Source organism: Ranitomeya imitator, chromosome 10, assembly GCF_032444005.1.
Source record: "Ranitomeya imitator isolate aRanImi1 chromosome 10, aRanImi1.pri, whole genome shotgun sequence".
Lineage (NCBI taxonomy): Eukaryota > Metazoa > Chordata > Amphibia > Anura > Dendrobatidae > Ranitomeya > Ranitomeya imitator.
The window spans coordinates 118700200-118772288 of record NC_091291.1 but is presented as its reverse complement, the minus strand read 5'-3'; the positions used below and the strand labels follow the sequence as shown (position 1 = coordinate 118772288).

Below are 72089 nucleotides of genomic sequence, written 5' to 3'. Positions count from 1 at the left end.
GAAAATCGCAGCATGCTGCATTTGTCAGCGTATTGTGCAAAAAATCCGCCAATGAAAGTCTATGGGGGCGAGAAAAATATGGATTACACACGGGCCGTCAGTGTGACTTGCTAGAAATACGCAGCGGTGTTCTATAGAAAAGCCGGTAATTCAGTGCGGTGTACAGTAAAATCACACTGACAGGTTAGAATACATAGAATAAATGTCTACACATAGTATAGGTAGATTATATATATATATATATATATATATATATATATATATATATATATATATAATCAGTGAGACACACATATATATATTTATATTTAATACAGAGCTAGATAGCAGAATAGCCGGTAATTCAATTGCCGGCTTTTGCTATCTCCTTATCAAACCCAACAGGATATGAGACCTGGTTTACATACAGTAAACGATCTCTTATCCCTTTTTCTTTAACATATCCCTCACTAATAATGTTAGTAGTTTGTGTGTGCAAAATTTTGTGGCTCTAGCTGTTAAAATAAAGGGTTAAATCGCAGAAAAAACTGGCGTGGGCTCCTGCGCAATTTTCTCCGCCAGAGTGGGAAAGCCAGTGACTAGTCTAGAGAGGGTCCACGGTAATTGCCCCCCCCCCCCCCCCCCCGGCTAAAAACATCTGCCCCCAGCCAACCCAGAAAAGACACATCTGTAAGAAAATCTGGCGGAGAAAATTGCGCGGGAGCCCACACCAGTTTTTTCCGCGATTTAACCCTTAATTTTAACAGCTAGAGCCCCCAAATTTTGCACACCCGCTCTACTAACATGATTAGTGAGGAATATGCAAAAAAAAGAGATATGAAATGGTTTACTGTATGGAAACCTTGTCTCATATCCTGTCGGGCTTGATAAGGAGATAGCAAAAGCCGGTAATTGAATTACTGGCTTTTATGCTATCTAGCACTGTATGAAATATTAATATATATATATATATATATATATATATATATATATATATATGTGTGTCTCAATTATATATATATATATAGAGAGAGAGAGAGAGACTGTATATATGTTTTCAGGAATATTTGAGCCCATGGATTCATTTTATATGTCCATTTTGCAAGGTTGCGAGAAAAAAACGCATTACAGATGCCATACGGATTACATACGGAGGTTAACATGTGTAAAATACGCAGACACACCCTGCATACGGATGACATACGGATCACTGCTTTGGGATCATTTTTGCGTATTACGCCTGTAAAATATGGACCGTATTTCCCTAAGCTGAGTGTGACGCCGGCCTCAAAGTGAGCTTGGAAGTAAAGAATCAGTGCGGCTACACGTCGGGAGGAACGTAGGTCTGCTATGGGGCAATCCAGGCAAGGATAGTAGTGGACTGCGCTTGTCAGGGCAGGAGTCTTGTGGGTGTTAGGGTTATCTGTTGTTCACCTTGGGCGCAATAGGGCCTACCACGAACATTACCTTTTTTTCCCCGACCAAGATCTGTCTGTGGGTTGTGCGTTTTTCCTTGTTTTGCGATTTTAGAGGGAGGGGTCACATATATCCTTACAGATGTTAGGAGACTGACCGGGGCCCACACATCAAAGCAACGAGTTGGTGGGGGTGGAGACAGGTCCAAAACTTGCCCCAGGACCCTAAGACTCTAGTTACACCCCTGCTGAAAACTTATAGGATGAGCATAAAGAGTGGAGAGTGGCTGATGGACGGGGACCGGGCAGGTTGTGCTCCAGATCTTCATGGACTATGGAGAAGTAGCGTCTATAATCATCAAAAGTAATTGTGGGATCTAATAATCCCAGAGAAGAACAACACTAGATCCGGTTGTGGTTATGTTAACAGGTACGCCAAGGCAACATGCCAGACAATGAGGAGACAGAGGTACAGTACTTAACAATCAGTTTAGCTAGCACGATAAATATGTAGGCACACTATCGAGAGTAAAAGTGAACAATGATAGTGCAATACAACATGGTACAATCAGAACACAGTGATACAATTAAGCAGGATATCTATGCAGAGATATACAGTACAGACCAAAAGTTTGGACACACCTTCTCATTTAAAGATTTTTCTGTATTTTCATGACTATGATAATTGTGCGTTCACACTGAAGGCATCAAAGCTATGAATTAACACATGTGGAATTATATACTTAACAAAAAAGTGTGAAACAACTGAAATTATGTCTTATATTCTAGGTTCTTCAAAGTAGCCACCTTTTGCTTTGATGACTGCTTTGCACACTCTTGGCATTCTTTTGATGAGCTTCAAGAGGCAGTCACCGGGAATGGTTTTCACTTCACAGGTGTGCCCTGTCAGGTTTAATAAGTGGGATTTCTTGCCTTATAAATGGGGTTGGGACCATGAGTTGTGTTGTGCAGAAGTCTGGTGGATACACAGATGATAGTCCTACTGAATAGACTGTTACAATTTGTATTATGGCAAGAAAAAAGCAGCTAAGAAAAATGAGTGGCCATCATTACTTTAAGAAATGAAGGTCAGGCAGTCCGAAAAATTGGGCAAACTTTGAAAGTGTCCCTAAGTGCAGTGGCAAAAACCATCAAGTGCTACAAAGAACCTGGCTCACATGAGGACCGCCCCAGGAAAGGAAGACCAAGAGTCACCTCTGCTTCTGAGGATAAGTTTATCCGAGTCACCAGCCTCAGAAATCGCAGGTTAACAGCAGCTCAGATTAGAGACCAGGTCAATGCCACACAGAGTTCTAGCAGCAGACACATCTCTACAACAACTGTTAGGCCGTGATCACACATACGCGAGAAATCCCTCCTATGGCACCGGCACTTGGGAGCGGAGCGTGCAGCTCCATGTATTGTTGTGCGGCTGCACGCTCTGCTCCGGAGTGCCGGTGCCAGAGGAGAGATTTCACCTGCGAGACTCGGTCGTATCTCGAGTATATGTGTGATCCCAGCCTATAGAGGAGAATTTGTGCAGCAGGCCTTCATGGTAAAATAGCTGCTAGGAAACCACTGCTAAGGACAGGCAACAAGCAGAAGAGACTTGTTTGGGCTAAAGAACACAAGGAATGGACATTAGACCAGTGGAAATCTGTGCTTTGGTCTGATGAGTCCAAATTTGAGATCTTTGGTTCCAGCCACCGTGTCTTTGTGCGACGCAGAAAAGGTGAACGGATGGACTCTACATGCGTGTTTCCCACCGTGAAGCATGGAGGAGGAGGTGTGATGGTGTGGGGGGGCTTTGCTGGTGACACTGTTGGGGATTTATTCAAAATTAAAGGCATACTGAACCAGCATGGCTACCACAGCATCTTGCAGCGGCATGCTATTCCATCCGGTTTGCGTTTAGTTGGACCATCATTTATTTTTCAACAGGACAATGACCCCAAACACCTCCAGGCTGTGTAAGGGCTATTTGACCAAGAAGGAGAGTGATGGGGGCTACACCAGATGACCTGGCCTCCACAGTCACCAGACCTGAACCCAATGGAGATGGTTTGGGGTGAGCTGGACCGCAGAGTGAAGGCAAAAGGGCCAACAAGTGCTAAGCATCTCTGGGAACTCCTTCAAGATTGTTGGAAGACCATTCCCGGTGACTACCTCTTGAAGCTCATCAAGAGAATGCCAAGAGAGTGCAAAGCAGTCATCAAAGCAAAAGGTGGCTACTTTGAAGAACCTAGAATATAAAACATAATTTCAATTGTTTCACACTTTTTTGTTAAGTATATAATTCCACATGTGTTAATTCATAGTTTTGATGCCTTTAGTGTGAATGTACAATTTTCATAGTCCTGAAAATACAGAAAAATCTTTAAATGAGAAGGTGTGTCCAAACTTTTGGACTGTAATATATAATATATATATATATATATATATATATATATATATATAATTGCCTAAGGGTTTTTCCGTCTGTCTGTCTGTCTTTCTGTCTGTCTGTCTGTCTGTCTGTCCAGGAAATCCCGCATCTCTGATTGGTCGAGGCCGCCAGGCCTCGACCAATCAGCGACGGGCACAGCGACGATGATGTCATAAAGGATGTAGACATCCCGCGTCTCTGATTGGTCGAGGCCGTTATCGTTAACGAAATCGTTATGCGTGACAGCGAACAACGATCAGGCCCCTGCTGGGAGATCGTTGGTCGTTGGGGAGTGATCAGGACCTTTTTTTGGTCGCTGATCACCCGCTGTCATCGCTGGATCGGTGTGTGTGACGCCGATCCAGCGATGTGTTCACTGGTAACCAGGGTAAATATTGAGTTACTAAGTGCAGGGCCGCGCTTAGTAACCCAATATTTACCCTGGTTACCATTGTAAAAGTAAAAAAAAAAAAACAGTACATACTCACATTCCGATGTCTGTCACGTCCCCTGGCGTCAGCTTCCCGCACTGACTGTGTCAGTGCCGGCCGGCCGTAAAGCAGAGCACAGCGGTGATGTCACCGCTCTGCTTTACAGCCGGTGTTTACACAGTGCAGGGAAGCTGACGCCGGGGGACGTGACAGACATCGGAATGTGAGTATGTACTGTTTTTTTTTTCACTTTTACGATGGTAACCAGGGTAAATATCGGGTTACTAAGCGTGGCCCTGCACTTAGTAACCCGATGGTTACCCGGGGACTTCGGCATCATTGAAGACAGTTTCAACGATGCCGAAGTTGTTCCCCGGATCGTTGGTCGCTGGAGAGAGCCGTCTGTGTGACAGCTCCCCAGCGACCACACAACAACTTACCAACGATCATGGCCAGGTCGTATCGCTGGTCGTGATCGTTGGTAAATCGTTTAGTGTAACGGTACCTTTAAACACTATTGTGCGCGTCTCTTTACTGTTTCATCCCCTTATATAAGTTTGTGCTCTTGTACATAGACCGTGTGCTATGGTCATGGCCAATATTTGAGGTTCTAAAGTCGGTGGATGTGGATCGACGAAAAGACTTTTGCTGATAGAATTACCAGCTTATGGCCAGGTTTGGACTGCCGTATTGGAACTGGGACCAGTCTTGACCACCAAGTGCGGACTTTACTGCCTCCATGTGCAATTACTTGTGCTGGGACGTGTGCCGGAGATCCCTTTGCATTAAATACATTATTCTGGCCCATAAAACAGGCCAAAGTAAAGCATGCTGCAATGTATTCCATGAAGATATAATTCAGGTTTGATCTAGTCTACATCATAAAGAGTTTCCTACAAACAAGCTTCTTTGTGGTGTTGTTGGTACATACGCTCAGCTTATCCCTATTGGTGTGTACTTATTAACAGTGTCCCTCAACAATCAGAGAAAGTTCTGTTTTTAACAAAAACACGCAACTTTATTGTTGGAAACTAAAGGGAAAGATCCTTATCTAGAGCAAACACATTGTGAACCTTTATCTTCCATCTGTCATACACTGGTTTTAGCCAGCTCCGGCTACATTAATGCAGCTGCTTATGTAGACTGGTATGCATCATGAATACTAATATTACTAAATTGTATACCATGTTTATTGGATTACATTATGTATAGAGTTGTATTGTGGTCAATACTGGTATTATTTCAGCACTGGATGGCAGTATTTATTGCTAATTCTAGTAGACTTAGGCAAGGTGCTGTAGATTATTTTTGCAGTGTATGTTAGTGGTGATGGCACTGTATGGCACCCATAAAAGAATCTCCCAAAGTTTGACTCAGACGTTATGATTCTTAAAGCCAACCTGTCACCAGGTTTGGTCGATATGAGATACGACCTGTACCTTTTAGGCCTGATATACAGCATTCTGTAATGCTGCATATCTGCCCCCGATCTGCAAGACAAGAACAATACCTCTTACTATACTCACGGCCCGGGTGCGGCGGTCCGGGCCAAGGAATGTTGCTGGTCTTGATCCGGTGCCTTATTTCTTCTTTCGATGCCGCCCTCCTTCTTTCTTTGTGTGGATGATGCCTCCCTACCTCATCCACATAGCTTTCCCGGCATCGCGCTTTTGCGCAGGCATACTGATGAGGGCAGAGAAAAAAAGCGCTGCAGTGCGCATGCGCCAGAAAAGGTCAAAGAGCCCCAAAGAGCATGCACACTGCAATACTTTGCTCTGCCCTCGTGAGTATGCCTGCGCAGGAGCGTGATGGCGGGGAGATTGTGTGGATGATGTAGGGACGCATCATCCACATGAAGCGAGAAGGAAAATGTCCCGGAAGTATGTCGCTGTGTTCTTGGCATGCGCAGTAATGCTTTTCGGCATTGCCCGCAGATGGGCAAAGCATACTGCGCGTGCGCGAGGCAAGATTGCATTGCGCACGCGCAAACTACGGAGGACACCTACTCAAATTCACGAAAATATTGCGGACAGCGGGGAAGGATGGGGTGGAGAAAAGAAGACGAAACACCGCCCATTGGACCGGACATAGGGCATTTACATAGCCCGCCAATTTGAGGTGACAGATTCCCTTTAATGGGTCCTCATTGCTGCTGTGTCAGCACCTTTCACAGAATACGACCTTGCCATGTCTGCACGCTCATAAGGTGCGCACCTCGTGATGTTTGTGCTACAATGGTTCCAGAACAAAAGATGCTAATACAGTTCTAATCCAAGTTCGCACGTTAAGGGTGCTGCCTCTTCAATTATCACACGGGCAGAGGCTTAACGGGAGTCTATCTGCCCAAATTGACTGCACAAACAGGCACTTGGTGCACCCTTGGTGTGGCCGAGCAGTTCAGTGCACCTTCCCACCTACTGTACTTGTTTTAGAATTTCCGCCTATCTCTGACTTCTCTGGCTTCTTTAAAGCCTGACCTGTCAATAAAGGAAGATGAGGGAGGAGATAGATGGAAAACAAGTAGGAGGGAAGGTGGGCCTAAATGTTTGGCCACACCAAGGGTGCACCGAGCTCCTGCGCTTGGATTGAACAGTCATTTTGTGCTGATGGACTCGCTTTAACTTGAAAAATATCTTGAATGTGTTAAATTAAAATAGGAATACGCTTGTCAGGTTGCAACATGGTCTCTCACTGGCATCAGCCACATGTACCTGTGTCCCACACCGCACTGGTAGAAGGTTCTCCTGAATTTACATGATGGAGACCCGATGCCCAGGTTGCTGCCTTGCCCCAAACCCTCCATTTTTTCCATAGCTCTAGCTCCTGTAGTCATGAAAGCCTGACATGAGAATAACCCTTTAAAGTCTCGGAATCCTCACCTTCATGCAAACTTTGCTTTTCATAAGCAAAGAAACCTCCCAAACCAAACTGGAGTGAATGTAAACCCATGCAGGCGGCCCACCAATGAGGATGTAAATGAGAAGACGGGACGCAGAGGATTCACATAGAGACTCTTGATGTTCTCGACGCGGAGGTAACATACATAGAGAACCTGTAAAGATGGCAACTAGGGTTGAGCGAAACGGGTCGAACATTTTCAAAAGTCGCCGACTTTTGGCTAAGTCGGGGTTTCATGAAACCCGATCCGACCCCTGTGCGGGGTCGGCCATGCGGTACGCGACTTTCGCGCCAAAGTCGCGTTTCAATGACGCGAAAAGCGCCATTTCTCAGCCAATGAAGGTAAACGCAGAGTGTGGGCAGCGTGATGACATAGGTCCTGGTCCCCACCATCTTAGAGAAGGGCATTGCAGTGATTGGCTTGCTGTCTGCGACGTCACAGGGGCTATAAAGAGGCGTTCCCGCCGACCGCCATCTTACTGCTGCTGATCTGAGCTTAGGGAGAGGTTGCTGCCGCTTTGTCAGAAGCAGGGATAGCGTTAGGCAGGGTCCATTAACCACAAAACCGCTTGTGCTGCAGCGATTTGCACTGTCCAACACCACCCTCGGTGTGCAGGGACAGTGGAATTTTTTTTTTTTTTTTTTTTCCCCTCAGCGCTGTAGCTCATTGGGCTGCCCTAGAAGGCTCCCTGATAGCTGCATTGCTGTGTGTACGCCGCTGTGCAAACCAACTGCTTTTTTCAAAGCACAAATCCTCTTGTTCCTTCCTTTCTGCACAGCTATCTTTTTTGTTTGTCCACACTTTTTATTTCATTTGTGCATCAGTCCACTCCTTATTGCTGCCTGCCATACCTGGCTGAGATTACTGCAGGCAGGGAGATAGTAGCTGCCTGCCATACCTGGCTGAGATTACTGCAGGCAGGGAGATAGTAATTGTAGGACATTCCCTGTTTTTTTTTTTTTTTTTTTTTTGGTGGGAGATTAAGATTGGCAATTTGGCATTTCTGCTAGAGTGCCATCCCTGTGTGTGCCATCTCTCTCACATAGTGGGCCATAGAAAGCCTTTTCATTTTTCTGTATTTTTTTTTGTGGGGTGTATAAATTCTCCCTGATAAAAATACAGTGGGAGATTAATATTGGCCTTTGGGCTTGTGTGCCAGTCCTGAGTGTGCCATCTCTCTCACAAATAGTGGGCCATAGAAAGCCTATTTATTTTTTTTTTTGGTTTTATAAATTCTCCCTGAAAAAAAGGGAGATTAATATTGGCCTCTGGGCTTGTGTGCCAGTCCTGAGCGTGCCATCTGTGCCAGCCCTGAGCGTGCCATCTCTCTCACAAATAGTGGGCCATAGAAAGCCTATTTAATTTTTTTTTTTGTTTTATAAATTTTCCCTGAAAAAAGGGAGATTAATATTGGCCTCTGGGCTTGTGTGCCAGTTGTGAGCGTGCCATCTGTGCCAGTCCTGAGCGTGCCATCTCTCTCACAAATAGTGGGCCATAGAAAGCCTATTTAAATATTTTTTTGGTTTTATAAATTCTCCCAGAAAAAAAGGGAGATTAATATTGGCCTCTGGGCTTCTGTGCCAGTCCTGAGCGTGCCATCTGTGCCAGTCCTGAGCGTCCCATCTCTCTCACAAATAGTGGGCCATAGAAAGCCTATTTTATTTTTTTTTTGGGTTTTAGAAATTCTCCCTGAAAAAAGGGAGATTAATATTGGCCTCTGGGCTTGTGTGCCAGTTGTGAGCGTGCCATCTGTGCCAGTCCTGAGCGTGCCATCTCTCTCACAAATAGTGGGCCATAGAAAGCCTATTTAAATATTTTTTTGGTTTTATAAATTCTCCCAGAAAAAAAGGGAGATTAATATTGGCCTCTGGGCTTCTGTGCCAGTCCTGAGCGTGCCATCTGTGCCAGTCCTGAGCGTCCCATCTCTCTCACAAATAGTGGGCCATAGAAAGCCTATTTTATTTTTTTTTTGGGTTTTAGAAATTCTCCCTGAAAAAAGGGAGATTAATATTGGCCTCTGGGCTTGTGTGCCAGTTGTGAGCGTGCCATCTGTGCCAGTCCTGAGCGTGCCATCTCTCTCACAAATAGTGGGCCATAGAAAGCCTATTTAAATATTTTTTTGGTTTTATAAATTCTCCCAGAAAAAAAGGGAGATTAATATTGGCCTCTGGGCTTCTGTGCCAGTCCTGAGCGTGCCATCTGTGCCAGTCCTGAGCGTCCCATCTCTCTCACAAATAGTGGGCCATAGAAAGCCTATTTTATTTTTTTTTTGGGTTTCAGAAATTCTCCCTGGAAAAAAAAAGGGAGATTAATATTGCCCTTTGGGCTTGTGTGCCAGTACTAAGCGTTCCATCTCTCTCTCTCTCTCAGTCAGTGGGCCATAGAACGCCTATTTTTGGTTTTATTTGTTTTATAAATTCTCCCTGAAAAAATCATTTTATTTTATTTGGTTTCTAAATTCTTCCTGATAAAATCATATTTTTTTTATTATTTTTTTTTCTAAAGTCTCCCTGAAAAAAAAAAAAAAAAAAACAACCAAAAAAAACAGTGGGAGATTAATATTGGCCTTTCTGCTTGTGTGCCAGTCTTGACTCCTGGGTGTGCCATCTCTCTCTCTCTCTCTCTCTCTCTCTCTCTCTCCAATTGTGGTCCATAGAAAGCCTATATTTTTTTTCCTTGATTTGGGTTCTAAAATCTACCAGAGAAAATAACTACATCAATCATTGGTAGAAAAATATTGGCCTCTGGGTTTGTGTGCCACTCCTGACTCCTGTGTGCGTCATCTCTCAGTCAGTGGGCCATAGAACGCCTATTTTTGGTTTTATTTGTTTTCTAAATTCTCCCTGAAAAAATTATTTTATTTTATTTGGTTTCTAAATTCTTCCTGATAAAATCATATTTTTTTTATTATTTTTTTTTCTAAAGTCTCCCTGAAAAAAAAAAAAAAAAACAGTGGGAGATTAATATTGGCCTTTCTGCTTGTGTGCCAGTCTTGACTCCTGGGTGCGTCATCTCTCAGTCAGTGGGCCATAGAACGCCTATTTTTGGTTTTATTTGTTTTATAAATTCTCCCTGAAAAAATCATTTTATTTTATTTGGTTTCTAAATTCTTCCTGATAAAATCATATTTTTTTTATTATTTTTTTTTCTAAAGTCTCCCTGAAAAAAAAAAAAAAAAAACAACCAAAAAAAACAGTGGGAGATTAATATTGGCCTTTCTGCTTGTGTGCCAGTCTTGACTCCTGGGTGCGTCATCTCTCAGTCAGTGGGCCATAGAACGCCTATTTTTGGTTTTATTTGTTTTATAAATTCTCCCTGAAAAAATCATTTTATTTTATTTGGTTTCTAAATTCTTCCTGATAAAATCATATTTTTTTTATTATTTTTTTTTCTAAAGTCTCCCTGAAAAAAAAAAAAAAAAAAACAACCAAAAAAAACAGTGGGAGATTAATATTGGCCTTTCTGCTTGTGTGCCAGTCTTGACTCCTGGGTGTGCCATCTCTCTCTCTCTCTCTCTCCAATTGTGGTCCATAGAAAGCCTACATTTTTTTTCCTTGATTTGGGTTCCAAAATCTACCAGAGAAAATAACTCCATCAATCATTGGTAGAAAAATATTGGCCTCTGGGCTTGTGTGCCACTCCTGATTCCTGTGTGCGTCATCTCTCACTCAGTGGCCCATAGAAAGCATATAGTTTGTTACATTTGTTTTCTAAATTCTCCCTGCAAAAATCTATTTTTTTTTTTTTGGGGGGTTTCTAAAGTGTTCCTGAAAAAAATAAAAATAAAAAAAAAATAATAGTGTGACATTAATATTAACATTTGTGCTTCAGTGACAGTCCTGCGTGTGGGGCATCTCTCTAATTTGCAGCCACCAAAAAAAGAGTGTGTAACATTGGGCCTGATTTTCGCTGTGGTCTCACCAACCTGTAAAGGGGTAGCTAAATCATACTGAAGTTATAGCTCACCGTGTAAGTTGTGTGACTGCAACAAATAACGTTAGTTTGGTTACGTTTTTAAAACAATGAGGAAGTCTAGTGGAAGAGGTCGTGGCCGGGGGCGTTCATTGTCAGCTGGTAATGAGGGTAGTGGTAGTGGTGGAGCATCAGGTGGTCGTGGGGGAAAAAATATTGCACCTAAGTCTGGAGCTGTGGAGCCAGGTTCGTCGTCCGGCTACACAAGGCCTCGAACGCTCCCTTTTCTGGGATTAGGAAAACCGCTTTTAAAGCCGGAGCAGCAAGAGCAAGTTTTGGCTTATCTTGCTGACTCAGCCTCTAGCTCTTTTGCCTCATCTCGTGAAACTGGTAAAAGTAAAAGCAGCGCGTCGTTAGTGGATGTTCACGGTCAGGGACAAGTCACTTCCTTGTCCTCTTCAGCAAAAACAACAACAGAGAAGAATGCAGCAGGCGACACAACGGGTTACTCCATGGAGCTCTTTACACATACCGTCCCTGGCTTAGAAAGTGAAGCAGTTAACAGTCCATGCCCATTACAAATTGAATCTGACATGGAGTGCACTGACGCACAGCCACAGCCAGACTACTATGCTGGTCCTTTGACTCAGACCACAACATTGCCCTCGCAGGGTGCTGATCAAGAATCAGACCCTGATGAGACTATGTTGCCCCATCACGAACGCTATACCACCGAACGACACGGTGACACAGACGAAGTTGCGCAGGAGGTACAAGAAGAGTTATTAGATGACCCAGTTCTTGACCCCGATTGGCAGCCATTGGGGGAACAGGGTGCAGGCGGCAGCAGTTCTGAAGCAGAGGAGGAGGAGGGGCCGCAGCAGGCATCAACATCGCCACAGGTTCCATCTGCCGGGCCCGTATCTTGCCCAAAACGCGTGGCAAAGCCAAAACCTGGTGGAGGACAGCGTGGCCATCCGGTTAAAGCTCAGTCTGCAATGCCTGAAAAGGTATCCGATGCTAGAAAGAGTGCAGTCTGGCATTTTTTTAAACAACATCCAATTGATCAGCGCAAAGTCATCTGTCAAAAATGTTCTACTTCCTTAAGCAGAGGTCAGAATCTGAAAAGTCTCAATACTAGTTGCATGCATAGACATTTAACCACCATGCATTTGAAAGCTTGGACTAACTACCAAACGTCCCTTAAGGTTGTTGCACCCTCGGCCAATGAAGCTAGTCATCAACGCAACATCCCTTCCGGCAGTGTAGGACCACCATTTAGCGCACCACCTGCTGTATCTGTGCAGGTATCTTTGCCAGGCCAAAGCAGTCAGGGTCAGGGAATCACCAGTTTCGTAGTAGGAAACACTGCATCTAGGGCACCGGCGGCAACAATACCATCTCCCACCGTCTCTCAGTCTGCCATGTCCACCGGCACCCCCGCTAGTTCCACGATCTCCAGCTCTCCAGTCCAGCTCACCCTACATGAGACTATGGTTAGAAAAAGGAAATACTTAGCCTCGCATCCGCGTACACAGGGTTTGAACGCCCACATAGCTAGACTAATCTCGTTAGAGATGATGCCCTACCGGTTAGTTGAAAGCGAAGCTTTCAAAGACCTGATGGACTACGCTGTACCACGCTACGAGCTACCCAGTCGACACTTTTTTTCCAGAAAAGCCATCCCAGCCCTCCACCAGCATGTTAAAGAGCGCATCGTCCATGCACTCAGGCAATCTGTGAGCACAAAGGTGCACCTGACAACAGATGCATGGACCAGTAGGCATGGCCAGGGACGTTACGTGTCCATCACGGCACACTGGGTAAATGTGGTGGATTCAGGGTCCACAGGGGACAGCAAGTTTGGGACAGTTCTGCCTAGCCCACGGTCTAGTAAACAGTTGTCTGTAGCCGTTCGCACCCCCTCCTCCTCCTCCTCCTCGTCCTCCTGCAGAAGCAAGAGCTCGTCCACAGACCGCAGTCGCACAAACACTCCATCCGCACCTGCCACTGTTGCACACCAGGTCTCCCATTATGGGGCAGCTACTGGCATACGTCAGCAGGCTGTATTGGCTATGAAGTGTTTGGGCGACAATAGACACACCGCGGAAGTTCTGTCCGAGTTCTTGCAGCAAGAAACGCAGTCGTGGCTGGGCACTGTAGATCTTGAGGCAGGCAAGGTAGTGAGTGATAACGGAAGGAATTTCATGGCTGCCATCTCCCTTTCCCAACTGAAACACATTCCTTGCCTGGCTCACACCTTAAACCTGGTGGTGCAGTGCTTCCTGAAAAGTTATCCGGGGTTATCCGACCTGCTCCTCAAAGTGCGTGGACTTTGCGCACATATCCGCCGTTCGCCTGTACACTCCAGCCGTATGCAGACCTATCAGCGTTCTTTGAACCTTCCCCAGCATCGCCTAATCATAGACGTTGCAACAAGGTGGAACTCAACACTGCACATGCTTCAGAGACTGTGCGAACAGAGGCGGGCTGTTATGTTTTTGTGGGAGGATACACATACACGGGCAGGCAGTAGGATGGCAGACATGGAGTTGTCAGGTGTGCAGTGGTCGAAGATTCAAGACATGTGTCAAGTCCTTCAGTGTTTTGAGGAATGCACACGGCTGGTTAGTGCAGACAACGCCATAATAAGCATGAGCATCCCCCTAATGCGTCTGCTGATGCAAAGTTTGACGCACATAAAGGATCAGGCGTCTGCACCAGAGGAAGAGGAAAGCCTTGATGACAGTCAGCGATTGTCTGGTCAGGGCAGTGTACATGACGAGGTACCGGGCGAAGAGGAGGTGGAGGATGAGGAGGATGATGGGGATGAGTATATTTTTAATGAGGAAGCTTTCCCGGGGGCACGGGAAATTGGTGGCGTGGCAAGGCCGGGTTCTGGTTTTTTGAGGGACACAAGTGACGTAGATTTGCCTGCAACTGCCCCTCAACCAAGCACAACCGCAGATTTGACAACGGGAACTTTGGCCCACATGGCGGATTATGCCTTGCGTATCCTCAAAAGGGACACACGCATTACAAAAATGATGAACGATGACGATTACTGGTTGGCCTGCCTCCTTGATCCTCGCTATAAAGGCAAATTGCAAAATATTATGCCACATGAGAACTTGGAACTAATATTAGCAACAAAACAATCAACTCTTGTTGACCGTTTGCTTCTGGCATTCCCTGCACACAGCGCCCGTGATCGTTCTCACACGAGCTCCAGGGGCCAGCAGACCAGAGGTGTTAGAGGGGCAGAAATCAGAAGTGGCGTTGGACAGAGGGGTTTTCTGACCAGGTTGTGGAGTGATTTTTCTATGACCGCAGACAGGACAGGTACTGCAGCATCAATTCAAAGTGACAGGAGACAACATTTGTCCAGTATGGTTACAAACTATTTTTCATCCCTTATCGACGTTCTCCCTCAACCGTCATTCCCATTTGATTACTGGGCATCCAAATTAGACACCTGGCCAGAATTGGCAGAATATGCATTGCAGGAGCTTGCTTGCCCGGCAGCTAGTGTCCTATCAGAAAGAGTATTCAGTGCTGCAGGTTCAATACTAACAGAAAAAAGGACTCGTCTGGCTACCCAAAATGTAGATGATCTAACCTTCATTAAAATGAACCACAACTGGATTTCAAAATCTTTTGCCCCACCCTGCCCGGCTGACACCTAGCTTTCCTATGAAAAGGTCTTGCCTGTGGACTATTCTGAATGACTTTTCCAATCTCGTAATTTTCTTCACCTGATTGTCCAGCATACGACATGTTTCCACCTCACGAAATGGCCAAACTCCCCACACGGGGCCGTGCTATCGCCACTTTGCGCTTGGACCCTTGAGAGTGCTGTTTGTCTGAAGAGGTGGGTGTGGCCGCTTTTGGTCGACGGCACTGCCACTGGGTCCCTCATAGTACAATAAAGTGTCTCTGGCGGTGGTGGTGCGCACCCAACGTCAGACACACCGTTGTAATATGAGGGGCCCTGTGCCTGTACCGCCGGCCACAAGACAGTTCCCCCCCCCAGCTCAAACAGTGCTCTACCACTAGCAAAATTATCTCTCACAGCTTCACCAATGTGTAGTCTAGCCGCTGACATCCTTCAATGCCTGGCACTGACAATACCATTGTTTTGACATTTTTGTTATGTTAGGCCTTCGAAGCCTGTCTGCGGTCCCTTCTTTCTACAACTACTACACTGACCAGGCCACTGCTGGCCGTGTTACCCTGGAACCAATTTAAAAGTGCCTACAGTCAGCCCAATTTTGTTATGTTAGGCCTTCGAAGACTGTCTGCCGTCACTCCTTCCACTAGACTTCCACTGACCATACACTGCTGCCCATGTACCCCTGGAACCAATTTAAAGTGCCTACAGCCAGCCCAATTTTGTTATGTTAGGCCTTCGAAGCCTGTCTGCGGTCACTCCTTCCACTAGACTTCCACTGACCAGACCACTGCTGCCCGTGTACCCCTGGAACCAATTTAAAAGTGCCTACAGCCAGCCCAAGTTTGTTATGTTAGGCCTTGGAAGCCTGTCTGCGGTCACTCCTTCCACTAGACTTCCACTGACCAGACCACTGCTGCCCGTGTACCCCTGGAACCAATTTAAAAGTGCCTACAGCCAGCCCAAGTTTGTTATGTTAGGCCTTCGATGCCTGTCTGCGGTCACTCCTTCCACTAGGCCTCCACTGACCACACCACTGCTGCCCGTGTACCCCTGGAACCAATTTAAAATTGCCTACAGCCAGCCCAATTTTTTTATTTTAGGCCTTCGATGCCTGTCTGCGGTCCATTCTTTCAACTACTACTACACTGACCAGGTCACTGCTGCCCGTGTACCCCTGGAACCAATTTAAAATTGCCTACAGCCATGTGTTATTATTTTAGGCCTTCGATGCCTGTCTGCGGTCACTCCTTCCACTAGGCCTCCACTGACCACACCACTGCTGCCCGTGTACCCCTGGAACCAATTTAAAATTGCCTACAGCCAGCCCAATTTTTTTATTTTAGGCCTTCGATGCCTGTCTGCGGTCCATTCTTTCAACTACTACTACACTGACCAGGTCACTGCTGTCCGTGTACCCCTGGAACCAATTTAAAATTGCCTACAGCCATGTGTTATTATTTTAGGCCTTCGATGCCTGTCTGCGGTCACTCCTTCCACTAGACTTCCACTGACCAGACCACTGCTGCCCGTGTACCCCTGGAACCAATTTAAAAGTGCCTACAGCCAGCCCAAGTTTGTTATGTTAGGCCTTCGATGCCTGTCTGCGGTCACTCCTTCCACTAGGCCTCCACTGACCACACCACTGCTGCCCGTGTACCCCTGGAACCAATTTAAAATTGCCTACAGCCAGCCCAATTTTTTTATTTTAGGCCTTCGATGCCTGTCTGCGGTCCATTCTTTCAACTACTACTACACTGACCAGGTCACTGCTGCCCGTGTACCCCTGGAACCAATTTAAAATTGCCTACAGCCATGTGTTATTATTTTAGGCCTTCGATGCCTGTCTGCGGTCACTCCTTCCACTAGGCCTCCACTGACCACACCACTGCTGCCCGTGTACCCCTGGAACCAATTTAAAATTGCCTACAGCCAGCCCAATTTTTTTATTTTAGGCCTTCGATGCCTGTCTGCGGTCCATTCTTTCAACTACTACTACACTGACCAGGTCACTGCTGTCCGTGTACCCCTGGAACCAATTTAAAATTGCCTACAGCCATGTGTTATTATTTTAGGCCTTCGATGCCTGTCTGCGGTCACTCCTTCCACTAGGCCTCCACTGACCACACCACTGCTGTCCGTGTACCCCTGGAACCAATTTAAAATTGCCTACAGCCATGTGTTATTATTTTAGGCCTTCGATGCCTGTCTGCGGTCACTCCTTCCACTAGGCCTCCACTGACCACACCACTGCTGTCCGTGTACCCCTGGAACCAATTTAAAATTGCCTACAGCCAGCCCAATTTTTTTATTTTAGGCCTTCGATGCCTGTCTGCGGTCCATTCTTTCAACTACTACTACACTGACCAGGTCACTGCTGTCCGTGTACCCCTGTAACCAATTTAAAATTGCCTACAGCCATGTGTTATTATTTTAGGCATTCGATGCCTGTCTGCGGTCCATTTTTTCAACTACTACTACACTGACCAGGTCACTGCTGCCCGTGTACCCCTGGAACCAATTTAAAATTGCCTACAGCCATGTGTTATTATTTTAGGCCTTCGATGCCTGTCTGCGGTCACTCCTTCCACTAGGCCTCCACTGACCACACCACTGCTGCCCGTGTACCCCTGGAACCAATTTAAAATTGCCTACAGCCAGCCCAATTTTTTTATTTTAGGCCTTCGATGCCTGTCTGCGGTCCATTCTTTCAACTACTACTACACTGACCAGGTCACTGCTGCCCGTGTACCCCTGGAACCAATTTAAAATTGCCTACAGCCATGTGTTATTATTTTAGGCCTTCGATGCCTGTCTGCGGTCACTCCTTCCACTAGGCCTCCACTGACCACACCACTGCTGTCCGTGTACCCCTGGAACCAATTTAAAATTGCCTACAGCCATGTGTTATTATTTTAGGCCTTCGATGCCTGTCTGCGGTCCATTCTTTCAACTACTACTACACTGACCAGGGCACTGCTGGCCGTGTACCCCTGGAACCAACATCAGAAAATATAAAAATAAGTATTTTGCTTATAAAAAAGAAAATACTGGTGAGATATCAAATGCAGACATTTTAACATTAAAAACAAACACACAACTCTAATCTGGTACAGTACTAAAAATGGCCACCAGCTACAATTACTTTCTCCTGCAAGTAGTTAACTGAAAGTTTTTTTAAATTGAAAACACACATATGGCATCCACCGAGTGTTGTCCTGTCGCGTCTTCTTTATATTATTGCCGAGAAGATGCAAAATAATGAAAATAATAAAATCATTAATTACCAAAATAATAGAGAAAGTCAACACCACATTGCAAATAAACATTCATTCCAAATAAAGAAGCAGGGCGCGTCCGAGGGTGAGTATATACCTAATAAGAATATAATCACCCTCGGACGCGCAATGCTTATTTCCAACAGCCTTCCTTCCTAAGAATCAGCCCTTCCGTCGTGTAGAGAGACGTTGTGTTACACTCCAAGGTGTTCCCCAGGTTGCCTTTCCTGAGCTTCGATCTTCCGGCTCTCGTTTAGTAGTTCTTGGAAACTACTCTGCATTAGGCCTTCAAATTGGGTATGGGGTGTAGAGAGATGGTGTGTTCCACTCCAAGGTGTTCCCCAGGTTGCCTTTCCTGAGCTTCGATCTTCCGGCTCTCGTTTAGTAGTTGTTGGAAACTACGCTGCATTAGGCCTTCAAATTGGGTATGGGGTGTAGCGAGAGGGTGTGTTACACTCCAAGGTGTTCCCCAGGTTGCCTTTCCTGAGCTTCGATCTTCCGGCTCTCGTTTAGTAGTTCTTGGAAACTACACTGCATTAGGCCTTCAAATTGGGTATGGGGTGTAGAGAGAGGGTGTGTTACACTCCAAGGTGTTCCCCAGGTTGCCTTTCCTGAGCTTCGATATTCCGGCTCTCGTTTAGTAGTTGTCGGAAACTACGCTGCATTAGGCCTACAAATTGGGTATGGGGCGTAGAGAGAGGGTGTGTTACACTCCAAGGTGTTCCCCAGGTTGCCTTTCCTGAGCTTCGATATTCCGGCTCTCGTTTAGTAGTTGTCGGAAACTACGCTGCATTAGGCCTACAAATTGGGTATGGGGCGTAGAGAGAGGGTGTGTTACACTCCAAGGTGTTCCCCAGGTTGCCTTTCCTGAGCTTCGATATTCCGGCTCTCGTTTAGTAGTTGTCGGAAACTACGCTGCATTAGGCCTACAAATTGGGTATGGGGTGTAGAGAGAGGGTGTGTTACACTCCAAGGTGTTCCCCAGGTTGCCTTTCCTGAGCTTCGATCTTCATGCTCTCGTTTAGTAGTTGTCGGAAACTACGCTGCATTAGGCCTACAAATTGGGTATGGGGTGTAGAGAGAGGGTTTGTTACACTCCAAGGTGTTCCCCAGGTTGCCTTTCCTGAGCTTCGATCTTCCGGCTCTCGTTTAGTAGTTGTTGGAAACTACGCTGCATTAGGCCTTCAAATTGGGTATGGGGTGTAGCGAGAGGGTGTGTTACACTCCAAGGTGTTCCCCAGGTTGCCTTTCCTGAGCTTCGATCTTCCGGCTCTCGTTTAGTAGTTGTTGGAAACTACGCTGCATTAGGCCTTCAAATTGGGTATGGGGTGTAGCGAGAGGGTGTGTTACACTCCAAGGTGTTCCCCAGGTTGCCTTTCCTGAGCTTCGATCTTCCGGCTCTCGTTTAGTAGTTCTTGGAAACTACACTGCATTAGGCCTTCAAATTGGGTATGGGGTGTAGAGAGAGGGTGTGTTACACTCTAAGGTGTTCCCCAGGTTTCCTTGCCATTGCTTCGGTCTTCCGACTCTCGTTTAGTAGTTGTAGAAAAGTACACTGCATTAGGCCATACAAAATGGGTATGGGGTGGAGAGAGATGGTGTGTTACACTCCAAGGTGTTCCCCAGGTTGCCTTTCCTGAGCTTCTATCTTCAGGCTCTCATTAAATTGTGGTTAAATGGAACAACTGCATTTGGCGTACTAGTTGGTTTGGGGCCTACTATCGGTGTCTGCCACTCCTTGCTGTTCTCCTCCACTGAACAAAGCTGTGCCGCCTGTTTACTACGGTTGCCAATTTTGAACTGCATTTCGACTACTTACTGATTTGGCCCTACTCTCTGTGTCAGCCTCTCATTCCAGTTGTCCTCCACTGCAATGCCCCCTGGTTATTCCTGTGTTACCAATTTTGAACTGCATTTAGCCCACTTTCTTCTTTGGGCCTATATCTGTGTTTCCACTTCATCGTGCCCATTGCCCAGCCAGTGATAGATGAGTCTGCTGGTACATTGACCCATAACGCAACATTCCCCGTGCACGCTACACAACAACATTGTGACCCTGCTGAAAGTCAGGTTGCTCTTCCCGCATACCATACCACCTTACACGGGGACAAAGAGGAAGGTGCAGATGAAAGTGCAGGTTCCTTCATCAGGTGGGGGGAGGAATACTAGTTGGCGACGTCACTGGCACAGGGCCTCTCATAGTACGCAAAAGTGTTGCTGCCGGTGGGAGGCGCCCCCGCCGTGCAAACACACCGCTGTACTTTGAGGGGCCCTGTGCCAGTGCCAATGCCAACGAGTGGGCCCCCCCTGCTTGCTCAGGTTCACAGCACTTGCAAAGTTGAAATACTTACCTCTCCCTGCTCCACTGCCGTGACGTGGTCCAGATTTCCTGGGCCCACTAATTACTTGAACCAGCCCTACCCCCCACAACTTTAGCCAAATGACCCCCAATTTCAAATGCCTTCCAATTATTATAAGGTAAATTACGCTTGACAAGCTTCATTAAGAAGAATGGATGGTTTTGACATTAAAATGGCCACTCTAGGTGTTTTCCTGGCCCCCACTCACTGCCGACTATGCTGCCCCATTGACTTGCATTGGGTTTCGTGTTTCGGTCGATCCCGACTTTACGTCATAATCGGCCGATTTCACTCGACCCGACTTTGGACATAGTCGGGTTTCGCAAAACCCGGCTCGACTCTAAAAAGGTCAAGGTCGCTCAACTCTAATGGCAACCAATGTCATTGCTTTTGGGCTTCTCTTCGCCATTACACCAGTTGGGGACTGCTGTCAAGATGACAACGTTGCGTCTGAGTTTGTGTCTAAGGGAGATTATACTCTAGGAGGATTATTCAGCCTCCACGCCTCCGGGAAAGACCAGAGCAATGACTACACACCTGACGTAGAGACCTGCTCCAGGTAAGACCGTTCACACTAGAGGTGCAGGAGTTTGTATCACCTAAATGTGTCTACAATTAAGAATGAAGCAAGTTAATAGTTTTGATTAAATAATATTCTGACAATTTGTGTATGCAGCTCTTATGAAGACCTATGTGTCTACATGGTTACAGCCTACAACTATCACACGGGTCGTCTGACTCTATGGTATACAGCTTTATAGCCATGTCATGTTTTCTAAACCTAGGAAACTAGTATAGTGCCTCCACTGCCATTACTGGGGGCTACATTTATATTACTGAGCACATCGGTCAATAGCTCCTTCAGCACATTCATAAGTAATTAACAATGTGAGTGCAGCTCTGGAGTATAATACATATCTAAGACAAGATGAGTAATGTATGTACAGTGATCCAACCAGCAGAATAGTGAGTGCAGCTCTGGAGTATAATACAGGATGTAACTCAGGATTAGTAATGTAATGCATGTACACAGTGACTGCACCAGCAGAATAGTGAGTGCAGCTCTGGGGTATAATACAGGATGTAACTCAGGATCAGTAATGTAATGTATGTACACAGTGACTGCACCAGCAGAATAGTGAGTGCAGCTCTGGGGTATAATACAGGATGTAACTCAGGATCAGTACTGTAATGTATGTACACAGTGACTGCACCAGCAGAATAGTGAGTGCAGCTCTGGAGTATAATACAGGATGTAACTCAGGATCAGTAATGTAATGTATGTACACAGTGACTGCACCAGCAGAATAGTGAGTGCAGATCTGGAGTATAATACAGGATGTACCTCAGGATCAGTAATGTAATGTATGTACACAGTGACTGCACCAGCAGAATAGTGAGTGCAGCTCTGGAGTATAATACAGGATGTAACTCAGGATCAGTAATGTAATGTATGCACACTGTGACTGCACCAGCAGAATAGTGAGTGCAGCTCTGGAGTATAATACTGGATGTACCTCAGGATCAGTAATGTAATGTATGTACACAGTGACTGCACCAGCAGAATAGTGAGTGCAGCTCTGGAGTATAATACTGGATGTACCTCAGGATCAGTAATGTAATGTATGCACACTGTGACTGCACCAGCAGAATAGTGAGTGCAGCTCTGGAGTATAATAAAGGGTGTAACTCAGGATCAGTAATGTAATGTATGTACACAGTGACTGCACCAGCAGAATAGTGAGTGCAGCTCTGGGGTATAATACAGGATGTAACTCAGGATCAGTACTGTAATGTATGTACACAGTGACTGCACCAGCAGAATAGTGAGTGCAGCTCTGGAGTATAATACTGGATGTACCTCAGGATCAGTAATGTAATGTATGCACACTGTGACTGCACCAGCAGAATAGTGAGTGCAGCTCTGGGGTATAATACAGGATGTAACTCAGGATCAGTAATGTAATGTATGTACACAGTGACTGCACCAACAGAATAGTGAGTGCAGCTCTGGAGTATAATACAGGATGTAACTCAGGATCAGTACTGTAATGTATGTACACAGTGACTGCACCAACAGAATAGTGAGTGCAGCTCTGGAGTATAATAAAGGATGTAACTCAGGATCAGTAATGTAATGTATGTACACAGTGACTGCACCAACAGAATAGTGAGTGCAGCTCTGGAGTATAATACAGGATGTAACTCAGGATTAGTAATGTATGTACACAGTGACTGCACCAGCAGAATAGTGAGTGCAGCTCTGGGGTATAATACAGGATGTAACTCAGGATCAGTACTGTAATGTATGTACACAGTGACTGCACCAGCAGAATAGTGAGTGCAGCTCTGGAGTATAATACAGGATGTAACTCAGGATCAGTAATGTAATGTATGTACACAGTGACTGCACCAGCAGAATAGTGAGTGCAGATCTGGAGTATAATACAGGATGTACCTCAGGATCAGTAATGTAATGTATGTACACAGTGACTGCACCAGCAGAATAGTGAGTGCAGCTCTGGAGTATAATACAGGATGTAACTCAGGATCAGTAATGTAATGTATGCACACTGTGACTGCACCAGCAGAATAGTGAGTGCAGCTCTGGAGTATAATACTGGATGTACCTCAGGATCAGTAATGTAATGTATGTACACAGTGACTGCACCAGCAGAATAGTGAGTGCAGCTCTGGAGTATAATACTGGATGTACCTCAGGATCAGTAATGTAATGTATGCACACTGTGACTGCACCAGCAGAATAGTGAGTGCAGCTCTGGAGTATAATAAAGGGTGTAACTCAGGATCAGTAATGTAATGTATGTACACAGTGACTGCACCAGCAGAATAGTGAGTGCAGCTCTGGGGTATAATACAGGATGTAACTCAGGATCAGTACTGTAATGTATGTACACAGTGACTGCACCAGCAGAATAGTGAGTGCAGCTCTGGAGTATAATACTGGATGTACCTCAGGATCAGTAATGTAATGTATGCACACTGTGACTGCACCAGCAGAATAGTGAGTGCAGCTCTGGGGTATAATACAGGATGTAACTCAGGATCAGTAATGTAATGTATGTACACAGTGACTGCACCAACAGAATAGTGAGTGCAGCTCTGGAGTATAATACAGGATGTAACTCAGGATCAGTACTGTAATGTATGTACACAGTGACTGCACCAACAGAATAGTGAGTGCAGCTCTGGAGTATAATAAAGGATGTAACTCAGGATCAGTAATGTAATGTATGTACACAGTGACTGCACCAACAGAATAGTGAGTGCAGCTCTGGAGTATAATACAGGATGTAACTCAGGATCAGTACTGTAATGTATGTACACAGTGACTGCACCAGCAGAATAGTGAGTGCAGCTCTGGAGTATAATACAGGATGTAACTCAGGATCAGTAATGTAATGTATGTACACAGTGACTGCACCAGCAGAATAGTGAGTGCAGCTCTGGAGTATAATAAAGGATGTAACTCAGGATCAGTAATGTAATGTATGTACACAGTGACTGCACCAGCAGAATAGTGAGTGCAGCTCTGGAGTATAATAAAGGATGTAACTCAGGATCAGTAATGTAATGTATGTACACAGTGACTGCACCAGCAGAATAGTGAGTGCAGCTCTGGAGTATAATACAGGATGTAACTCAGGATCAGTAATGTAATGTATGTACACAGTGACTGCACCAGCAGAATAGTGAGTGCAGCTCTGGAGTATAATACAGGATGTAACTCAGGATCAGTAATGTAATGTATGTATACAGTGACTGCACCAGCAGAATAGTGAGTGCAGCTCTGGAGTATAATACAGGATGTAACTCAGGATCAGTAATGTAATGTATGTACACAGTGACTGCACCAGCAGAATAGTGAGTGCAGCTCTGGAGTATAATAAAGGATGTAACTCAGGATCAGTAATGTAATGTATGTACACAGTGACTGCACCAGCAGAATAGTGAGTGCAGCTCTGGAGTATAATACAGGATGTAACTCAGGATCAGTAATGTAATGTATGTAAACAGTGACCGCACCAGCAGAATAGTGAGTGCAGCTCTGGAGTATAATACAGGATGTAACTCAGGATTAGTAATGTAATATATGTACACAGTGACAGCACCAGCAGAATAGTGAGTGCAGCTCTGGAGTATAATACAGGATGTAACTCAGGATCAGTAATGTAATGTATGTACACAGTGACAGCACCAGCAGAATAGTGAGTGCAGCTCTGGAGTATAATACAGGATGTAACTCAGGATCAGTAATGTATGTATACAGTGACTGCACCAGCAGAATAGTGAGTGCAGCTCTGGAGTATAATACAGGATGTAACTCAGGATCAGTAATGTAATGTATGTACACAGTGACTGCACCAGTAGAATAGTGAGTGCAGCTCTGGAGTATAATACAGGATGTAACTCAGGATCAGTAATGTAATGTATGTACACAGTGACTGCACCAGCAGAATAGTGAGTGCAGCTCTGGAGTATAATACAGGATGTAACTCAGGATCAGTAATGTAATGTATGTACACAGTGACTGCACCAGCAGAATAGTGAGTGCAGCTCTGGGGTATAATACAGGATGTAACTCAGGATCAGTAATGTAATGTATGTACACAGTGACTGCACCAGCAGAATAGTGAGTGCAGCTCTGGAGTATAATACAGGATGTAATCAGGATCAGTAATGTAATGTATGTACACAGTGACTGCACCAGCAGAATAGTGAGTGCAGCTCTGGGGTATAATACAGGAGGTAACTCAGGATCAGTAATGTAATGTTTGTACACAGTGACTGCACCAGCAGAATAGTGAGTGCAACTCTGGAGTATAATACAGGATGTAATCAGGATCAGTAATGTAATGTATGTACACAGTGACTGCACCAGCAGAATAGTGAGTGCAGCTCTGGAGTATAATACAGGATGTAACTCAGGATCAGTAATGTAATGTATGTACACAGTTACTGCAGCAGCAGAATAGTGAGTGCAACTCTGGAGTATAATACAGGATGTAATCAGGATCAGTAATGTAATGTATGTACACAGTGACTGCACCAGCAGAGTAGTGAGTGCAGCTCTGGAGTATAATACAGGATGTAACTCAGGATCAGTAATGTAATGTATGTACACAGTGACTGCACCAGCAGAATAGTGACTGCAGCTCTGGAGTATAATACAGGATGTAACTCAGGATCAGTAATGTAATGTATGTACACAGTGACTGCACCAGCAGAATAGTGAGTGCAGCTCTGGAGTATAATACAGGATGTAACTCAGGATCAGTAATGTAATGTATGTACACAGTGACTGCACCAGCAGAATAGTGAGTGCAGCTCTGGAGTATAATACAGGATGTAACTCAGGATCAGTAATGTAATGTATGTACACAGTGACTGCACCAGCAGAATAGTGAGTGCAGCTCTGGAGTATAATACAGGATGTAACTCAGGATCAGTAATGTAATGTATGTACACAGTGACTGCACCAGCAGAATAGTGAGTGAAGCTCTGTAGTTTAAGGATTAGTTCAGGATTAGTACAAGATTTAATTAGTTATCTTTTTTTTTTATTTGAAAACTTTTATTATAAATGTCAGAGGGTTATCTGTTTTTGAAACGTACAGTTTCATGCAGTATATTATGATGCTCAGCTCTATGATCTGGTGCTAACAATGTGCATTTTCCCACCTATAGTTTAAAAGTCAATTTTGCAGGATATCGATGGTTTCAAGTCATGAGATTTGCAGTGGAGGAAATTAACACTAGTAGGAAACTTCTTCCCAACATAACCCTTGGATACAATGTCTTTGACACATGCTATGTGTATAACAACATCCAGCCGGCTCTGAACTTCATGTCACGGGATTACGTGATTAACCCTACAGAAAGTTTCGCAGAATACATCCCCAATGTGATCTCTGTGATTGGCCCTGATAACACTGACGCTGCGGAGACCACCGCCGACCTCTTTAATCTACTGCTTCTTCCACAAGTAAGTATCTGATCATAATTATGAGTTACTATCGATTATCTAATTACAGATGTCGCCTACAACTTCTTTGCCTTCAGCCACCCCACATTATTGTTCAAATCCAGTAGTGAAATAGTGCCCTCTGCTGGCTATACAGTGGGAAAAAAAGAAAACGTTCCCGTTACTATTGGTAGGATACACTATAATGTATGCATTATAAAATTGTAGATTTAATATAATATTACCTGTTGTGATAATTGACTTTAATAGTATGATCATGGTCAGAATCTACATCGAACTTGGACTTTAGGACCTTTTCAATTCTAATGGTAACCCAACAAACCGGCAGCTTAGTTTAGGATCTAATTAGACAACTGCCAAATACAACATTTATAGGGCAGTATGTAAGTATTTGATTGCTAGGAGGGAACCCTTAAAGGCGTTGTCTAGCACATGTGACCACAAGTAAGTGATTTGCATACTTGTGGCCACATTCCCACTAGACGTGTCCGGCCTTACTCAATTCACTTGTATTTGGCACGTCTAGTTGGCATGTGACTGCATGAATGCAAATCACATACTTGTAGTCATGAATCCTCCAGCACCGGAGAATCCTGACAGCGTGCACATTGCACTCTGTGAGGAGTCTCAAATTTCAATCTCAAGCCTGGAAAACCCCTTTAAGGCCGGGGACACACACAACGTATAAAAAAACGGACCGTTTTTGATGGACGAGAATCGCACAAATGTTACCAAAACCTTGATTCGTGTGCAGTGCGAGGATGCAATTTTCTCGCATCAAATGATCCGTGTGACATCCGTGTGACATCCGTATGGCATCCCTACTGCGTGTTTTTATCGCAGGCTTGCAAAACCGACATACGGCAATACAAGGGATCCATGTGACCAAAAAAAACAAAACATATATACTGTAAATATATATATATATATATATGTCAGTAGACACATATATGTATATATATTAATATTTCATCCAGCGCGAGATAGCAAAAAGCCGGTAATTCAATTACCGGTTTTTGCTTTCTCCTTCCTAAACCCGACATGATGAGACATGGTTTACATACAGTAAACCATCTCATATCACCATTTTTTTTGCATAATCCACACTACTAATGTTAGTAGTGTGTATGTGCAAAATTTGGCCGTTCTAGCTATTAAAATAAAGGGTTAAATGGCGAAAAAAATTGGCGTGGGCTCCCGCGCAATTTTCTCCGCCAGAGTAGTAAAGCCAGTGACTGAGGGCAGATATTAATAGCCTGGAGAGGGTCCACGGTTATGGCCCCTCCCCCCCCCCCCCCCCGCAGATCTGCAAAGTCCAACGATGTAAATCCTTCTGAAGGGGTTAAAACATTTTGCAGCAAGGATTTCCGCTAATGCAGGCTGCTCCTTGCTGCAAAACCCCGGGGAATGAGCTAAATATAGGTCAATGATCTATATTTAGCTTCATTTGCGGTGAGGCGCCCTCTGCTGGCTGTTCATAGATCGTGGGAACTTACCTAGAAAGCCTTTCTAGGTAAGTTCCCACGATCTATGAACAGCCAGCAGAGGGCGCCTCACCGCAAATGAAGCTAAATATAGATCATTGACCTATATTTAGCTCATTCCCTGGGGTTTTGCAGCAAGGAGCAGCCTGCATTAGCGGAAATCCTTGCTGCAAAATGTTTTAACCCCTTCAGAAGGATTTACATCGTTGGACTTTACAGATCTGCGGAAGGTAAGTATATTGTTGGTTTATTATGTTTTTTCTTTTACAGAACGAGGGTCTTCAGTGATTGGATTGGGCGTTAAATAAAATATTACAACAACCTTTGTTTTTATTTCATTAAAATAATTTTTAATAATGTGTGTGTGTTTTTTTTATAACCCTTTCATTCAATTGGATTAATAATGGATAGGTGTCATAATTGACGCCTCTCCATTATTAATTAGGCTTAATGTCACCTTACAATAGCAAGGTGGCATTAACCCTTCATTACCCCATATCCCACCGCTACACGGGAATGGGAAGAGAGTGGCCAAGTGCCAGAATAGGCGCATCTTCCAGATGTGCCTTTTCTGGGGTGGCTGGGGGCAGGTGTTTTTAGCCAGGGGGGGCCAATAACCGTGGACCCTCTCCAGGCTATTAATATCTGCCCTCAGTCACTGGCTTTACTACTCTGGTGGAGAAAATTGCGCGGGAGCCCACGCCAATTTTTTTCGCCATTTAACCCTTTATTTTAATAGCTAGAACGGCCAAATTTTGCACATACACACTACTAACATTAGTAGTGTGGATTATGCAAAAAAAATGGTGATATGAGATGGTTTACTGTATGTAAACCAGGTCTCAAATCATGTTGGGTTTTAGGAAGGAGAAAGCAAAAGCCGGTAATTGAATTACCGGCTTTTTGCTATATCGCGGCTGTATGAAGTAAGAATATATATACATATATGTGTCTCACTGACATATATATATATATATACCTATTCTATGTGTACATATTTATTCTACCTATTCTACTGTAAGCTGTCAGTGTGATTTTACTGTACACCGCACTGAATTACCGGCTTTTCTCTGTAACAGCTCTGCGTATTTCTCGCAAGTCACACTGCTGGTCCGTGTGTAATCCGTATTTTTGGGGCTTCCATAGACTTTCATTGGCGATTCTCGGCCGAGAAACGCTGACAATCGCAGCATGCTGCGATTTCACTCGGATCCTGAATACGGCCGAGAAAATATCGGATGATGGGAGCTGCCCCATTGATTAACATTGGGACGAGTGCTATGCGATTTTTTTATCGCATTGCACTCGTCCGTATTACGGTCTAGTGTGACCCCGGCCTAACAAACACAAAATCGTTGCTCCTGTGTTCCCATTATAATGGAGTGGCATGTGCACTTTTGCCACATTGTCTATGGGACTGATAGTAAAAGCTGAAGACCGTGCTCGGCTGTCTTCGGCAGTCCCAGCGGCAATGAATGAGTACTCGTCTTGTAATTCTTCAAGTCGGACACTAATGTCATATTATGGTTAACCATAAACTTCAGTCCCTACATTTTATATCCAGGCACAATGGATCTGGGTCATTGTTCCATTTGCACCTTTTTTTTCTTTTTTTCATCTGTTTTTCATTCACACCTTATTCTTCTTTTAATTTGCGCCTATTTCAAAATCCATTTTATATATATTGTTTTTTTTTTTTTATACGTGCATCATTGTGAGGGGGTTTGGAGTTTCCAGATGTTTTCGGCTGATTCATCAACTTGCAAACTTTTTTGAGCAAATATACTCCAGTCCAGATTCTTTGTACAAATTTTGTGAAATTTTTAGTGTGATATGCTTTTTTTTTTTTTCAGCCAAACGTTTGCAAAAAAAAAAGCTTATAGGCAAGAATAAAGGGCCTGATTTATCTTTTGTGTTTTATTTTAGTTTAAGTCAGCTTTTTTTTGTCTTTTAGTACTCACTGGTGCATTCAAATGGTGCACCCAGGTTTGAGAAATTTGTGCAAAATAAAAATGCTCTTTATTTTTGTCTTTAACCACTTGGTGTTATTATTATTATTTTTTTAATTTAGCAGAAAAATTTCCATGTTCTGCAAAATTTGTGCAAAGGAACTGAATGTGCAATAAAGTCACTACAATGAAGGTGGTTTGAATACATTTGCGCAAAATGTTGCAATGTTTTAAAAAAAAAAAAATTGGAATTGATGAATTTGCCGAAAACATTTGGAAACCCCAAATCACAAGCCTAAAAAAATGTGAACACATACAAAAAAAAACTTTAAAAAGCTGCAAATTAAAAAAATTAAGTACAAATGAAAAACACCAAAACCTAGACTAAAAAAAAGCATAAATACAATAATAAATCAGGCCCAAAGAGAACTTTTAATTTGGTATAAAGTTCATGAGCCTTGTGGGCCTTTATGAAGAATTTGCCGCAAAAACGTCAACAAATACCACAAGACAAAAAAAAAAGTGACATAAGGAAACTTAACGGCCATGCAATGCACATCTAGCAAATTTTTAAGTCACTTTTCTTTTTTTGTTTTGTGGTACTTGTTAACCCCTTCATGACCCAGCCTATTTTGACCTTAAAGACCTTGCCGTTTTTTGCAATTCTGACCAGTGTCCCTTTATGAGGTAATAACTCAGGAACGCTTCAATGGATCCTAGCGGTTCTGAGATTGTTTTTTCGTGACATATTGGGCTTCATGTTAGTGGTAAATTTAGGTCAATAAATTCTGTGTTTATTTGTGATAAAAACGGAAATTTGGCAAAAATTTTGAAAATTTCGCAATTTTCACATTTTGAATTTTTATTCTGTTAAACCAGAGAGTTATGTGACACAAAATAGTTAATAAATAACATTTCCCACATGCCTACTTTACATCAGCACAATTTTGGAAACAAAATTTTTTTTTGCTAGGAAGTTATAAGGGTTAAAATTTGACCAGCGATTTCTCATTTTTACAACGAAATTTACAAAACCATTTTTTTTAGGGACCACCTCACATTTGAAGTCAGTTTGAGGGGTCTATATGGCTGAAAATACCCAAAAGTGACACCATTCTAAAAACTGCACCCCTCAAGGTGCACAAAACCACATTCAAGAAGTTTATTAACCCTTCAGGTGCTTCACAGCAGCAGAAGCAACATGGAAGGAAAAAATGAACATTTAACTTTTTAGTCACAAAAATGATTTTTCAGCAACAATTTTTTTATTTTCCCAATGGTAAAAGGAGAAACTGAACCACGAAAGTTGTTGTCCAATTTGTCCTGAGTACGCTGATAACTCATATGTGGGGGTAAACCACTGTTTGGGCGCACGGCAGGGCTTGGAAGGGAAGGAGTGCCATTTGACTTTTTGAATGAAAAATTGGCTGCACTCTTTAGCGGACACCATGTCACGTTTGGAGAGCCCCCGTTTGCCTAAAAATTGGAGCTCCCCCACAAGTGACCCCATTTTGGAAACTAGACGCCCCAAGGAACTTATCTACATGCATAGTGAGCCCTTTAAACCCCCATGTGCTTCACAAATTGATCCGTAAAAATGAAAAAGTACTTTTTTTTCACAAAAAAATTATTTTAGCCTCAATTTTTTCATTTTCACATGGACAACAGGATAAAATGGATCCTAAAATTTGTTGGGCAATTTCTCCTGAGTACATTGATACCTCACATGTGGAGGTAAATCACTGTTTGGGCACATGGTAAGGCTCGGAAGGGAAGGAGCGCCATTTGACTTTTTGAATGAAAAATTATCTCCATCGTTAGCGGACACCATGTCGCATTTGGAGAGACCCTGTGTGCCTAAACATTGGAGCTCCCCCACAAGTGACCCCATTTTGGAAACTGGACCCCCCAAGGAACTTATCTAGATGCCTAGTGAGCACTTTAAACCCTCAGGTGCTTCACAAATTGATCCGTAAAAATGAAAAAGTACTTTTTTTTTCACAAAAAATTTATTTTCGCCTCAATTTTTTCATTTTCACATGGGCAATAGGATAAAATGGATCCTAAAATTTGTTGAGCAATTTCTCCCGAGTACACTGATACCTCATATGTGGGGGTAAACCACTGTTTGGGCACTCGGCAGGGCTTGGAAGGGAAGGCGCGCCTTTTGACTTTTTGAATGGAAAATTAGCTCCAATTGTTAGCGGACACCATGTCGCGTTTGGAGAGCCACTGTGTGCCTATGCATTGGAGCTCCCCCACAAGTGACCCCATTTTGGAAACTAGACCCCCCAAGGAACTTATCTAGATGCATACTGAGCACTTTAAACCCCCAGGTGCTTCACAGAAGTTTATAATGCAGAGCCATGAAAATAAAAAATAATTTTTCTTTTCTCAAAAATGATTTTTTAGCCTGGAATTTCCTATTTTGCCATTGGTAATAGGAGAAATTGGACCACAAATGTTGTTGTCCAGTTTGTCCTGAGTACGCAGATACCCCATATGTGGGGGTAAACCACTGTTTGGGCGCACGGCAGGGCTCAGAAGGGAAGGCACGCCATTTGGCTTTTTAAATGGAAAATTAGCTCCAATCATTAGCGGACACCATGTCGCGTTTGGAGAGCCCCTGTGTGCCTAAACATTGGAGATCCCCCACAAATGACCCCATTTTGGAAACTAGACCCCCAAAGGAACTAATCTAGATGTGTGGTGAGCACTTTGAACCCTCAAGTGCTTCACAGAAGTTTATAACGCAGAGCCATGAAAATTAAAAAAAAAAATTCTTTTCTCAAAAATGATTTTTTAGCCCGCCTTTTTTTATTTTTCCAAGGGTAACAGGAGAAATTTGACCCCAAAAGTTGTTGTCCAGTTTCTCCTGAGTACGCTGATACCCCATATGTGGGGGTAAACCACTGTTTAGGCACATGCTGGGGCTCGGAAGTGAAGTAGTGACGTTTTGAAATGCAGACTTTGATGGAATGCTCTGCGGGCGTCACGTTGCGTTTGCAGAGACCCTGATGTGGCTAAACAGTAGAAACCCCCCACAAGTGACCCCATTTTGGAAACTAGACCCCGAAAGGAACTTATCTAGATGCGAGGTGAGCACTTTGAACCCCCAAGTGCTTCACAGAAGTTCATTACACAGAGCAGTGAAAATAATAAATACGTTTTCTTTCCTCAAAAATAATTTTTTAGCCCAGAATTTTTTATTTTCCCAAGGGTTACAGGAGAAATTGGACCACAAAAGTTGTTGTCCAGTTTGTCCTGAGTACGCTGATACCCCATGTGTGGGGGTAAACCACTGTTTGGGCACACGTCGGGGCTCAGAAGGGAAGTAGTGACTTTTGAAATGCAGACTTTGATGGAATGGTCTGCGGGCGTCACGTTGCGTTTGCAGAGCCCCTAGTGTGCCTAAACAGTAGAAACCCCCCACAAGTGATCCCATTTTGGAAACTAGACCCCCAAAGGAACTTATCTAGATATGTGGTGAGCACTTTCAACCCCCAAGTGCTTTACAGAAGTTTATAACACAGAGCCGTGAAAATAATAAATACGTTTTCTTTCCTCAAAAATAATTTTTTAGCCCAGAATTTTTTATTTTCCCAAGGGTTACAGGAGAAATTGGACCACAAAAGTTGTTGTCCAGTTTGTCCTGAGTACGCTGATACCCCATGTGTGGGGGTAAACCACTGTTTGGGCACACGTCGGGGCTCCGAAGGGAAGTAGTGACTTTTGAAATGCAGACTTTGATGGAATGGTCTGCGGACGTCACGTTGCATTTGCAGAGCCCCTGATGTGCCTAAACAGTAGAAACCCCCCACAAGTGACCCCATTTTGGAAACTAGACCCCGCAAGGAACTTATCTAGATATGTGGTGAGCACTTTGAACTCCCAAGTGTTTCACAGACGTTTACAACGCAGAGCCGTGAAAATAAAAAATAATTTTTCTTTCCTCAAAAATGATGTTTTAGCAAGCATTTTTTTATTTTCACAAGGGTAACAGGAGAAATTGGACCCCAGTAATTGTTGCGCAGTTTGTCCTGAGTATGCTGGTACCCCATATGTGGGGGTAAACCACTGTTTGGGCGCACGTCGGGGCTCGGAATTGAGGGAGCACCATTTGACTTTATGAATACAAGATTGGCTGAAATCAATGGTGGCGCCATGTTGCGTTTGGAGACCCCTGATGTGCCTAAACAGTGGAAACCCCTCAATTCTACCTCCAACACTAACCCCAACACACCCCTAACCCTAATTCCAACTGTAGCCATAACAGTAATCACACCCCTAACCACAACCCTAATTCCAACCCTAACCCTAAGGCTATGTGCCCACGTTGCGGATTCGTGTGAGATTTTTCAGCATCATTTTTGAAAAATCCGCGGGTAAAGGGCACTGCGTTTTACCTGCGGATTTACCGTGGATTTCCAGTGTTTTTTATGCGTATTTCACCTGTGGATTCCTATTGAGGAACAGCTGTAAAACGCCGCGGAATCCGCACAAAGAATTGACATGCTGCGGAAAATACAACGCAGCATTTCCGCGTGGTATTTTCCGCACCATGGGCACAGCGGATTTGGTTTTCATAGGTTTACATGGTACTGTAAACCTGATGGAAAACTGCTGCGAATCCGCAGCGGCCAATCCGCTGCAGATCCGCAGCAAAATCTGCACCGTGTGCACATAGCCTAATTCTAAAGGTATGTGCACACGCTGCGGAAAATGCTGCAGATCCGCAGCAGTTTCCCATGAGTTTATAGTTCAATGTAAACCTATGGGAAACAAAAATCGCTGTACACATGCTGCAGAAAAACTGCACGGAAACGCAGGGGTTTACATTCCGCAGCATGTCACTTCTTTCTGCGGATTCCGCAGCGGTTTTACAACTGCTCCAATAGAAAATCGCAGTTGTAAAACCGCAGTGAAATGCGCAGAAAAAGCGCAGTAAATCCGCGATAAATCCACAGCGGTTTAGCACTGCGGATTTATCAAATCCGCAGCGGAAAAATCCGCAGAGGAACAGAATACGTGTGCACATACCGAAACCCTAACCCTAACCCTACCGCTAGCCCTAACCCTAACCCTACCCCTAACCCTAACCCTAACCCTAGCCCTAACCCTAACCCTAGCCCTAACCCTACCCCTAACCCTACCCCTAACCCTAACCCTAACCCTAGCCCTAACCCTACCCCTAACCCTAACCCTATTCTAACCTTAGTGTAAAAAAAATAAAAAATTCTTTATTTTTTTATTGTCCCTACCTATGGGGGTGACAAAGGGGGGGGGGGGGTCATTTACTATTTTTTTTATTTTGATCACTGAGATATAACCTATCTCAGTGATCAAAACTCACTTTGGAACGAATCTGCCGGCCGGCAGATTCGGCGGGCGCACTGCACATGCGCCCGCCATTTTGGAAGATGGCGGCGCCCAGGGAAGAAGACGGACGGATCCCGGGAGGTAAGTATAAGGGGGGGGAGATCAGGGCATGGGGGGAGCGTCGGAGCACGGGGGGGGGTGGATCGGAGCATAGGGGGGTGGATCGGAACACGGGGGGGTGGATTGGAGCACGGGGTGGGGTGTTATGGCCGGCAATCAGGCAACACAGCGTGCAGTAATCAGCGCACATACAGAGATCTGGCAATAACCAAAAACAATAGGACGAGCTCTGAGACGTGGAATCTCTGTAGACTGCAGTACCTGATCTATCCTCACACAACTATAAGCAGCAGTGGATTGCGCCTATCACTACCTATGCAACTCGGCACTGCCTGAGGAGCTGACTAGCCTGAAGATAGAAATACAAGCCTGACTTACCTCAGAGAAATACCCCAAAGGAATAGGCAGCCCCCCACATATAATGACTGTTAGCAAGATGAAAAGACAAACGTAGGAATGAAATAGATTCAGCAAAGTGAGGCCCGATATTCTAGACAGAGCGAGGATAGCAAAGAGAACTATGCAGTCTACAAAAAACCCTAAAACGAAAACCACGCAAAGGGGCAAAAAGACCCACCGTGCCGAACTAACAGCACGGCGGTGCACCCCTTTGCTTCTCAGAGCTTCCAGCAAAAGTTAATAGCAAGCTGGACAGAAAAAAACAGAAAACAAACTAGAAGCACTTATCTAGCAGAGCAGCAGGCCCAAGGAAAGATGCAGTAGCTCAGATCCAACACTGGAACATTGACAAGGAGCAAGGAAGACAGACTCAGGTGGAGCTAAATAGCAAGGCAGCCAACGAGCTCACCAAAACACCTGAGGGAGGAAGCCCAGAGACTGCAATACCACTTGTGACCACAGAAGTGAACTCAGCCACAGAATTCACAACAGTACCCCCCCCTTGAGGAGGGGTCACCGAACCCTCACCAGAACCCCCAGGCCGACCAGGATGAGCCACATGAAAGGCACGAACAAGATCTGGGGCATGGACATCAGAGGCAAAAACCCAGGAATTATCTTCCTGAGCATAACCCTTCCATTTGACCAGATACTGGAGTTTCCGTCTAGAGACACGAGAATCCAAAATCTTCTCCACAATATACTCCAATTCCCCCTCCACCAAAACAGGGGCAGGAGGCTCCACAGATGGAACCATAGGTGCCACGTATCTCCTCAACAACGACCTATGGAATACATTATGTATGGAAAAGGAGTCTGGGAGGGTCAGACGAAAAGACACCGGATTGAGAATCTCAGAAATCCTATATGGACCAATAAAACGAGGTTTAAATTTAGGAGAGGAAACCTTCATAGGAATATGACGAGAAGATAACCAAACCAGATCCCCAACACGAAGTCGGGGTCCCACACGGCGTCTGCGATTAGCGAAAAGCTGAGCCTTCTCCTGGGACAAGGTCAAATTGTCCACTACCTGAGTCCAGATCTGCTGCAACCTGTCCACCACAGAATCCACACCAGGACAGTCCGAAGACTCAACCTGTCCTGAAGAGAAACGAGGATGGAACCCAGAATTGCAGAAAAATGGAGAGACCAAGGTAGCCGAGCTGGCCCGATTATTAAGGGCGAACTCAGCCAACGGCAAAAATGACACCCAATCATCCTGGTCAGCGGAAACAAAACATCTCAGATATGTTTCCAAGGTCTGATTGGTTCGTTCGGTCTGGCCATTAGTCTGAGGATGGAAAGCCGAGGAGAAAGATAGGTCAATGCCCATCCTACCACAAAAGGCTCGCCAGAACCTCGAGACAAACTGGGAACCTCTGTCAGAAACAATATTCTCAGGAATGCCATGCAAACGAACCACATGCTGGAAGAACAAAGGCACCAAATCAGAGGAGGAAGGCAATTTAACCAAGGGCACCAGATGGACCATTTTAGAAAAGCGATCACAGACCACCCAAATGACCGACATTTTTTGAGAAACGGGAAGGTCAGAAATGAAATCCATCGAAATATGTGTCCAAGGCCTCTTCGGGACCGGCAAGGGCAAAAGCAACCCACTGGCACGTGAACAGCAGGGCTTAGCCCTAGCACAAATTCCACAGGACTGCACAAAAGCACGCACATCCCGTGACAGAGATGGCCACCAGAAGGATCTAGCAACCAACTCCCTGGTACCAAAGATTCCTGGATGACCGGCCAGCACCGAACAATGAAGTTCAGAGATAACTTTACTAGTCCACCTATCAGGGACGAACAGTTTCTCGGCCGGACAACGATCAGGTTTATTAGCCTGAAATTTCTGCAACACTCTCCGCAAATCAGGGGAGATGGCAGACACAATGACTCCTTCCTTGAGGATACTCGCCGGCTCAGATAACCCCGGAGAGTCGGGCACAAAACTCCTAGACAGAGCATCCACCTTCACATTTGTAGAGCCCGGAAGGTATGAAATCACAAAATCAAAACGAGCAAAAAATAACGACCAACGGGCCTGTCTAGGATTCAAGCGCTTGGCAGACTCAAGATAAGTAAGGTTCTTATGATCAGTCAATACCACCACGCGATGCTTAGCACCCTCAAGCCAATGACGCCACTCCTCGAATGCCCACTTCATGGCCAGCAACTCTCGGTTGCCCACATCATAATTACGCTCAGCAGCAGAAAATTTCCTGGAAAAGAAAGCACATGGTTTGAACACTGAGCAACCAGAACCTCTCTGTGACAAAACCGCCCCTGCACCAATCTCAGAAGCATCAACCTCGACCTGGAACGGAAGAGAAACATCAGGTTGACACAACACAGGGGCACAGCAAAAACGACGCTTCAACTCCTGAAAAGCTTCCACGGCAGCAGAAGACCAATTAACCAAATCAGCACCCTTCTTGGTCAAATCGGTCAATGGTCTGGCAATGCTAGAAAAATTACAGATGAAGCGACGATAAAAATTAGCAAAGCCCAGGAATTTCTGCAGACTTTTTAGAGATGTCGGCTGAGTCCAATCCTGGATGGCCTGAACCTTAACCGGATCCATCTCGATAGTAGAAGGGGAAAAGATGAACCCCAAAAATGAAACTTTCTGCACACCGAAGAGACACTTTGATCCCTTCACGAACAAGGAATTAGCACGCAGTACCTGGAAAACCATTCTGACTTGCTTCACATGAGACTCCCAATCATCTGAGAAGATCAAAATGTCATCCAAGTAAACAATCAAGAATTTATCCAGATACTCACGGAAAATGTCATGCATAAAAGACTGAAAAACAGATGGAGCATTGGCAAGTCCGAACGGCATCACCAGATACTCAAAATGACCCTCGGGGGTATTAAATGCCGTTTTCCATTCATCTCCCTGCCTGATTCTCACCAGATTATACGCACCACGAAGATCAATCTTAGTAAACCAACTAGCCCCCTTAATCCGAGCAAACAAGTCAGAAATCAATGGCAAGGGATACTGAAACTTAACAGTGATCTTATTAAGAAGGCGGTAATCAATACACGGTCTTAGCGAACCATCCTTCTTGGCTACAAAAAAGAACCCTGCTCCCAATGGTGACGACGATGGGCGAATATGTCCCTTCTCCAGGGACTCCTTCACATAACTGCGCATAGCGGTGTGTTCAGGTACTGACAAATTAAATAAACGACCCTTAGGGAATTTACTACCAGGAATCAAATCGATAGCACAATCACAATTCCTATGCGGAGGTAGGGCATCAGACTTGGACTCTTCAAATACATCCTGAAAGTCCGACAAGAACTCTGGGATGTCAGAAGGAATGAATGATGAAATAGACAAAAATGGAACATCACCATGTACTCCCTGACAACCCCAGCTGGTTACCGACATAGAGTTCCAATCCAATACTGGATTATGGGTTTGTAGCCATGGCAACCCCAACACGACCACATCATGCAAATTATGCAGTACCAGAAAGCGAATAACTTCCTGATGTGCAGGAGCCATGCACATGGTCAGCTGGGCCCAGTACTGAGGCTTATTCTTGGCCAAAGGTGTAGCATCAATTCCTCTCAACGGAATAGGACACCGCAAAGGCTCCAAGAAAAATCCACAACGTTTAGCATAATCCAAATCCATCAGATTCAGGGCAGCGCCTGAATCCACAAACGCCATGACAGAATACGATGACAAAGAGCATATTAAGGTAATGGACAAAAGGAATTTGGACTGTACAGTACCAATAACGGCAGAGCTATCGAACCGCCTAGTGCGTTTAGGACAATTAGAAATAGCATGAGTAGAATCACCACAATAGAAACACAGTCTGTTCAGACGTCTGTGTTCTTGTCGTTCTACTTTAGTCATAGTCCTGTCGCACTGCATAGGCTCAGGTTTACTCTCAGACAATACCGCCAGATGGTGCACAGATTTACGCTCGCGCAAGCGACGACCGATCTGAATGGCCAAGGACATAGACTCATTCAAACCAGCAGGCATAGGAAATCCCACCATTACATCCTTAAGAGCTTCAGAGAGACCCTTTCTGAACAAAGCCGCTAGTGCAGATTCATTCCACAGAGTGAGTACTGACCACTTCCTAAATTTCTGACAATATACTTCTACATCATCCTGACCCTGGCATAAAGCCAGCAGATTTTTCTCAGCCTGATCCACTGAATTAGGCTCATCGTAAAGCAATCCCAGCGCCTGGAAAAATGCATCAACATTACTCAATGCAGAATCTCCTGGTGCAAGAGAAAACGCCCAGTCCTGTGGGTCGCCGCGCAAAAAAGAAATAATAATCAAAACCTGTTGAATAGGATTACCAGAAGAATGAGGTTTCAAGGCCAAAAATAGCTTACAATTATTTCTGAAGCTCAGGAACTTAGTTCTGTCACCAAAAAACAAATCAGGAATCGGAATTCTTAGTTCTAGCATCGATTTCTGATCAATAGTATCTTGAATCTTTTGTACATTTACAACGAGATTATCCATTGAGGAGCACAGAGCCTGAATATCCATGTCCACAGCTGTGTCCTGAAGCACTCTAATGTCTAGGGGAAAAAAAAGACTGAAGACAGAGCTAAGAAAAAAAAATGATGTCAGGATTTCTTTTTTCCCTCTATTGGGAATCATTGGTGTGGCTCCTTGTACTGTTATGGCCGGCAATCAGGCAACACAGCGTGCAGTAATCAGCGCACATACAGAGATCTGGCAATAACCAAAAACAATAGGACGAGCTCTGAGACGTGGAATCTCTGTAGACTGCAGTACCTGATCTATCCTCACACAACTATAAGCAGCAGTGGATTGCGCCTATCACTACCTATGCAACTCGGCACTGCCTGAGGAGCTGACTAGCCTGAAGATAGAAATACAAGCCTGACTTACCTCAGAGAAATACCCCAAAGGAATAGGCAGCCCCCCACATATAATGACTGTTAGCAAGATGAAAAGACAAACGTAGGAATGAAATAGATTCAGCAAAGTGAGGCCCGATATTCTAGACAGAGCGAGGATAGCAAAGAGAACTATGCAGTCTACAAAAAACCCTAAAACGAAAACCACGCAAAGGGGCAAAAAGACCCACCGTGCCGAACTAACAGCACGGCGGTGCACCCCTTTGCTTCTCAGAGCTTCCAGCAAAAGTTAATAGCAAGCTGGACAGAAAAAACAGAAAACAAACTAGAAGCACTTATCTAGCAGAGCAGCAGGCCCAAGGAAAGATGCAGTAGCTCAGATCCAACACTGGAACATTGACAAGGAGCAAGGAAGACAGACTCAGGTGGAGCTAAATAGCAAGGCAGCCAACGAGCTCACCAAAACACCTGAGGGAGGAAGCCCAGAGACTGCAATACCACTTGTGACCACAGAAGTGAACTCAGCCACAGAATTCACAACAGTGGGGGATCGCTGTGCAGGGGGGTGGATCGGAGCACGGGGGGGAATCGGAGCACGGGAGGGGGGATCGCTGTGCGGGGGGGGTGATCGGAGTGCGGGGGGTTTGATTGGAGCACGGGGGGTGTGATTGGAACACGGGGGGAGCGGACAGGAGGACGGGGGAGCGGAGCACAGGACGGAGGGGAGCGGACCACAGATCGGGGGGCTGGGGGGGCGATCGGTGGGGTGGGGTGGGTGCACATAAGTGTTTTCAGCCATGGCCGATGATATTGCAGCATCGGCCATGGCTGGATTGTAATATTTCACCATTTTTTTAGGTGAAATATTACAAATCGCTCTGATTGGCAGTTTCACTTTCAACAGCCAATCAGAGCGATCGTAGCCACGGGGGGGGTGAAGCCACCCCCCCTGGGCTAAACTACCACTCCCCCTGTCCCTGCAGGCCGGGTGAAATTGGAGTTAACCCTTTCACCCGGCCTGCAGGGACGCCATCTTTCTGTGACACAGCATATGCGTCACAGGTCGGATTGGCACCGACTTTCATGACGCATACGCTGTGTCACAGGTCGGGAAGGGGTTAATGGTTTTTGAGGCAAATTCTTTAAAAAGTTGCACTTGGGTCATGAACTTTGTACATAATTAAAAGTTCTATTTGGGCCCGATTTATTATTGATTTTTTTTTTAGTTTTAGTTTTTGGTGTATTTCTCCTGTTTTTCATTTGTACGTATTGCTAGGAGAGCCTATAAGTCTCCTTACACCAACTTAGTGATCTCCACAAGGAGAAACTTTGCCCTCTAGATCAGGGGTGTCAAACTGCATTCCTCGAGGGCTGCAAACAGGTCATGTTTTCAGGATTTCCTTGTACTGCACAGGTGATAATTTAATCACCTACACAAATAATGAGTTGGTGATTAAATTATCACCTGTGCAGTACAAGGAAATCCTGAAGACATGACCTGTTTGCAGCCCTCGAAGAATGCAGTTTGATACACGTGCTCTAGATCCTTTATCAATGGCCACTTACCCAGCCAACCAGTTCTTGAGTTTTGTACTGATGAGCTGCAAACACTGCGAAAAGCGTCTGAAAATTGAAGTTTCTGGTTTGGGTTAATGTTGACTTTTAGGATTGTTACTTCTAAAAGTCTACATTTCGAGACTACAGCAAATCCCCAGAGAACTTCTAGACCGTAGGCTGATGGCCAAGAATCTCTGGGAAAGACAACACAGAACTGGGAACTAAATCTGTAAAAATATTTATTTTTGTACATTTATAGATCAACATTTTTGCTACCAGTAAGAGAATGGGTGAGCTGAGCCTGCCGTCCAGCTTCCAGACGATTCCAAGCAGCAGGGTGCAGCAACAAGCCATCACGGACATCCTAAACTATTTTAATTGGACCTGGATCGCCGTGCTGGGAAGTTTGGATGAATATGGATTGAACGGAGTTCAGCAGTTTGTAGAACTCACATCAGATACGAACATTTGTATCGCATATATAGGATTCATACCTATTAAAATCGTGGGAAAAGAGACAGAGTGGGAAGATTCTGTACATAGTATGATCGCCAATATCATCCTTACTAACGTCAATGTCATCTTGGTGTTCTCCGTTGACATTGTCGTTCTGGACTTTTTTAAGGAAGCGGCGGAACTGAATGTTCCCTCGAAGATCTGGCTGGCTACCGAGACGTGGTCATTGTCTAAAGAAATTTACGATTTGCCGAATATGAAGAATTTAGGGTTGGTACTCGGCATTGCTCTAAAATATGTCAAGATACCAGCCTTCGATGAATATCTCCTGAAGGTATACTATGAAAAAAGAAACACTTCAGGAACTTCAAGCCTAGACGAAGGATGCAACCAAGACTGTGATAAATGTCTCAGTACACCTCTCAGTAACTTTTTGGGTTCCTCGGATAAAAGAGTCAGCTTCAGTATCTACTCAGCCGTGTATGCCGTAGCACATGCCCTGCATAATGTACTTGGTTGTAATGAAATATCCTGCAACAAAAAGGAGATCTACCCCTGGCAAGTAGGTGGCACCTTTTACCAGATCTCTAGACTTTTTTTTTTTTACTTTTTCATTTTAGAGGATTCCCCCCTTCCCCCCCCCCATGTTTTTCAATTAAATAAAATGCAAAAACAGCACGTACGCATACAGACATAGATGGAGACGGAGACAGTACACCCATGTTACCTGGTGCTGCTGTACAGACTTAGGCTTGGACTGGCCCATAGGAGAACCGGAGAATCCTCTGGTGGGCCGCTGTTCAAGAGTAGACCAACACCCTGTTATATGAGCAGTGCTTGGCACAATATACTGAATCACCATGTATAGAGAAAGGCGTTATCTTATTAATTTGACAATCTACACAGTTTATTGTTATATAAATCTGTGATTGAGGATGATGTCACCTGAAAAGTGGGTCCCTGGAGATGATTACTGGTGGGTCCTTGGCACCTCTGTTTGACACTGTGTAAAGTACTCAATCTGGTGCTATATATCATAGTCTCCCCTTAGTATAAAAATGTCTCAGGGATACAACCTGCAAAGAAGAAGCATGATGCACACCCATATGGGTTAGGCCTTAAAAGGGTTGGCGAGGACTTTTATATTGGTGGCCTATCCTTGGGATAGGCCATCAATATCTGATCCGTAATGGGCGTGACACCCGCCACCCCCACTGACCAGCTGTTCCTGGTGTCTGCTAAGGATAGGCCATCAATATTAAAGTCCTGGACAATTCCTTTAAGGAACACTAACATAGACATTGATAGACTATATACAGGTAGATCATCACTTATTTAAAGACCCTTTGACACTGGCCACTATATGTGGACAATGACCATTGTTTTGCCCCCATACAGTTTGAGTATGGTCTCCAGCATGTTTGCCCTTTACACTAGAAGCTGCCAAGAACGATCAGATAATGTCCCACATAATTGATCCCATGAGACGACCAATAAGCATTTTTCTCGGCTGATCGGCAGCATGTTTACGTGAGCCAATGATTGGGAACGTGTTGTTACGTGCGCTCGCTCCCCAAGTCTTTCACAATATAAGCAAAAGAAAAGGGAAATATGAAATTGGTAACATGCAAATGTGATCCAATATATCAAATAAAAAAAGCCAAGAACCTTTTCAATCCCAAACCTCTTCATCACTGCTGCTGCAGTTTTGCTGCATTTTCTGAGTGTTTTCTCTTTTTTTGTTGTGTTTTTGGTGCAGATTTACACTCCATTAATTTTTTTTACAATATTTCATAGAGAAATGCTGGGATTCTGCACTTCAAAATGCATTTTTTTCTAGTCGTTTTAGACACCCCAATAAAATTTTTTAGAGAAAAAATGCACCAAAAAAAAAAATTACCATTTCAAAAGAGACTTTCATGAAATTGCATCCACTTTTTTTGAATTCTGAACTGAGGTTTTTCTGCACAAAAGCAGCTGAAATCGTCAGTGTTTACGCCACGTGTGAATAAGGCCTAGAAGGGTTTTCTAACTAAAGGGAATGATATCCTATATATAAAATATGTCATCCCTTACTAGATATGAATGATCCAAACGTAATTGAATTAGTTACGTATTTTAGACAAAATTCAGTATCCTGGTGAATTTGAAATTTTCAAGATTCTATTTTCAAGGATCGAGCAAAATGGCAACAAGCTGACAACGATTTTGACAGATTCTTTTAAGAACTGAGCATGAGGTTAAAATAAAATAATAAAATAAAGCAAAACACGTTCTACTCACCTGTGTTTGGCCATAACCTGACTCTTCTGCAGACCACTCAGTCACACCCATGCGTGAGGGGTGCAGCACACATCTTTGAACTCAGTGTTGAGGAGCGAGGAGCTTGGGGAGAGGAGTTAGGTGAAAGCCTAACACAGGTGAATATTATGTGGTGTTTTTTTTTATGTTTTTCTACCTTTTTCATCCCCTCTGTTTATTATGTTTTGGGATCTGGAGACCATAATAATAATAATAATAATAACAATAATAAATATATTTTCACGGCAATTGGGACATTTTTAATTCGGACTGAATCAAATAGAACATTTGGAGATTTGCTCTTCTCTTTCCCCCTACTTTTCAGTGCAGGTAGGACTCGCTGTTTCTTTGGATGAAGGGGTATTTATCGTATCTTTTGCTCACTTTAGATCACAGAAGCTCTGGGACAAGTGAACTTTTCGTTGCTGGATAATGAAATAAACTTTGACATACATGGTGATTCTCCTACCGGATATGACATTGTCTTCTGGAACTGGTTGGGTGGATCTCCGTTTCAGAGTATTGGGACCTACGCTAGCTCAGGAAGCCTGGATATCAAGGCAGACGTGATTAATTGGCAAACAGAAAACAATGAGGTTAGTTAGTATGATGCATGGATGTAGTAATGGTCATACCCGAAAACTTCACTTAATACTTTGGGACTGTTCTTAGTAATTGACACTAAACTGAACCCCATGGTGACCCAATGATGCATGTATACCGTCTCCAGTTGCCTAAAGTTTTATATAGTACCCGGTTGCTGGTATTGTACAAAGTTTCCAGTCTATGGTGACTTAATGAAGACTTGTCACCTGGACAAAAATGGCCAATTTTTTATCCTATTTTATTCCCGCTACTCTCCTGAATCTTCTGCTTTTTTTTTTTTTGTTTTGTTAAAATCCTCCGTACGGTTCCAGAGATATGGACCTTTTTAATTAGCGCTGCTGTTTATAATTTTTATCAAGGGGGCATGGTTCACTGGATCCTCTGGGGCGTGGCTCACAGGATCCTCTGGGGCGTGGCTCACTGGATCCTCTGGGGCGTGGCTCACTGGATCCTCTGGGGCGTGGCTCACTGGATCCTCTGGGGCGTGGCTCACTGGATCCTCTGGGGCATGGCTCACTGGATCCTCTGGGGCGTGGCTCACTGGATCCTCTGGGGCGTGTTTTTAGGCTGCTTTGCATTATTACCCCGCGAGCGCCGCCCCTTTGTAAAGATCATAAAAAGCAGAAGTAAATCAAAAAGCCCATATCTCTGTAATCGTATGGCAGATTATATACAAAAAAAAAACCTGCTGAATACTCAAGGGAGCAGTGGAAATAAAATAAGGCAAAACTTTTGACCAGGTGACTGGCCTTCTTTAAAGGGTTTGTCCATTTTATCTATCGACAAATGTGTTGGGGACATGATTTAGTGACACTTAGTAATATATATATATACGGTATATTACAGATTCTCCTTCTGCACTAGTTTGTTCTCCTGTTCTCAGAACGGTCATTAATAGAAGAGAATGTGACCGCACCTGTCTCTCAGCTTTCACATGTGCAGGCTGCATGAACAAGCGGGTTACGCTTCAAAAAGGAGCAGAACCTGCAATACTTATAGATACACCTTAAAATTAATTTGCTAAAATTAAGTAAACAACCCCTTTAAAAATGATCTGTCACTCACCATAAATAATTGATTTTTCTACCAAGTCTAAATGCCGCTGTTCTCCTGAATCTGTCGTTTTTCTTTTGTTCCTGAAGAAGGAGCCGTACCTCAGAAATGGAGAAAGAAAGAAAAATAATGCTACATTAAGTAAAACAGCAGGATTTATACCAGGAGTCTCTATCTCCCATAGCTCATCCCCTCCTCCATAGAACTTTATGAGCACCAACTGTCATCTCCTATCTCAGTAATGGGAAAGATCTGTAAATACATATTTTGCAGATTTTTCCTATGAATTGAGAGTGAAAAATCAGTTTAGGAGAAGAAAGAAGCAGATTTCTCTGATCAGATAACTTCCAAAGTTGCTTACTTTCATGTGTGTTACTGATATTTTAAATAAAAATGAAACCGACGGTTACTCTTTAGGACCCTATAAATTGAGACGTCTCGATTTGATGTACTTCTGTCCTTATGTTATGATTTTGATTCTCTGCTTCTTGTAGGTACCTTCCTCCGTGTGTTCCTCCGACTGCTTGCCAGGACAGGAAAAACATCAAAAAGGGCAATACTCGTGCTGTTTTTCATGTGTCAGCTGTGCGCCCGGGACCTACCTTAATAAGAATGGTTGGTAAACCCTCTGTTTTTCCTAGGAGATGTTATATATATGGCATAATTTATGTTACAGGTCCACAAATAAGGGGAAAAGGGACCTTTGGGCCTCTTCAAGGTCTAGGGTCTACAACCTTTGCGCCCCTATACCACTATCTCCAGGGTTTTTTTTTATTTATGACTGTACATGGAGCCAAGCCTTAATATAATGTTGAGCTTAAGGTGTTTGTATTGGACATTCCATTGTAATGTACAATTTTAGGACAATTTGACTCTCATTTCTTGGTCACCAGCTACCAGTTAAATTTTGTTTCACATATCTGTTTACTATGTCCAGGAACCTAGTCAGTTCTTGTACTTTTTAAATTGCCATGCACCCCTCTACATTAAGAAATTCCTCTTCATCTGCATTCTGCCAGCACTATAGGAGCTGGGACTTCTATTTAGTATATTATTGCGCCTTGGGACTAATTACATTTGACAGCGTGTAGTTTTTAGATAGTTAAACAGAAGTGAGACAACTACTAGTTGGCAAATTTGAAGTCAGTTTTTTTTTAAGGAGTGGAGGGGTCAACATTATGTATGTATAATGTGATTGGCATAATGCACATTTATCAAATTATCTATCAGATGAGATAAAGTTGGTATACATGCTCTTATATGTTGCATGTATAACTTTTGCTTCTGCTCATTTCTTTGATTTTTGCTGTAGTGTCTTGTACTTTTGTACAAACGGGGGTATGGATCCCTTTTTTGAGCAATGCATTTACTTTATAAAGCTTCCCATGGCCAGGTGTCTGACCAATCAGATCGGACCCCGGTCCTGCTCTGCCCCCATCTACATTGAGGTGGTCTGATACAAGGCAAGCTTATTAATTCTAGAGGACAGGACCATCCCGATTGGGTCACCTTGTTGTGGTGGGATGGCTTTTATGCTTTTTTTTTAAATCAAAAACAGTGTTTTCTATGTACCCTCTGTTATATATATATATATATATATATATATATATATATATATATATACATATATTACTACTACTATTTAATTACAGCAGGGTATATACTAATTTTGCTTTTATCTTAGTTTTTTTGTTGTTAAATGACCACAGTGTGAACATGCTCTTATATGTTGCATGTATACTAACTTATGTGCAGCTCATTTCTTTGGTTCAAATGAGATCAAGTTGTCTCAAAGGACAGTGACCAAGTAATGAAAAAAGAGTCTATTTGGGACCTTTATTAGTTAGCTGGAACTGAACTACAAATTAATTTTTCCAGGAACAGTGTAATGCCTCATTTCGCCTGCGGAGGTGCTGCAGGAATAATGATCACTTACAGTAAATTACAACTGTGATTGTGTTATTTTCAGGGTGGATTTTATCTTGAAAGGGAAGCTATCAGCAGAAAATTACCAATGCTTTAAATATTTTGGCCACTTTTTTTCACATATCACAATCTGTATTACAAAAAAAAATTAGAAATCTTGCAATTTTCACACTGGCCACTGTAGTTTTTTTTTTTTTTTTTTTATTTTGTTTCAGGAAACAACACATGTACCTAGCCAGAATGGTTAGATTGTATCTTTTGTATTGAAGCATCTAAAGAGCGCGTGCAAAAATCAATGTGAAGTGAGGGGGAGCAGGAGAGATGTGATATTGCCTATTGTGATTGGTGGATCCTGAGTTATCAGCTGGTGTTGCCTTTCATTGTATTCCCGCCTATGATGATAAGGAGCTTGATGAAAACTTCCTAAAAAAAACAAAAACAAAGTATAATTCTAAAAAAAGTCCCAGTGGACTTTGAAAATTGCAAAATTACTAATTTTATTTTTATTCATTTAAAAAATGCAAAAAAAAAAATACACATAAAACAGATTCAAACAGTAAGCCATTTTCTGATGATAGCTGATGATATATGTCGTCTCGTGTCGTAACGGTATAGCATGTTAGCAAAAGACCAAGAGAAGGTTAGTGCACCTGGGAAACAGAGATTCAGATAGCATGGAAGTCTTATAATATACCAAGTCCCAAATATTCATAAATAGAAATTCCAGCAACGTGAATCCTTGAAATTATTTATTGCATAGAAAAAAGCCCCAAAAATCCACATTTAACACACAAAAAAAATCAGGCGGGTTTCAGACACAGTCCTAGTGTTGATTCCATTAGTAAGGACTGGGTGTGAAACGCGTCTAATTTTTTTATTTTGATTCTTTTGACTTTTTTTTCTATGCGATAAATCATTTTAAGTATTCCCGTTGTTGGAATTTCACTCTCTATTTTTTTTAATGCATATTTGTTATTGTACCGTTTCTTAATTTTTTAGGTTCCTGTATGAGCTGCAATGCAGGCCAGTGGTCCACAGAGAGAAGTACTGTCTGCTATAATAAAAGAAGATGCTATCTGACCTGGGATGACGTCCTGACCATAGCTTTATTTGTGACAACGGTCACTGGGATGTTGCTAGCAGTCGTCATCATTGTGACCTTCGTTCTGCGTTTATCCAGTCCGGTGGTGAAGGCTGCAGGGGGTAAAATGTGCTTCCTCATGCTAGTATCACTGATGGTGGCCTATCTCAGCGTCTTGGCCTACCTTGGAGAGCCAAGTATAACAAAGTGCATCATGAGACACCCTATATACAGCATCGCCCTCACCATCTGCTTCTCCTATATTTCCATACGGTCCTTTCAGATAGTCTGCATATTTAAGATGTCTTCAAAGTTGCCGGCCACCTACGACTACTGGGTAAAACAGAACGGGCAGTACATCTGTTTGGCGGTCCTTTCCGGTGTTCAGGTCTTGATCTCCTGTCTGTGGATTTCCACCAAGCCTCCACAACCATCCACAAAGGAACTGAGCTCAGATGAAGATCTCGTGGACTGCAGCCAGTTTGGATCCATCTACAACATCCTGCAGTACGGTTATAACGCTTTTCTCAGTCTTCTCTGCTTTACATTTGCTTATATGGGCAAAGAATTACCCAAAAACTACAGCGAAGCCAAATGCATCACTTTTGCCATGTTGATTTATTTCGTCGTCTGCATCTCTTTCTTTACCGCTCAACTCATTGATGTGGGAGAATACGTCACCCCAATTAATGCCGGTCTGGCTTTAGCCAGCCTATTGGGTATTACCGGTGGCTATTTTTTCCCAAAATGTTACATAATTTACTGTAAGCCTCAATTTAATACCACAAAGCACTTCCAAACAACCATCCAGTCCTACACCAAGAGAGGGAGTGGGAGCACGAGGTGAGATCTTCTCAATGTGGTGGGATGCATGCAGGCCTGGACTGGCCCACAGGAGAACAGGAGAATCCTCCGGTAGGCCGCAGTGAAGAACTACTAATGAGCAGTGCTATTACATTTGATTCCTAATTTGCAAAAAAGGTATAATCTAATCAATCCCTAGACAAGCTAGCCAAGTTAATCTACTATATAAAGCTGAATGTGTGTGTGTGTGTATGTATGTATGTCCGGGATTGGCATCTGCACCGTCGCAGCTACAGCCACAAAATTTTGCACAGTCATACGTCTGGACCCTGAGAGCGTCATAGGCTATGTTGTGATGCGAAATTTTAACCCCGCGCGTTCCAATTCACCAAACAATTTTGCCCCTATCTACATAATGGGGAAAAAAGTGAAAGGAAAAGTGTTGGAGGCGTCGCAGCTACAGAAACAAAATTTTGCACAGTCACACGTCTGGACCCCAAGAGCGTCATAGGCTATGTTGTGAGGTGAAATTTTAACCCCGCGCTTTCCAATTCACCAAACTATTTTTCCCCTATCTACATAATGGGGAAAAGTGAAAGGAAAAGTGTTGGAGGCGAATTGACAGCTGGCAGATGTGAACAAGGGGGACTTAAAGAATGAGAGCGATGGCGCCAAAGAGTATATACCGTACAGTTGCTAAGGTGAGGCCACGACATGGGATACTCACCACACACGGGGATATGAACACACACACAAAATGCGCCACACACTACCACGTGCTTGAACACATAGACCACCCTCAGCACACATTTCACCACACATACACCAACCTCGCCACATAAAAGTCGAGACACAAAAGTCGCCGCTCAAAACTCGCCACGCGCAAAACTCGCCACATGCAAAAACTAGGCTCACGCAAAACTCGCCACAAGTGCAAAACTCACCTCATGGAAAACTCGCCACACGCAAAACTTGCACACGCGGAAAAATTGCCACATGCACAAAATTTGCAACACATGCAAAAGTTGCCTCACACAAAACTTGCACATACTCAAAAGGCACCAGATATAAAACTCACCACGCGCAAAACTCGCCATGCGCAAAACTTGCTGCACACAACTTGCTACACTAACCTGTCACATGCAACTCGACACACAAAAAGTTGCTACACGCATGTTGCCACACAAAACTCATCTCACAAAAGTCGCTACATGCATGTCGCCACACACAACTTAACACACACAACTTGACAAACGAAACTCACCCTAAAACACACACAAGTCTGGTATTATCCTTCAAAAATAAAAATCTGATTAATAAGCAGACAAACTACAAGAGCAACAAATGTACCATATAGGAAATACGGCAGCTGTCAGTCACATGACCTGTCTATTATGTGTATGTGTGAGCTAATATATACTGCCAGGGGGAGGGCTTCCTGTTGGCTGGGGATTTATCAGGCTGCCAATTTATCTTACAAATACTGAGGTAAAAATACTGAGCAAATAACGTGTTAACGAGGTCTAATACAGGAGATCACACAGGTATATACTATATACAGGGGAGATGACACACAGATATATACTATATACAGGAGAGATGACACACAGGTATATACTATATAGAGGAGGAGATGACATACAGGTACATACTATATACAGGAAGAGATGACATACAGGTATATACTATATACAGGAGGAGATGACACACAGGTATATACTATATACAGGAGCAGATTACCTACAGGTATATACTATATACAGGAGGAGATGACATACAGGTATATGCTATATATAGAAGATGACATACAGGTATATACTATATACAGGAGGAGATGACACACAGATATATACTATATGCAGGGGAGATGACACACAGGTATATACTATATACAGGAGGAGATGACATACAGGTATATACTATATATAGAAGGAGATGACATACAGGTATATACTATATATAGGAGGAGATGACATACAGGTATATACTATATATAGGAGGAGATGACATACAGGTATATACTATATACCTGTGGGGAGATGACACACAGCAGGTATATACTATATACAGGGGAGATGACATACAGGTATATACTATATACAGGAGATGACATACAGGTGTATACTATATATAAGGGAGATGACAAACATGTATATACTGAGGTGAAAATGAGAGGTGTGAGGTGAAAATGAAAAGGTGTGAGTGCAAAATGAGAGGAGTGAGGGAAAATAGTGTAGTGATCGGAAAATGACAGATGTGAGGTCGAAATGATGTGTTAGGGGGGAATGAGAGGAGTGAGGGAGAAAATGAGAGATGTGAGGGAGAAAATTAAAGATGTGATTGGGAAAATGAGAGGCGTGATGGGAAAATAAGAGAAGTGACGTGCTATAACTAACCACAGATATTTACTATGCCCAGGCAACGCCGGGCTCTTCAGCTAGTATTACATAAAAGCAAAACTAGTTTTGTATACTAGAGTCATGTAGCCGAACAGTGGACCCCAAGAATCAATGTTACTGGTTGGCTTTTGTCAACCCAGTCCGACACTAGATGCATGTTACTGTCTGGTTCAATGGTATTGAATTACTTTTGATCATGATTTTTGCAGAATAAGGCTATGTTAACACAGAGTTTTTTCAGGATTTTTTTTTAGTAGATCTGCTCCTAATCCTCCCAAAAAAAAACAATTTAAAAACAGTTGGAAAACTTGTGCTATTCATTTCTACGGGAAGTCAACTTTACTGCTCACATGAGAAGTTTTTGGAGTATTTTGTTTCTGAAAAGAATGATCACATGATGGAATTGTGCTGTTTATTTTTTCTTTAACCAAGATTTTCCAAACTCACGGTAAAAACGCAGTGGTTTTGCCATGATTTTGGAAGATCGTGGCAAAAACAATGTATTTTATATTTACTACAATTTCAAAATATTGTGATTAAAAAAAAAGAAAGAAATGCACTCACATTGTAAACACGGAGGAGGTTTTGAAAAATACCTGGTGGTAAAATGCAAGTTTGTTCTTTTCAGCAGGAATCCAATTAAATCTAGGTACTCTCAAATCAAAAAAAATGCTTCAAGAAAAAAAAATTTTTCAAAACTACTTCAGGAAAATAAATTTTCCTCCAAAAAAGGAGCGTTTCCTAAAGCAGTTTCTGCTGGAAAAACTCGCAATTTTTTTAACTCCTCAAAAAAGTTCATGTGAATGTAGTCTAAGGATTTATACATTTTTCATAGCATAAAAAAATGTTATAAAAGTGTGAAAGTGATGACTTTCTACGGTGATTCTCAATCTAAATATGCTGTATATTTTGAAAAATTGGATTAATAATTCCTGGTGACATGAAGATTGACATAACCTAAGTACTGTCAAGTTTCTTTGCCCTATTCTGCTAGACTGGTTCAATAATTTCCTCCGCTATCTCCTTCAGTACCCCAGGATGTAATTCATCTGGACATGGAGACTTGAATTCATTTATATTAGCTAAGTATTCCATTACTATCTCTCTGCTTATAGATAGTGTGGATTCTTCTATTCCTTCAATAATTCAGTGAAGATCAGTTAATATTACATTTACTTTCTGAGAGAAATCAGATGGGAAAAAAGGAATTTAAAAGTTCAGCCTTCTCAACAACATTTTTTACCACTTCACTTTTTTCATCCTGGAAAAATCTATAGCAGCTTTGACTTTTCTTTTACTTTTGACGTACCCCAACAATCCTTTTTTATTGTTTTTGCCATCTCTTGCGATCCTTAATTCATTATCAGCTTTAGCTAATCTGATGCGTGCCCTGCAGGTTCTGCAGACAGCATTATGTTCTTCTTTAGATATGCCTCCCTCTTTCCATTTGATAAACATTTATTTCTTCCTTTTTAGCATGTGTTTAATTTCTGTGTTCATCCATCCTGGTTTCCTTAAATGCTTCCTATTATTCCCTCTTTTATGAATTGTGCTTTGAGAGTCTAATTTTTCAAAGTGTCCCATCTTCCTGGACATTTCTGTCCATAAGTACATCCAGCCATTGGATCGCTCCTATCCTCTTTCTGAGGCCCTTAAAATCTGCCTTTCTGAAATTCAACCTTGAAGTCTGAGTCTTCACAAGTGTTCCTCCTGTAGTTGTCCCAAATTCAATGATCGCATGATTGCTGCCACGATCAGTGCCATTACTGAAGCGCTTGAGGACGTTGAGCTTGACCACCCCACGTAATGTGCTGACCTTGGTGAAATGTGGAGGTTCTAGCAGGGAAAAGGGTTGTCTGCTTTAGACACCCCCAGGGCATGAGAAGGTAACCGAGGGGGGTCCCCAGCACAGAATCCCCTTCTGTTACCCTCTACAAAGAGCTGCTCTCCTTTGGGAGTTCATGGAAGCAGCTATGACTTTAATGGTGATAAATTGGGATGGGAGAGGGGGTATTTCTCCTATTATCCATTATGAACAATCCCTGTAACCAAAAATCTAAAGTTATGAAAAGTGGACCTGGATCTGTAAGGAAGAAATGGTTCATCCATCTGGACAATCAGATCCACTAAATTGGGTATAACAACCAATGTGGTGACCGATATCGCAGCCAGATCTCTCCCATATCTGGTTTATCACATTTATAGTCTATATTTGTTATGTTGTTCTCTGTAAATCTGGTAAAATGTACAAATCTTAAAACTTGTTACATCTGTTATATATCGGCACTAACTCTGTAAGCCCAAGGGAAGAGCGATCCTCCAGCCATGGTTCCCTAGAGGTTTCCACCACAGGGGTTTTTTCCTCTCCTGAGTGCTGGAGGGTGACTCTTCGTGAGTCGAGGGTTGTGCCATTTTCGGTGTCATGTGAATGCAAATAAAATTGAGAACGTTTGACACCTAATTACAATGCTTTGTGTATTTATTTTGTGTGTGTCTGTGTGATTCATTTTGTTTGGGAGTTGGGGTCCATCACATGTCACTGTGTCATATGGCCGGACTTCTGCCTGCCACAGTTTTGCTCCAGGTGTTGCTCCTGCTCTGCTGAATATCATGGAGCAGAGAAGACAAGCAAATGTGCCCTCATCATTGCAGAGGCGTAGCTAGAGCTTTTGCCGCCTGGGGCTGCTCCCGAGTTTGGCGTTTCCCCCCCCCCCCCACTCAATACACACAAAGTTTACCAAAAAAAGTTTTCCTGTTTTGTAGAACTTAAACTGGGCCTAATGCTGTCACCCCCACATGCCAAACCTGTGACTTTTAATTAATTAATATCAGAGAGAACAAATGACCGCCATACACAACGGAATCCACTATACCAAGACCAATAATATCACATACAGGAAGAAACACCACCACACCATGACCAGACCACATAGTGACCGAATAATACTATATACAAGGGACAAATACCGCCTCACCATGACCAGATCACATATTACCACCACTTGGTGACCAAATAGCACATACAAGGGACAAATACCACAACACCATTTCCAGACCACATATTACCACCACATAGTGACTGAATACTACAATACTGATCAGTAATAAAGAAAAAAAAAACACAATACTATCACCACAAGTGCCAGTATTCACAGGAGATCTGTACTTAGTATGCAGTGTCTGTGTAGAGGTAATACAAAGATCACTGGTAGTATTATACACAGGAGCTCTGTATATAATGTATAGGTAATACAGTGATCACTGGTGACATTGTACACAGGACCGCTGTATATAGTATATAGTGTATAGTGTCAGTGTATAGGTAACACTGACTCACCAGTGACGTCTCTAGATGAAGCCCTTCATTCATCTTTCATCCAGCACAGACCGCCATCATTTCTCCCAGCCAGCACTCGTTTCTGCAGGAAATAACACAGTTATCTCGAGCTCCGCTTGCAGAACACGTTACTTAATTTTTAACAACTTCTACATTACACCACATGAAGAAAAAAAGGTGATATAGTGTCACTCTGCACAGTAACAGGACCGCCCCCCCATTTAAAACAGTATACTCAAAAAATAAATTAAATACATCACTGCAGTAATAACATCCCTTAATTAGCCCCTATGGTAATACTATTCCCCACCCTGGCCCCGTGTGTCTCATTCCTGGCTCCAGCCATATGTTCTCGCATCCTGCCCTCATGAGTATCCATTCTACCCCATATGATCTCCACATCCTGCCCCATCTGTCTCCATTGTATCCATCCTGCCCCATGATCCAATCCTGCCCCATGTCTACATTCTGCCCATGCCTCCAGTCCTGCCCCCAGTGTGTCAAGCAATCTGCCCCCAGTGTGTCCAGCAATCTGCCCCAGTGTGTCCAGCAATCTGCCCCAGTGTGTCCAGCATATTACCCCCAGGTTGTCCAGCAATCTGCCCCAGTGTGTCCAGCATATTACCCCCAGTGTGTCCAGCATATTACCCCCAGGTTGTCCAGCAATCTGCCCCAGTGTGTCCAGCATATTACCCCCAGTGTGTCCAGCATATTACCCCCAGGTTGTCCAGCAATCTGCCCCAGTGTGTCCAGCATATTACCCCCAGTGTGTCCAGCATATTACCCCCAGGTTGTCCAGCATATTACCCCCAGTGTGTCCAGCATATTACCCCCAGTGTGTCCAGCAATCTGCCCCAGTATGTCCAGCAATCTGCCCCAGTGTGTCCAGCATTGCCCCAGTGTGTCCTGCATTGCCCCCAGTGTGTCCAGAAATCTGCCCCAGGGTCTCCAGCATTGCCCCAGTGTGTCCAGCATATTGCCCCTAGTGTGTCCAGCAATCTGCCCCAGTGTGTCCAGCATATTACCCCCAGTGTGTCCAGCATATTACCCCCAGGTTGTCCAGCAATCTGCCCCAGTGTGTCCAGCATATTACCCCCAGTGTGTCCAGCAATCTGCCCCAGTATGTCCAGCAATCTGCTCCAGTGTGTCCTGCATTGCCCCCAGTGTGTCCAGCATTGCCCCCAGTGTGTCCAGAAATCTGCCCCAGGGTCTCCAGCATTGCCCCAGTGCGTCCAGCATTGCCCCCAGTGTGTCCAGCGATCTGCCCCAGTGTCCAGCATTGCCCCAGTCTGTCCAGAAATCTACCCCAGTCTGTCCAGAAATCTGCCCCAGTCTGTCCAGAAATCTGCCCCAGTCTGTCCAGAAATCTGCCCCAGTCTGTCCAGAAATCTGCCCCAGGGTCTCCAGCATTGCCCCCAGACAGACAGAGTCAGAAAAAGAAAAAAAAAAAGTAAAATGCTCACCTCTCCCGTTCCCAGCGCAGGTCCGGTGCACTCAACGTCTCTCCGGCTCTGCAACGCTCAGGACAGAGAGGCTGAGCGCACAGTAGTGACGTCATCGCACCCTCTGCCCTGAGACGTCGCAGAGTCAGAGAGCGCTGAAGACACTGCAGCTACCGCGCAGCCGCAGGAACCAGGAGAGGTGAGTATTAGCGCTGGCACGGGGGGGGGGGGGGGGGGGAGGGGCACCCGAAGATTTAAAGGGCACACATCTTTTTTTTTTCACTCCTCCTGCAGCGCCGGCCGCGGCCCGGTGACCCGCCCCCTGCAGTGTGCCGCAACCCACTTCCTACGCCACTGCATCATTGGAATAAGGACTTATATTACAGCAGGATTACAAGCAGCTTCCTCGCCTCATTCACACAGTGAGTGTTTTGGCCAGTATTTTACATCAGTTTTTGTCAGCTAAAAAAAACAGACAGGAGCAAACACTGAGAAAAATAATAACTGAGTGACTTTCACCTCCTCTGTGTTTTGGATCCACTCCCGGAGTCTGTTGACAAATACTGATGGAAAATATCGCCATGTAAAAGTGCTGTAAATCCTTACTGACTTCATCATTACATTGATGACAGCGCTGCAGTCAGTAACTTAGCTCAGTGACTCTGCTTGAGTTGACATCATAAGCTGCTGAGCTCTCTAATTGTCTGCAGCGCTGTCAATGTGAAGTCAGCGCTGCAGACAATAACAGATACCATGGGTGGCACCAGAGATTCAGCCCTGGAGCAGGGGAGAGTGTGTAAAGTGCAGGGGAACAGAGATTTCACTTTCTGAATACCCGTCATAAAAACCGTCGCCTTTCGAACCAGGACTAAGAATGTTGTAACATTTGAAACGTGTTGATTCTTATAGAAAGTGTTCACTTCAACCCTTTGCAAAGTTTGTATATTTTTACAATTTTGAATGGATTAAATTAAAAAATTATATTCTGGAAGCTGGATCCTTTACCGTTCTTGGACTTGTTTACTTTTTTTTAATACTACAAAAATTGAGGCGTAATACAACATTTTCCAGATTCATAATTGTGACTCAAATAGTTACCAACTACCTCAATGTACTTCTACATACAGGCAATGAAAATACCGGAGAAACAGCGGAAGCTTTTGTTTTTATATTAAAATATCACAAAGCTTTATTAACAAATATAAACATTTTAAAAACACACAAACAATGTCATGAAAGTGCTATTTAAACAACGACACCAGATCATGAGTGGCCCTCAAAATACATAGGTAATTGCCTCAGTGCATTGATATTAATACAACTGGTGAAAAAAAAACAAATGCTCCCAGAAATATCACAGGTAGCCACAACCCCCAATCATGAGCGGTAAAAATCATTAGTACACAGACCATTTCTTGTAATAACCTATTGGAGTGTAGATACCGCGCACCACCAGCTATTGTAAAAACCTCTAGCCGTAAAAGTACCCGGCCTGGTGGGTCAGCATATGGATGCTAGGGAAGCATGTCTCACCTATGAATGTGGGGCCCACTGCACGTACCCCGACGCGCGTTTCACCGCTGTCAGCACTCGCTTTCTCAAGGGGAGTGTGGTTTGGGCTGTCTACAGGACCTTAAGTAACCATGGAAACTCATCATGTGACTGTCACCTGACTTCTTGCAATCACCGCTGTGTTTGTATGGCGCATGCCCCGGCCGCCGTCCGGGTTAACCCACCCCTGCCCAGACCTTCCCTACCGCATACACAAGTGGGCACTAGTGAGTCCCAGTCGTGCCTGCAGCAGGACATCGCCGGTCAGAGGGGGGGGCAAGCACAGACCGCCAGCCAGCACACGCGCACCACAGCAGAAGCCATTAGAAATGTAAACAACAGTGCGTCTATATTATTTAGACATGGACATGGAATATATACATTAACAATAAAGCGACAATGTCCAATATTACAACAACTGAAGGGTTTCAATGGTACAATGTTATATTCCATTCAATGTGAAGCAAACAGAGTTGAATAGTTCGTTAGTCCATATGATTTTTTTTCTTTCCATATTCTCAGAAGTGGTGAGATCCAAAAAGAAAAAATAAGGTGCCATTCATCCAGAAGGAGCCTGTATATAACAAAACAGTACTGCCATAAGTCATCTAACTGCTGCACCGTCCCCCGCCAAAACAATAAAACATCAATATAACGCAACCAGCACAGCACATGGTCAGCGGCCCCCGCCCCTGCATCCCCGAAAACCAACCTCTCCCAGTGACCCAGAAAGAGGTTGGCGTATGCAGGGGCACAGGCCGCACCCATGGCCACGCTGCGTTTTTGTTGGTAAAACTAACTGGCGCAGCGAGGGGAGTGGAGGATATATCTACCCTCAAGACCATCCCGAAACATTTCAGGATGGTCCACAATGTTATGGCAGCTAGATGGTATACCTTCCCACAGGTGAAGTGTGTCCCCAGGGCTTCCCAGATGGTGGATGGTGCTGGGCGCAGTGAAGAACGAGGACACAAGGTTGCAGTCTCTTTACCTTTTACTGAAGGCTTCAGCATCCACAGTCCAGAGCACCAGATCACAGGGCAGGCAGAGTCCGGCCGGTCTGAAGGCAATTCCCGAGTCCCCTTATCCAGGTGGAAATCAGTAGCCTTCCTCTAGCGCCTGAGTGTTGTAGTCCCTTCCTGCTAAGCTTCTCGGTAAGGTCCTCACAACTATTGTAGATGTTATAGATGTTATTGTGACGCCCAGGAGACCGGGATACCCAGCACCGGACCAATGGAGTCTGTCTCTTGAGGGGGATGTCACGGGTGGCTTGACCCGGTGCTGTGGCCTCAGGCAATGCACAGTATAAGGGGTATCATGAGGGGACAGGCACTTACTTGATCAGCAGCAGATTCTCCCAGCGGTGACGATCCCGATCCTGGATAGATGGCTATTGTCCAAATGAAAGACTGAGGCACTGAAACGTTTAACCAGTTTACTTTAACATAAAAGGATTTACAACCAGTCCTGTCACCGGAGTCTGTATGGGAACTCTGAGTTACTTTGACCCTGCCGGGGTCTTCGCCTCTTATTGTGCGCAATTTCTGTGTGGCCCTGCTGCTGTATGTGAACTGGCTGCCGGCCCAATCTGTCCCCTCCGGGTCCTGGTTCGACGGACAACCCGAGTCCTTTTATCGGTTTACCCCCTCTGGGAGTACCGCTGAACTCTGTGTCTGTTGCTGCGTCCGGCCCTAGTGAAGCTGATATCACCTCACGTTTTTCCGGTTGCTGTATTATATATAATGAATACAGCCACGGATCCGGTATCCGTCTTTGCGCCTGTTCTGGGTAGTGATTAATGCTACCCGGTTCTCACAATGTCCTTTTTCTCTATCCCTCTTCTCCTCAGGCCGGTGATTTAGGCCTGGTAACAGTCACAGGGCTGTTAGATATTCAACTGTATGACCTCTCACTTTCAGCTCCTTGGCCCAACTGCCATTTCTTCTCTCAGACCAGAATGGATCAAGGGGAGTCTCTGGAGCTCCCCCTTCTGGCCGGAGGTGGTAGTGCAGTCTTGCTACTTTAGTATTTGTATTTACTGTCAGTAACTATTTTTGTGGCAAATACCCCTAGGGGTGCCACATTCCCCCTTAGTTAAGAACAGTACTCCGGGACTGTGGGACAATAACATTTTGAAATAACAATTAATATGTACAGAGTCTTAAAAAGGAAAAGTTACAAAAACCACTCAAGGAAACAAAAATAGAGTTCTGTAAAAAGTCACTTTTTGCCTTCCAGGTGCGATGATCAAGGATGTGACCGATAGGATACCAAAGCTCTTCAGCTCCAAGGACGTCCACCCATTTCTTCTGATACATGTTGGCACCAATGACACGGCAAGGAAGGACCTACCGACAATCTGCAAGGACTTTGAAGAGTTGGGGAAGAAAGTAAAGGAACTGGATGCACAGGTAGTTTTTTCTTCTATCCTTCCAGTAGACGGGCATGGCACCAGGAGATGGAACAGGATCCTTGATGCAAACAACTGGCTAAGACGATGGTGCAGACAACAAGGATTTGGATTCCTGGACCACGGTGTGAATTACTGGTATGATGGACTCCTCGCCAGAGACGGACTACACCTCAACAAACCTGGGAAACACACATTCGCCAGAAGACTCGCTACACTCATCAGGAGGGCGTTAAACTAGAAGAAGAGGGGACGGGAAGAAAAACATTAGACTCAAACAAAGACGACCCAGGAAAACATACTCAGAAGGGAGGTAAGAACATTTCTAAAACAATCCACAGTGAGGAGATTGGAACAAAACAAAATCCTCTAAACTGCATGCTCGCAAACGCCAGAAGCCTGACAAACAAGATGGAAGAACTAGAAGCAGAAATATCTACAGGTAACTTTGACATAGTGGGAATAACCGAGACATGGTTAGATGAAAGCTATGACTGGGCAGTTAACTTACAGGGTTACAGTCTGTTTAGAAAGGATCGTAAAAAATCGGAGAGGAGGAGGGGTTTGTCTCTATGTAAAGTCTTGTCTAAAGTCCACTTTAAGGGAGGATATTAGCGAAGGGAATGAGGATGTCGAGTCCATATGGGTCGAAATTCATGGAGGGAAAAATGGTAACAAAATTCTCATTGGGGTCTGTTACAAACCCCCAAATATAACAGAAACCATGGAAAGTCTACTTCTAAAGCAGATAGATGAAGCTGCAACCCATAATGAGGTCCTGGTTATGGGGGACTTTAACTACCCGGATATTAACTGGGAAACAGAAACCTGTGAAACCCATAAAGGCAACAGGTTTCTGCTAATAACCAAGAAAAATTATCTTTCACAATTGGTGCAGAATCCAACCAGAGGAGCAGCACTTTTAGACCTAATACTATCTAATAGACCTGACAGAATAACAAATCTGCAGGTGGTTGGGCATTTAGGAAATAGCGACCACAATATTGTGCAGTTTCACCTGTCTTTCACTAAGGGGACTTGTCAGGGAGTCACAAAAACATTGAACTTTAGGAAGGCAAAGTTTGAACAGCTTAGAGATGCCCTTAATCTGGTAGACTGGGACAATATCCTCAGAAATGAGAATACAGATAATAAATGGGAAATGTTTAAGAACATCCTAAATAGGCAGTGTAAGCGGTTTATACCTTGTGGGAATAAAAGGACTAGAAATAGGAAAAACCCAATGTGGCTAAACAAAGAAGTAAGACAGGCAATTAACAGTAAAAAGAAAGCATTTGCACTACTAAAGCAGGATGGCACCATTGAAGCTCTAAAAAACTATAGGGAGAAAAATACTTTATCTAAAAAACTAATTAAAGCTGCCAAAAAGGAAACAGAGAAGCACATTGCTAAGGAGAGTAAAACTAATCCCAAACTGTTCTTCAACTATATCAATAGTAAAAGAATAAAAACTGAAAATGTAGGCCCCTTAAAAAATAGTGAGGAAAGAATGGTTGTAGATGACGAGGAAAAAGCTAACATATTAAACACCTTCTTCTCCACGGTATTCACGGTGGAAAATGAAATGCTAGGTGAAATCCCAAGAAACAATGAAAACCCTATATTAAGGGTCACCAATCTAACCCAAGAAGAGGTGCGAAACCGGCTAAATAAGATTAAAATAGATAAATCTCCGGGTCCGGATGGCATACACCCACGAGTACTAAGAGAACTAAGTAATGTAATAGATAAACCATTATTTCTTATTTTTAGTGACTCTATAGCAACAGGGTCTGTTCCGCAGGATTGGCGCATAGCAAATGTGGTGCCAATATTCAAAAAGGGCTCTAAAAGTGAACCTGGAAATTATAGGCCAGTAAGTCTAACCTCTATTGTTGGTAAAATATTTGAAGGGTTTCTGAGGGATGTTATTCTGGATTATCTCAATGAGAATAACTGTTTAACTCCATATCAGCATGGGTTTATGAGAAATCGCTCCTGTCAAACCAATCTAATCAGTTTTTATGAAGAGGTAAGCTATAGACTGGACCACGGTGAGTCATTGGACGTGGTATATCTCGATTTTTCCAAAGCGTTTGATACCGTGCCGCACAAGAGGTTGGTACACAAAATGAGATTGCTTGGTCTGGGGGAAAATGTGTGTAAATGGGTTAGTAACTGGCTTAGTGATAGAAAGCAGAGGGTGGTTATAAATGGTATAGTCTCTAACTGGGTCGAAGTGACCAGTGGGGTACCGCAGGGGTCAGTATTGGGACCTGTTCTCTTCAACATATTCATTAATGATCTGGTAGAAGGTTTACACAGTAAAATATCGATATTTGCAGATGATACAAAACTATGTAAAGCAGTTAATACAAGAGAAGATAGTATTCTGCTACAGATGGATCTGGATAAGTTGGAAACTTGGGCTGAAAGGTGGCAGATGAGGTTTAACAATGATAAATGTAAGGTTATACACATGGGAAGAGGGAATCAATATCACCATTACACACTGAACGGGAAACCACTGGGTAAATCTGACAGGGAGAAGGACTTGGGGATCCTAGTTAATGATAAACTTACCTGGAGCAGCCAGTGCCAGGCAGCAGCTGCCAAGGCAAACAGGATCATGGGGTGCATTAAAAGAGGTCTGGATACACATGATGAGAGCATTATACTGCCTCTGTACAAATCCCTAGTTAGACCGCACATGGAGTACTGTGTCCAGTTTTGGGCACCGGTGCTCAGGAAGGATATAATGGAACTAGAGAGAGTACAAAGGAGGGCAACAAAATTAATAAAGGGGATGGGAGAACTACAATACCCAGATAGATTAGCGAAATTAGGATTATTTAGTCTAGAAAAAAGACGACTGAGGGGCGATCTAATAACCATGTATAAGTATATAAGGGGACAATACAAATATCTCGCTGAGGATCTGTTTACACCAAGGAAGGTGACGGGCACAAGGGGGCATTCTTTGCGTCTGGAGGAGAGAAGGTTTTTCCACCAACATAGAAGAGGATTCTTTACTGTTAGGGCAGTGAGAATCTGGAATTGCTTGCCTGAGGAGGTGGTGATGGCGAACTCAGTCGAGGGGTTCAAGAGAGGCCTGGATGTCTTCCTGGAGCAGAACAATATTGTATCATACAATTATTAGGTTCTGTAGAAGGACGTAGATCTGGGTATTTATTATGATGGAATATAGGCTGAACTGGATGGACAAATGTCTTTTTTCGGCCTTACTAACTATGTTACTATGTTACTATGTTACTTCAAATAGCGTCCATTAATACAGTTCTATCCTTGAAGGTATTAGGAAAGGCACTGTACTTAGTGTCCAGGAATTTAGTACCATTTTTCCAACGGAGTTATCAATATAAAGTCTAAAGAAAGTTCAAAAAGAGCAAAAAGCAAAGTTCAAAAAGCAGTCTTTCCGGAGCTTTGATTTAGTGCCTCCGGGCTGATAAAAAGTTCCAGAATATGCAAGAAGTTCATACAGACAAGTCTCTGTAGGCACTGGGCTTAAACGTTGCAGACTGATAACAATGACTATACTACATTTTCTGTTTAACTATATACGGCATAACATATATACAATTCACATTATGAGCTTTATAGTTGGTAATCTGCATACCTGGCTGGTAATTGACCCTGGGTACTACGCTGTGATCTACGTAATAGCGGTGTCTCTTCATGTGGTGTACTACTGTCTACTGCGGATGTAGTATCTGCCCGCTCTGCTAAAGATAAGTCCACGACTATGGAGTTGGCAAGTCCACCGTGAATGGGATTACTCTGACCAGGAATCTGTTCTTCCTGGCCTGGAACCTCCTGTAGTACGGGGTCAGCCTCTTCCTGTCTTGGGACTTCTGGTATTGGGTTCGGTGTTGGGTAAAAGGCCACCATGGGAACCACTACTGCACCATGGTATGTTAGTAGGGTTTTGGGAAAGTCTCCTATACAGGTGTGATACACTTCCTCTTCTTTTTCCTTTACTGGTTGAACCTGTATGGGTTGAATAACTTCTGGTTCTGGCTGGACAACGTCTGGCTCTTTCAATGCTTCCGGACACAATTTAAGATTGTCTCTTGACACTAGTACAGATGTTAAGCCTCCGTTTTTGCTAATGAGACACAATTTAGGATTATCCACTCTTGTTGGTAAAACTGTGTAGGGTACGGCTTCCCACTGATTGTCCAGTTTATTGGTTCGACGATTTCTCTTGAGAACTTGGTCACCCGGTCTTAATGGGGTCGCTAGAGCATTCTGGTTGAAAGTTCGCTCTTGTCTTTCTCTAGTTTGCTGAAGGCTTCTTTCCACACTCTCTTGCACTTGGCGATACTGCTTTTGCCGTATCATATCCCAATTGGAGTCTTGAACTTCTGCGTCTGGTTTCAGAATTCCCATTTCTAGATCGATTGGTAATTGGCCGGGTCTTGCACGCATAAGGTAAGCTGGGGTGCAGTTGGTGGAGCTCACCGGGACATGATTATACAGATCCACCAAGTCAGGCAATTTCTCTGGCCATTGATTCCTTTCTGTCTCAGGTAAAGTCTTTAGTAGGTCTATTACAATATGGTTCATCTTCTCGCATAAGCCGTTTGTTTGTGGATGATAGGCCGTCGTCCGGATCTTTTTGCAACCATACATATTACAGAATTCTCTGAAGATCTCTGATTCAAAGGCTGTACCTTGGTCGGTGAGAACCTGTTCCGGATATCCATGGGGTCTACAAAAGTACGTTTGGAACGCTTTGGCTGCTGTTTTTGCTGTCAGATCTTTTACGGGTACTACTACCAAGAAACGTGAATAATGGTCCACGATGGTCAAGGCATAGACATAGCCGGACCGGCTTGGTGTCAACTTCACGTGGTCCATGGCCACAAGTTCAAGTGGTTGTTTGGTGATTATGGGCTGCAGTGGTGCTCTTTGGTTCTTTTGATCGTTTCTTCTGAGGTTGCACGGGCCACAATTTCTGCACCACTGTTCGATTGATTTTCTCATCCCGACCCAATAAAATCTTTCTCTTAGAAGTACTTCTAACTTTTTCCAACCGAAGTGACCAGCACCATTATGGTAAGCTTCGAGGACCATCTTCACATCTTGTTTAGGCACAATAATCTGCCAAACCAATTCATGTGTTTTCGGATTGGTGTATCTTCTACAGAGCTTCCCTTGATACAGGAACATTTTGCCTCTCTCTTTCCAGAGTTGATGCGTCTCTTCTGGGGCATCCTCATAGGGATATGCACTTTGCTCAGTCAACAGTTCCTTCACCAACTTCACAGCCGGATTGCTGTCTTGGGTGTCAGCCCATCTATGGTGTGCTAACGGATTAAAATTCACCTCTTGTTGTTTCTGATAGGTACTTGACTGATGATGTTTTGCCTTGGGATGATGGAAGGCTGGTAGTTCAATTTCTTCAAGCTCCCCCGTTTCCTCTTCTACATCTCTCAAGTGTGGCATCCGGTATAGGGCATCGGCATTTCCATTCTTGCGACCTGCTCGATACTTGATTATGAAGTTGTAATTAGATAACCGGGCTATCCATCGCTGTTCTAACGCACCTAATTTGGCTGTGTCCAGGTGGGTCAACGGATTGTTGTCAGTATAGACAATAAATTCTGCAGCGGCCAGATAGTGTTTGAAACGCTCCGTCACAGCCCAAACTACTGCCAGTAGTTCCAATTTGAAGGAGCTGTAATTTTCTGAATTTCTTTCAGTAGGCCGGAGCTTTCTACTTGCAAAGGCGATGACTTTCTCCCGACCTTCTTGCTTTTGTGACAGCACCGCTCCTAGTCCCACATTACTGGCATCGGTGTAGAGGATGAAAGGTTTATGGTAATCTGGGTATGCCAGAACCTCTTCTCCGGTTAGTGCCTTCTTTAGTTGTTCAAAGGAGTCTTCCCTTTCGTCGTTCCACTGAAAAGGAGGGTTTCGGTTTGAAGGTTTCTTCGTCTGCCCTACCAAGGTGTCTTGCAAGGGTGCTGCCAACTTGGTAAATCCTTTTATAAATCTGCGATAGTAACCCACCAATCCCAGGAATTGTCTCACTTCTTTTGCGCTGGTAGGTCTTGGCCAATCCCTTATGGCGCTTATTTTCTCGGGATCTGGTGCTACTCCCTCCGAACTCACGATGTGTCCCAGGTACTGTACCTTTGGCTTGAGAAGGTGACATTTGGATGGCTTGACTTTCATGCCATACCTGGATAAGGCTTCGAACACTTCTGCCAGGTCTATTAAGTGTTGTTCGTAAGTCTTTGAGTAGACGATCACATCATCTAGGTACAGGAGGACGGTCTCGAAGTTCTTGTGTCCGAGGCAGCATTCCATCAGCCGCTGGAAGGTACCGGATGCGTTGCAGAGTCCGAACGGCATGCGATTAAATTCACATAGACCCATTGGTGTGGTGAATGCCGTCTTTTCCTTATCTCTCTCAGCCACAGGGACTTGCCAATACCCGCTTGTTAAGTCTAAGGTGGAAAAATAATTAGCAGATTTCAAAGCAGTTAAGGACTCTTCTATCCTAGGCAAGGGGTAGGCGTCTTTATGGGTGATGTTATTAATCTTCCGGTAGTCTACGCACATTCTCATGGTTCCGTCCTTTTTTTTGACAATCACTAGAGGGGCCGCCCAGGGGCTACAGCTGTCTCTTATTACCCCGGCCTGTTTCATTTCCCTCAGCATCTCTTTTGCACATTGATAGTGAGCGGGCGGTATGGGTCTATATCTTTCTTTTATTGGGGGATGGTCACCTGTGGGGATTGTGTGTTCTACCCCTTCTATCCGTCCGAAGTCCAATGGGTGTTTACTGAAGACCTGTTCATATTCCGTCACTAGCCTATACACCCCTTGTTTTTGATGGGTAGGTGTTGAATTTATGCCCACGTGTAGCTGTTGGCACCAATCCTCCATTTCTCCATCTGAGCCATTGCCTTCCACCTGACAGGTTGGTTCTAAGGGCTCAATGGTTGTGATGGCATTGTTGTCAACAGTATATAGCTTTGCCATTGTAGCATACCTTGGCAAAGTGACCTCTTCCTCTCCACAGTTCAAAAGTCGTACCGGCACTCGTCCCCGGTGTACCTCGACTATCCCTCGTGCTGTGAGTATAGTGGGCCTGCTGTCGGTGTACACTGGTTCTATTAAGGCTTGATAATCTCGTCCCTTAGTACCAATGGCTGCTCTACACCATACCAGCATTTCTGTTTTTGGTGGGATTACAATAGACGTTGGATCACTTACCCTCACACTGCCGATTTCTCCACCTGCAACTTCTACCTGTTGCCTTAACATCAATACTTTTATTTCCCTCCGGAGAACTCTCTGCTGGCAGGATTGGGCAGTTTCAGCAATTTGCTGTAAGACAGAAATGACTTCGGAAAAGCAGTTCTCTAACACATTCATTCCTATCAATACAGTTGGTTCACAGTTCCGCCGGTCAACATCAACAACAATTATACCCTGTTTCTTCAGTTCTACTTTACCAATCTTTATGGTCATCTCCCTGAATCCTAGTTTCGGTACCAACTTACCATTACTGGCCCATATATCTAGTTCAACATCAGAGGGCCCTTTATCAATATCTGCATCAGCCCAGTACCTCTTATAAAGGATATACGGTATAGATGAAATCTGGGAACCTGTGTCCAGCAAAGCGTTGAGGGGAATTCCGTCCAGCACGATAGGGATAATGGGTCGTCCTCCGATGTACCTGTCATGCCAGGGTGTTGGGCCTTGAAAGTTCATTCCTGCGAAGCGGCCCGCATTCCCAGGGGATTCCCGTTTAAATCACAATCTCGTGCAAAGTGGCCTGGCTGCTGGCAACGGCGGCAAATGGGCTGTCCATCCGGTTGGTAGCGGTCGCGGGGTCGTCCTTTCCATGTCGGGTATCTCCGGGGTCTCATCCATGGAACACCTTCTCTACGGTTTGACAACTCCATCTTGGGTCCTCTCATCTCCTGCATGGTTTTAGCCATTGAAGCAACAACATCAGCTAAAGAGTCAAGCTTTTGTTGAAGAGCCTCATTAGTACTGGGCCCCAGGGGCTTAGCAATGGCCCCAGACATAGCTGATGTCACTGGCACTCCCTGTTGTTGAGGTGCCTCTGCCATGGGTTGCGCAGGATCCTGATCCCGAGGTGCCTCTGCCAGCTGGAGACGTATAGCGCTCTCCTTTAATTGGGCAAATGTCAATTCAGGGTTCTTAAAAACAAGCATGCTCACATGCCCCCGGTGAGAAGGGGTGTAGAGTCCCTCAATAAATTGATCTCTTAGCAGTTTATCCGCTCCGGTGTTAAAAATGGGTTCAGCCAGTGTAAGTGATTTAAGGGCTTCCTGCAGGTTTAAGGCAAAGTCTCTCACGCCCTCATTAGCTTTTTGTTTGCAATTAAAGAATCGTACTTTAGCTTTGCTGCTGGCAGTGGTTTCAAATGTAGCTTTTAATCCAGCAAATATGCGTTCAACAGTGCCTTTTAGATCAGCTGCCTATGCTGTGACTTCTCGCTTAGCATGGCCACTTAACTGCATCATCAGGAGACTAACACGTTGAACTTCACCCACGGGGAACATGTCAAAATGGGCCAGCATCTTTTCTCTGAAATCGTCAAGGGTATTAGGCTCACCTTCATACATTGGAAGCCATGGGCCACCCGGGGTATATGGCATCAGCACCGGCATGATGGGCGCCACTCCTTGCACCGCTGCGCTGCCGGACTCTCTATTGACACTCTGTCTTTTAGCTGCATTAGCGTTGCCGGGTGCTGCGGCGTCTCCGTGCTGCGACATACTGTGCCCCCTTAGTTAATCCGGACCCTTCCGGTCCTCCGCTTCCGTCGGGATAGTGTAGATTCGTTCCGCTGTGCAGCAGGATCGATTTTCCCCTTGCTCTGATGTCAGAGCGCTCAGCTTGGTGCCGCCCACAATGACACGCCCCCTGCTGCTCCCACCCACCGCGCTCTGTAATGGCGGATTCTGAAGTTTTTCAGTTAGACTGGGGCTCAGGTGATGGCGTAGCTCAATTAACAGTCTCGTGCCTAACGGTTATGAAGTGATTACCTCAGGGGATGGCGGCCATCTTTACTCCATTATAACCAATGGGGAAAAGTCACTTTCAATAGTTTTCAATGGGGAATGGATTTTTCTTTAATAAAGTCAATTTTCAAGATTTTTCATCCCAGTTTTCACAGTTTTGGGCTCCAATCACGGCACACAATACCCGGTATACGGGCTGGCTAGATCCTGTTCGTGACGCCAATTGTGACGCCCAGGAGACCGGGATACCCAGCATCGGACCAATGGAGTCTGTCTCTTGAGGGGGATGTCACGGGTGGCTTGACCCGGTGCTGTGGCCTCAGGCAATGCACAGTATAAGGGGTATCATGAGGGGACAGGCACTTACTTGATCAGCAGCAGATTCTCCCAGCGGTGACGATCCCGATCCTGGATAGATGGCTATTGTCCAAATGAAAGACTGAGGCACTGAAACGTTTAACCAGTTTACTTTAACATAAAAGGATTTACAACCAGTCCTGTCACCGGAGTCTGTATGGGAACTCTGAGTTACTTTGACCCTGCCGGGGTCTTCGCCTCTTATTGTGCGCAATTTCTGTGTGGCCCTGCTGCTGTATGTGAACTGGCTGCCGGCCCAATCTGTCCCCTCCGGGTCCTGGTTCGACGGGCAACCCGAGTCCTTTTATCGGTTTACCCCCTCTGGGAGTACCGCTGAACTCTGTGTCTGTTGCTGCGTCCGGCCCTAGTGAAGCTGATATCACCTCACGTTTTTCCGGTTGCTGTATTATATATAATGAATACAGCCACGGATCCGGTATCCGTCTTTGCGCCTGTTCTGGGTAGTGATTAATGCTACCCGGTTCTCACAATGTCCTTTTTCTCTATCCCTCTTCTCCTCAGGCCGGTGATTTAGGCCTGGTAACAGTCACAGGGCTGTTAGAGATTCAACTGTATGACCTCTCACTTTCAGCTCCTTAGCCCAACTGCCATTTCTTCTCTCAGACCAGAATGGATCAAGGGGAGTCTCTGGAGCTCCCCCTTCTGGCCGGAGGTGGTAGTGCAGTCTTGCTACTTTAGTATTTGTATTTACTGTCAGTAACTATTTTTTGTGGCAAATACCCCTAGGGGTGCCACATTATGTTTCTCTCTCTGTCCCCCAGATGGATAGGAACAAACCCGTATGACTGTTGGCCTTGGGCTTTTTACAGGGACTCTAGCACGCCCCGACCCCCACAAGTTGCCACCGTGCCTCCTGGGTATAGGGGTGGATCAGTAACTTGGAATTAGCTGTCCTGCCGGTCTCTGGAGCAAGGCATGGAGACGGTTGCTCTGTCGGTGTTCCGGCTACCGGATCCTGCGCCTCAGAAGGAGGCAGCCTGTGTTGGGCAGAACTCCTTCTGGTTTCCTCTCCTTTTGCTATGACTTTGTTTCTCACCCTCAACAATACAATTTGCTGTTCGTGTCTCTTTCTTAGGATGTTGCCGCACGTGGGGCAGGCTCAGCTCCGTGTCCCTCTGTCCAGGCCTCTGACAGGATCCCACCCCTGTCAGGGACCACCCTGTTGGCAACTGCTAGATGTTCCTCCTTCCCCTCTGTCTGCCTGTCAGGGACTGACT

General features: G+C 44.2%; 1 protein-coding gene across 1 annotated transcript; it reads left to right on the top strand.

Annotated features, from left to right (window-relative positions):
• The first annotated feature begins 26237 nt into the window (after positions 1 to 26237).
• LOC138651365 (taste receptor type 1 member 2-like) lies at positions 26238 to 50363 on the top strand. Its single transcript, XM_069741491.1, has 5 exons — positions 26238 to 26375; positions 42353 to 43111; positions 45240 to 45446; positions 47004 to 47124; positions 49435 to 50363. The coding sequence occupies exons 1-5, from the start codon at positions 26238 to 26240 to the stop codon at positions 50361 to 50363; spliced, it is 2154 nt and encodes a 717-aa protein (XP_069597592.1).
• Positions 50364 to 72089: the final 21726 nt, after the last annotated feature.

Excerpts from the sequence above, each read along its gene's own strand:
- LOC138651365 (XM_069741491.1), top strand. The coding sequence starts at position 26,238 with ATGTCACGGGATTACGTGATTAACCCTACAGAAAGTTTCGCAGAATAC. Across the intron at positions 43,112-45,239 it reads AGGAGATCTACCCCTGGCAA|ATCACAGAAGCTCTGGGACA; the intron begins GTAGGTGGCACC and ends TGCTCACTTTAG. Across the intron at positions 47,125-49,434 it reads GACCTACCTTAATAAGAATG|GTTCCTGTATGAGCTGCAAT; the intron begins GTTGGTAAACCC and ends TTAATTTTTTAG.